At 39.1% G+C, this 72,089-nt stretch overlaps 2 protein-coding genes, 1 long non-coding RNA gene and 2 pseudogenes across 3 annotated transcripts; 3 read left to right on the top strand and 2 right to left on the bottom strand.

The window, feature by feature from the left end:
• The first annotated feature begins 16,176 nt into the window (after positions 1–16,176).
• Positions 16,177–18,330, top strand: LOC139950783 (uncharacterized). Its single transcript, XR_011787702.1, has 3 exons — positions 16,177–16,664; positions 17,387–17,499; positions 17,941–18,330. It is a non-coding gene; the product is annotated as an uncharacterized lncRNA (long non-coding RNA).
• Positions 18,331–21,030: 2,700 nt separating this feature from the next.
• LOC139950960 (alkaline phosphatase, tissue-nonspecific isozyme-like) lies at positions 21,031–36,414 on the top strand (annotated as a pseudogene).
• A 6,808-nt stretch (positions 36,415–43,222) lies between these two features.
• LOC139950831 (uncharacterized) lies at positions 43,223–46,148 on the bottom strand. The gene is made up of 2 exons (XM_071949657.1): positions 45,599–46,148; positions 43,223–45,208 (listed from the first exon to the last, which is right to left on the bottom strand). Exons 1-2 carry the CDS (start codon positions 46,146–46,148, stop codon positions 44,766–44,768), a joined length of 993 nt encoding a protein of 330 aa, XP_071805758.1. The 3' UTR covers positions 43,223–44,765.
• A 465-nt stretch (positions 46,149–46,613) lies between these two features.
• LOC139950959 (alkaline phosphatase-like) lies at positions 46,614–66,098 on the top strand (annotated as a pseudogene).
• A 3,146-nt stretch (positions 66,099–69,244) lies between these two features.
• LOC139950958 (uncharacterized) lies at positions 69,245–70,432 on the bottom strand. The gene is made up of 2 exons (XM_071949791.1): positions 69,919–70,432; positions 69,245–69,723 (listed from the first exon to the last, which is right to left on the bottom strand). The coding sequence occupies exons 1-2, from the start codon at positions 70,430–70,432 to the stop codon at positions 69,245–69,247; spliced, it is 993 nt and encodes a 330-aa protein (XP_071805892.1).
• Positions 70,433–72,089: the final 1,657 nt, after the last annotated feature.

Raw genomic sequence — 72,089 nt, 5'->3', positions numbered from 1 at the left:
GCACTGTGTAGGATTCTGTTCCTATGCTTATTGAGTAGGACTCTGGCCCTATGCTTTAGCATTGAGTAGGATTCTGGCCCTATGCTTCAGCACTGTGTAGGATTCTTCCCCTATGTTTCAGCATTGTGTAGGAACTAGGATTCTTCCCCTATACTTTAGCACTGTGTAGATTCTGGCCCTATTGCTTTAACATTGTGTAGGATTCTGTCCCTATGCTTTAGCATTGAGTAGCATTCTCTGACACTTTCGTCATAAAAACTCATGCTATTCTGCAATGATCCATGATTAACAAGGCAGAGGGCGCCCTATCTAGCCCTCCGTTGGTTTTAGCAATCGTTGGTTTTAGCAATCATTGGTTTTGTACAACCATGGTTTTTGTACAGTACTATATGGAGTAGAGCAGAAAGCACAGAGGTCAATCAGTAGAGTAGAATCCTACTTCGCCTGTGTGGTAAAATTTTTGTTAACATATCTTGCAGGGTATACAGACCACTCAAAGCACGGGTTAAGGCATTGGGCACCATTGGTAATTACTCAAAATAATTGTAAGCATACAAATGTACTTGGTATTGGTAACAAGCTAGCAATGGAGAGCTGTTGATAGTATAAAACATTGTGAGAAATGGCTTCCTCTGAAGTGACGTAGTGTTGCACCCGCCAAATTACCCAAACTGGCAATCTAAACGGAGCACATTAAAATCGGGTTGATGACCACTGTAAAGAACAATGAAAAACCACTGTCACGATATATATCTTGAAGAAACTCCTTTAATGTCTGTTACTGGTCATCACTGGTATCAGAATCACGTTACATAAACCATTATCAAAACATTAAGTACTTGTCAATCTTTAAACTATGTACTTACTTACTTTACTGAAGATGTAATGCAATAAACTCAAACTTACTCTAAATCTGGTTCAAAATGGTTCAAAGAATAAACTTCATAAAACAAACACCTTTAATTGCATACACAATAACTCCTTTCAACAGGTGTTCAACCTATAATCATTACAATCTTGTCCCTGCAGTAAATGATCAAGGCATAGCTAATTAAATATTCACAAGAAAAATAGGTGTTCTTGCCTACAGCTACTTAAGTATGCACAAGAAAAAAAGGTGTTCTTGCCTACAGCTACTTAAGTATGCACAAGAAAAGTAGGTGTTCTTGCCTACTGATCTCACTTCCTGCCCTACTGCAACACCACCCAATAAACAACTTCAGAGCCACTGGGCTCACACTGTGTGGTCTAGTATAGGAAGATCTTGAACCTCCAATAAACAATGGTCTTTGGCTACCAATATTCTACAACATGGAGTTCGGTCAAAGTACTGGTTAACAATACTTCCAAACTAAAATATATCTGAAAGAACATTACAGTTCTTTCCAACAAATACTTCAAACAGAAACTAGTAATGAATGTCTATATTACAAATAAAGTACACTTTAACACTTGAAAGCAAACTTAGAAAAGTGATACCTTAGCAAATAAAAGTAACCTTTAACTACTAAATAAAGTCCAAGCAGTATTTAAAGAAAGCAATTTCACTTCATCTAAATCAAATCATTATCACTGTCCATTATGACTTAACAACGGAAACTCTAAAATACATTTCAACTGTCTTCCAAGTCTGAAACAAATCCTTTCTTGATCTTGTAACCTTGGAGTGAAAACTCCCAACTGTCTTCAAGTGACATTGTCTCAAGTTCATAACACAAATCAAATAATGAAGTTCAATAATCTAGATAGTTCTATTAAAAAGCACAATGGAATTAATAAAGAAAATAAAATCAACATACCTGTAAAAAATAATGAAAAACCACTGTCACGATATATATCTTGAAGAAACTCCTTTAATGTATGTTACTGGTCATCACTGGTATCAGAATGCCCAGACCACCATCCTGTCTAGAGTATCTCTGCTGATGTGGCAATCTTGGACTGATCCATTAATTCTAAAGGTAGGGTCAAAGTTCTATTACAAAATGAAAAGGGGGGGGGCAATTAACACTGATAATCCACACACCTCTCTACACTTGGAAGGTGTATCAGTTTTGCCATCTCTACAGTAGTTTTCGAGAAACTACAGTCACTGCGCAGAGTGCGAGATAATTAGCATATTTTCCAGGTTTCATTTGCAGTCGCGCGGCGCACTCGGACCCTTCGAGATTTCGCGTGACAGCGCGAGAACTCGGAGACGATGTGCAAAATTGGCTACAGGTCCCAGCAAGAGGGCAGTGTGGGGTCAAGCATGGAGTGGTAAGTTTCTTGAACATTTTCCTCGTAAAACAAATCCATTTTTACCGGATTTTCGAGACCAAACACATGTGAATCTTCGTCTGAAATGTGGTTGAAGTTTTACACTTTTTGTTGATAGGCTTTACACTTAGGGTGCCCCCGACTGTTTCGAGCACGATTGAGACAAACGGAGTCCATATTCTGATAGACGAAGGATAGTTCTTTCGTTTGGTACCACATACACTTCTGCAGGTTTTGCCGTTGATATTTTTTTTCAGTGCCAAAAATGTGCAAAAATCATTGTTTGTGCCGCTTCGTTTTAGCTTACGTGACGTCATCATGTAAGAAAAGGCTTTGGTTTGTGTACTGTTCGTACAGCGTTCTTTTTTTATCATGATTGTTTGATGACGATCGTTGTGAAAACAAAATCATGAAGAAATATATTTCTCATGAGAAAAAAAAGAATAATATCAAAAATTATTTCCATCAATAATAACAAAACATGGCAGTTTGATGCAGGATTGAAATATGGAATTGTTATGGGTTTTCTTCGTGGTGGTTGAGACTCTGTATTAAATGTGTAGAGTAAGACTTAGAGTAGGTCTTCTATTTCTATGATTCGAATCTAAGTTCTATTTTACATGTATATTATTATTCAAAAAATAATATTTGTTTAATTACCTGAAAGTATATTCAATATTTGTGGACACGTTGTTGAGAAAATAAATAATACAATACTTATTGATTGAGTTTCAATTTGATCAGGTGGTCAATACCTTTTGCTAGTTCATACTGGGTTAAATCCTATTGATTCGAGTGTTGGTTAACTCTTAATCAAAAAGGGAACGGTCAAACATGTCTAACTTTAATTTCACACAGCAAAAATATTTCACTGGGGGATTGCAATTTATTGGTACTAACTGTAGTCCATGTCAGTTTTCTGCTCAGTGTAAAGTGTTTCTGAAACATTTTGGTCTTCTTGGGCATGTTTTTAACTCTATTTGCTTTCTTTGTGTTCCTTTTACAGTCCCAGCTCTCTGAAAATTTTCCACGGTTTAAAGTGACGGGGAGACCCGAGCCTGGACGACTACTAGGGCGACTACTGTTGAAGTCGGGACTGTTGATTGCTTAGTCGAGTTGCAAACATTTTTCAACTACTCGGTTATCGTGCCACTGCTTAGTCGTAACTACAATGTACCTGCTTGTGAACCAATAGCACTCCGCACTAAATGCTAAAACCAAGTTTAGTACATGGATCTCAGACAAGCGTACAAAATTTTACTAACAACATATGCACACACACTTGTCCACTATGTTTACTCGCGTTACTACTACTACATACACGTGCCATATGGCACGTTTGGCGTGATTGCTAAATTAGTGGAATGTTTGTCTGACACCGGGGTCTTTCAAGCAAAAGTGATGTCATAAGTGCAGAGTGCTATTGTATCGCTTGCGACCATTCACAACAGCGAAAGGCCCTTTGCGAGACCACGGCTTTGACTTTAGATTCGGCTCAGGCTAGCTTGGCCCCGTGGTAATTTTAACAATTGCGCATGCTTTGCTTATGCCCCGTGGGGTGTCAGACATGACAGAGCCTGAAGCCGAATCCAATGCCGCAGCCGCGGTTTTGAAAAGGGTCTTAATTTACTCTGATTGTTTTTCACCAGTTACATAATCTTTCAATCCTTTCAGCGTTAACTTTAATACATTGCGCCTGTGCCAAACAATATGCCGTAAGGCATCTTGGGCATCGAAAACTAGTTTAAAAGTTGCGACTCCGAGGCCCGAGTAGTCGAGTAATAAATTTCACTAGGAGACTCCCTCACAAGATATTTTTGTAAACTGAACAAAACTGATATTTCTATTTAATTTATGTTTATATACCAAGGTACTTTCCCAAGTAATTTTTAATTTGTATTTTGCTGTGGTCACTAAAGTTTTTTTCAACTTGTCGTGTGTGCAGAAACGCATCAAAATGTCGTTGTTATTTTATGTAAGCAGCTGAAAGGGACTTTAAAATAAATGTTTTGTAAAATTAACAAAGTTAAAAGATTTGTCATCTGGTTTATTACTGTGTGTTGTATATTGAATATATTTAATTTGAAGCTGACCAAACTTTCCAGCTTTTAGTTGAGATTTCACAGTTAATAAATAGGGAGAAGGCCAGGGTCAGGAATTGAACATATTTTATTGGTTAAAAGAAAACAACAAATGAGTTTTGAACCCTTTTTAATTTTATTTTAATCAATATAATACAAAGAAGGACTTCTTTTAAAAACTCAAATATACTTGGATTCATAGCATTGGGTTGGAAGGCCATCATATTTTGGCACTGAATAGCAATTATCCGTTGCGTTTATGCCAGTTTTGGTTTCGTAGACGTAAAGATACAGATCAGATAATAACTGAAGCTAAACCCGGCCAAACGCCATACTAACGAATAATAGTCGGGCACCCCTTTGTTGTCAAAACAAGCCCCCGTGATTGCATGACATGAGCAAGGAATAATGCCAAACCAAAGGTGCCTTGCGTTTTGTTACGTAGAAGCTGATTAGTCAGTTGGCACGCTTGATGCACATTCTGACCAATCACGTTCGGGCTCACATTATACCATTGAGTAATGGCGGATTTTTTTACCGAGAAAGTTCGCTCTGACGGCGACGGATACTTAGGGTGCCCCCGACTGTTTCGAGTGGAGTCAGAAACAACGACAGTAGCGGTTGAGTAGATGAATAATGTACCTGAACACACATGATTAAGGTTTGTCTGCACGATTTCGTTAAATGCTACAAAAGGGACTTTTTCGGAGACCGTTATTTTTGTACAACGATGATCATTTTTATAGTCCAAAATTCCTTATTTCTGAACAATTAAAAATTCACCTATGGTTTTTGTCATTACAATTAAGCATTCCTCATTCATACTGTTACGTTGTTGTATTTTTACATGGCTGGGTTTTCACGATATGATTTTTTGAAAATGTGCCCTCCAAGCTCATTATATATGCAAAACTGCGACTGTCTTGCATATGCCGCAAATGAAATAAAGGACTTTTCCGCACGGTGCGCAGTGACTGACTAAGCACATTTCCACAAACATTCGAATTTGATATCTAGACCTCATAATTAGATTTTGAGGTCCCGAAATCAAGCATCTGAAAGCACACAACTCAGTGTGACAAGTGTTTTTTCCATTTTTATCTCACAACTTCGACGACCAATTGAGTTCAAGTGTTCACAGGTTTATTATTTTGCGCATAAGTATAAAAAAGATACATATAAGTATAACACCTGCCAAGTGAGTTGTTATTGACAACCCAGTCTTCAATTTATCAGGGATGATTCATGACTAAAAAACTTTCATCTACAGGTTTTTAGCAATATCACGTCAGAAATAGTTTTGTTTTGTTAAGATCCAGCCGAACCCTATTTCATACATGGAGGTACAAACATCCACTTTGAACCATTGAACTTACATACCCAATTTTGTGTTAGCCCTTCGTGATCTATTCCGACAGCAAGCGCAACCCCAGGCTGCAATTTGCACATTACGCGAGCAATTACGTAGATTGTTCTATCAAAATTAACACACCGAGCAATGTAACGAAAATGAGCGCCTTCACCGTTTTTGCGTTCAACAGTACATGTAATGGAAAATCCCTATCATGTTGTGCACATCAGCAATCCGTGACCTCGAACACGTCAGCTTAAATACAACATCGTTCCCAGTGGCAAATGATATGTACGTTTACATTGATCTCGTGGTCGGTTGTATGCGGGTTGTTACCTCCGGGCAAAACATTGTTTTGTAATAGGGCTGACGAAGTTTGCCCTACCAGGTAGATTCACTCGGCCCCAGCGGCCAGTCTATCCAGGACTGCTGGGATGGGCTAATCGCTTGCACAGATTCTTGTTCAGAAAGTACGTCATGCGTACAGTGCATAGAAATATGGTGCAGCGTGAGTGTGATGCATGATGGGACTGCGCATTATTAAACCAATGACAGTGATGATACGTTTGCCCATCCCACAGCGCCTTTGGTTAAAGCAAGGCGCTGGGGACGAGCGAACCAGGCAGAGTCCATTGGTCCTGATCGTTATCAACATAATAGGGCATTCACTCGTCCCCAGCGCTTGCCTTTAAAGACCCTGAAGTCACTGGTGGTAATTGTAAAAGACCAGTCTTCGCATTTTTGGTGTATCTCAACATATTATGCATAAAATAACAAACCTTTGGAAATTTGAGCTAAATTGGTCGTAGCGGTTGCGAGACAATAATGAAAGAAAAATAAACCCTTGTCGCACGAATTAGCTGTGTGCTTTCGGATGCTTGATTTCGATACCTCAAATTCTAAGTCTGAGGTCTCGTGGAAAAATACTTCTTTCTCGAAAACTACGTTACTTCAGAGAGGGAGCCGTTTCTCTCAATGTTTTATACTACCAACAGCTCCGCATTACTCGTTACCAAGTATGTTTTATGCTAATAATTATTTTGAGTGATTACCAATAGTGTCCACTGTCTTTAACCAAAGGGGCTGGGGTGGCCAAACGTATCAAGCACGCTCATTGGTCTATCCCGAAAATGCTTAGTCCCACCATGCATCACACTCACACTGCAACATAGAAATACACTGCACGCATGACGTACTTCGTTGGCAAGAATCTGACCATGTTCCTGGATAGCCTGGCTGCTGGGACCAAGTGATAGCTAGGGTTAATCAGTACATGTTAATTAAACCATACAAAAAACACCATGATGCCAAACTGATGGAACCCGTCAATGTATTTCATGTAATGAACAAAGCAATTACAGTTATTTGACCCATATAGGCCTACTACTGCTAAAATCCAAACCTACAATCTGACATCACAATCAAAGTTACATAAAACAAATTCACCTTGAAAATAATGTTACAATTATTAAATAAACTGTTATCACATTTGAGCCTGAGCTACATTGATAATGTGCACTTTGTCGCCCAGCATGTCATTTCACTAGTGTTTGTTTGCTGGTTTGTGGGGGTGTCGTGGCCGAGCGGTTAAGAGCACCGAATTCAAGCTCTGCTGATTTTGTGTTCAGCAGAGTGTGTGTTCGATTCCCAGTCGTGACACTGGTGTCCCTGAGCAAGACACTGAACTATTATTGCTTCTCTCCACCAAGGGGCAAATGGGGACCTGTGAGGGCAGAGATGGTTTCTTTTAGGTGTTCGGGTATTGAACCCGAACACCTCTTATTTTTGCTCGGTTTTTTAGGTGTTCGGGCCAACAGCCCGGAACACCTCTTATTTTTGTTCGTTTTTTTTTCCTTTTTCTTCATACTTCTTCTTCTTAGGTGTTCGGACTCGAGTCCGAAGACCTCTTGTTTTTGTTCGTATTTTTTTTTAGGTGTTCGGACTCGAGTCCGAAGACCTCTTGTTTTTGTTCGTTTTTTTTTTTTTTTTTTTTTTTCTTTTTTTTTTTTAGGTGTTCGGCCACCAGCCGAACAACTATTGTTATTGTTCTGTTTTTTTTTTTTTTTTTTTTTTTTAGGTGTTCGGCCACCAGCCGGACAACTATTGTTATTGTTTTGTTTTTTTTTTTTTTTTTTTTTTTTTTTTTTTTTTTAGGTGTTCGGCCACCAGCCGAACAACTATTGTTATTGTTCTGTTTTTTTTTTTTTTTTTTTAGGTGTTCGGCCACCAGCCGAACAACTATTGTTATTGTTCTGTTTTTTTTTTTTTTTTGTTTTTTTTTTTTTCTGCGTGTTCTTCTCCTCGAACGTTCTCGCGCGATTTTCGCAAAAACTAAAGCTTGTATGAACCTGAAACTTACCATATATATTGATCTTAATGAGTAGACGAAACAGCAACATTTTTGGAATGATGACGTCATTGATGACGTCATTACGTTCAAAAAAACGCTAAAAATTGGAGAGTTCATATCTTGAGAACTACAAATGCCACACACAAGATATTTGGTGCATATAAAAGGTCTTGTAATTAGCTACAAAAGTCGTGCACAACGTGACCTCATGTGACTTTTACTTCCGGTTGAAACCGGAAGTACAAAATTTCAAAAGTTCATATCTCAAGAACTATATATCATATTCGCAAAATTTGAATATCAGTTTGAAGATCAATTATCCTGCTCAAACTTTTGCACAAACATAATGCCAGTTGAATTTTGCCTTCTGGTCGTAAAAGCGCGCGTTTGTGTTGACCTCCATTCATTACGCGTAGAAACCAGATAGTATCGCCATTCATGTATGTGAATGCTACTATTGTATTGTGGGTGTGTGGGTGTGTGTGCGTGTAGTTCATGTAGGCCTACATTGTATCCATGCTCTACGACAAAACAGCACTGCGTGGCTGTGGGCATTACGGGTTGTGTATACACATGCAGACTCCGTTGAAGGCGCGCGTAATTCAAATTCCACTACGCTGGGATTCGCCTCATCTTTCTTCGTGCGATTTTGAACAAAATGTTAAACTACTATGAACTTGAAACTTATCATAAACATGAACCTTCATGAGTAGATGAACCCGCAACTATTTTGGAATGATGACGTCATCGATGACGTCATTACGTTAAATAAACAGTAAATAATTGAAAAATTCATATCTTGAGAACCACAAACGCTACGTACAAGATTCTTTCACTACATGAAACCTCTTGTAATGTTCTACAAATGTTGTACACAACGTGACCTCATTTGACCATTCACCCGAACACCCTGAGTTTGTACACAAACTCTCAATTTCTAGTTTTTTTTTTTTTAGGTGTTCGGCCACCAGCCGAACAACTATTGTTATTGTTCTGTTTTTTTTTTTTTTTTTTTTTTTTTTTTTTTTTCTGCGTGTTCTTCTCCTCGAACGTTCTCGCGCGATTTTCGCAAAAACTAAAGCTTGTATGAACCTGAAACTTACCATATATATTGATCTTAATGAGTAGACGAAACAGCAACATTTTTGGAATGATGACGTCATTGATGACGTCATTACGTTCAAAAAAACGCTAAAAATTGGAGAGTTCATATCTTGAGAACTACAAATGCCACACACAAGATATTTGGTGCATATAAAAGGTCTTGTAATTAGCTACAAAAGTCGTGCACAACGTGACCTCATGTGATTTTTACTTCCGGTTGAAACAGGAAGTTCAAAATTTCAAAAGTTCATATCTCAAGAACCATGTATAATATTCGCAAAATTTGAATATCAGTTTGAAGATCAGTTATCCTGCTCAAACTTTTGCACAAACATAATGCCAGTTGAATTTTGCCTTCTGGTCGTAAAAGCGCGCGTTTGTGTTGACCTCCATTCATTACGCGTAGAAACCAGATAGTATCGCCATTCATGTATGTGAATGCTACTATTGTGTGTGGGTGTGTGGGTGTGTGTGCGTGTAGTTCATGTAGGCCTACATTGTATCCATGCTCTACGACAAAACAGCACTGCGTGGCTGTGGGCATTACGGGTTGTGTATACACATGCAGACTCCGTTGAAGGCGCGCGTAATTCAAATTCCACTACGCTGGGATTCGCCTCATCTTTCTTCGTGCGATTTTGAACAAAATGTTAAACTACTATGAACTTGTTGAACAAAACTAACGCTTGTATGAACTTGAAACTTACCATGAACATAAACCTTAGTGTGCAGACGAAACCAAAACTTTTTTTGGAATGATGACATCATCGATGACGTCATTAAGTTAAATAAACGGTAAATAATTGAAAAATTCATATCTTGAGAACCTCAAACGCTACGTACAAGATTCTTTCACTACATGAAACCTCTTGTAATGTTCTACAAATGTTGTACACAACGTGACCTCATTTGACCATTCACCCGAACACCCTGAGTTTGTACACAAACTCTCAATTTCTAGTTTCTTCGTGTTCTTCTCCTCGAACGTTCTCGCGCGATTTTCGCAAAAACTAAAGCTTGTATGAACCTGAAACTTACCATATATATTGATCTTAATGAGTAGACGAAACAGCAACATTTTTGGAATGATGACGTCATTGATGACGTCATTACGTTCAAAAAACCGCTAAAAATTGGAGAGTTCATATCTTGAGAACTACAAATGCCACACACAAGATATTTGGTGCATATAAAAGGTCTTGTAATTAGCTACAAAAGTCGTGCACAACGTGACCTCATGTGACTTTTACTTCCGGTTGAAACCGGAAGTACAAAATTTCAAAAGTTCATATCTCAAGAACTATATATCATATTCGCAAAATTTGAATATCAGTTTGAAGATCAGTTATCCTGCTCAAACTTTTGCACAAACATAATGCCAGTTGAATTTTGCCTTCTGGTCGTAAAAGCGCGCGTTTGTGTTGACCTCCATTCATTACGCGTAGAAACCAGATAGTATCGCCATTCATGTATGTGAATGCTACTATTGTATTGTGGGTGTGTGGGTGTGTGTGCGTGTAGTTCATGTAGGCCTACATTGTATCCATGCTCTACGACAATACAGCACTGCGTGGCTGTGGGCATTACGGGTTGTGTATACACATGCAGACTCCGTTGAAGGCGCGCGTAATTCAAATTCCACTACGCTGGGATTCGCCTCATCTTTCTTCGTGCGATTTTGAACAAAATGTTAAACTACTATGAACTTGAAACTTATCATAAACATCAACCTTCATGAGTAGATGAACCCGCAACTTTTTTGGAATGATGACATCATTGATGACGTCATTACGTTAAATAAACGGTAAATAATTGAAAAATTCATATCTTGAGAACCACAAACGCTACGTACAAGATTCTTTCACTACATGAAACCTCTTGTAATGTTCTACAAATGTTGTACACAACGTGACCTCATTTGACCATTTACCCGAACACCCTGAGTTTGTACACAAACTCTCAATTTCTAGTTTCTGCGTGTTCTTCTCCTCGAACGTTCTCGCGCGATTTTCGCAAAAACTAAAGCTTGTATGAACCTGAAACTTACCATATATATTGATCTTAATGAGTAGACGAAACAGCAACATTTTTGGAATGATGACGTCATTGATGACGTCATTACGTTCAAAAAAACGCTAAAAATTGGAGAGTTCATATCTTGAGAACTACAAATGCCACACACAAGATATTTGGTGCATATAAAAGGTCTTGTAATTAGCTACAAAAGTCGTGCACAACGTGACCTCATGTGACTTTTACTTCCGGTTGAAACAGGAAGTTCAAAATTTCAAAAGTTCATATCTCAAGAACTATATATCATATTCGCAAAATTTGAATATCAGTTTGAAGATCAGTTATCCTGCTCAAACTTTTGCACAAACATAATGCCAGTTGAATTTTGCCTTCTGGTCGTAAAAGCGCGCGTTTGTGTTGACCTCCATTCATTACGCGTAGAAATCAGATAGTATCGCCATTCATGTATGTGAATGCTACTATTGTATTGTGGGTGTGTGGGTGTGTGTGCGTGTAGTTCATGTAGGCCTACATTGTATCCATGCTCTACGACAAAACAGCACTGCGTGGCTGTGGGCATTACGGGTTGTGTATACACATGCAGACTCCGTTGAAGGCGCGCGTAATTCAAATTCCACTACGCTGGGATTCGCCTCATCTTTCTTCATGCGATTTTGAACAAAATGTTAAACTACTATGAACTTGAAACTTATCATAAACATGAACCTTCATGAGTAGATGAACCCGCAACTTTTTTGGAATGATGACGTCATTGATGACGTCATTACGTTAAATAAACGGTAAATAATTGAAAAATTCATATCTTGAGAACCACAAACGCTACGTACAAGATTCTTTCACGTCATGAAACCTCTTGTAATGTTCTACAAATGTTGTACACAACGTGACCTCATTTGACCATTCACCCGAACACCCTGAGTTTGTACACAAACTCTCAATTTCTAGTTAGGTGTTCGGCCACCAGCCGAACAACTATTGTTATTGTTCTGTTTTTTTTTTTTTTTTTTTTTTTTTTTTTTTTTTTTCTGCGTGTTCTTCTCCTCGAACGTTCTCGCGCGATTTTCGCAAAAACTAAAGCTTGTATGAACCTGAAACTTACTATATATATTGATCTTAATGAGTAGACGAAACAGCAACATTTTTGGAATGATGACGTCATTGATGACGTCATTACGTTCAAAAAAACGCTAAAAATTGGAGAGTTCATATCTTGAGAACTACAAATGCCACACACAAGATATTTAGTGCATATAAAAGGTCTTGTAATTAGCTACAAAAGTCGTGCACAACGTGACCTCATGTGACTTTTACTTCCGGTTGAAACCGGAAGTTCAAAATTTCAAAAGTTTATATCTCAAGAACTATATATCATATTCGCAAAATTTGAATATCAGTTTGAAGATCAGTTATCCTGCTCAAACTTTTGCACAAACATAATGCCAGTTGAATTTTGCCTTCTGGTCGTAAAAGCGCGCGTTTGTGTTGACCTCCATTCATTACGCGTAGAAACCAGATAGTATCGCTATTCATGTATGTGAATGCTACTATTGTATTGTGGGTGTGTGGGTGTGTGTGCGTGTAGTTCATGTAGGCCTACATTGTATCCATGCTCTACGACAAAACAGCACTGCGTGGCTGTGGGCATTACGGGTTGTGTATACACATGCAGACTCCGTTGAAGGCGCGCGTAATTCAAATTCCACTACGCTGGGATTCGCCTCATCTTTCTTCGTGCGATTTTGAACAAAATGTTAAACTACTATGAACTTGAAACTTATCATAAACATGAACTTTCATGAGTAGATGAACCCGCAACTTTTTTGGAATGATGACGTCATTGATGACGTCATTACGTTAAATAAACGGTAAATAATTGAAAAATTCATATCTTGAGAACCACAAACGCTACGTACAAGATTCTTTCACTACATGAAACCTCTTGTAATGTTCTACAAATGTTGTACACAACGTGACCTCATTTGACCATTCACCCGAACACCCTGAGTTTGTACACAAACTCTCAATTTCTAGTTTTTTTTTTTTTTCTGCGTGTTCTTCTCCTCGAACGTTCTCGCGCGATTTTCGCAAAAACTAAAGCTTGTATGAACCTGAAACTTACCATATATATTGATCTTAATGAGTAGACGAAACAGCAACATTTTTGGAATGATGACGTCATTGATGACGTCATTACGTTCAAAAAAACGCTAAAAATTGGAGAGTTCATATCTTGAGAACTACAAATGCCACACACAAGATATTTGGTGCATATAAAAGGTCTTGTAATTAGCTACAAAAGTCGTGCACAACGTGACCTCATGTGACTTTTACTTCCGGTTGAAACAGGAAGTTCAAAATTTCAAAAGTTCATATCTCAAGAACTATATATCATATTCGCAAAATTTGAATATCAGTTTGAAGATCAGTTATCCTGCTCAAACTTTTGCACAAACATAATGCCAGTTGAATTTTGCCTTCTGGTCGTAAAAGCGCGCGTTTGTGTTGACCTCCATTCATTACGCGTAGAAACCAGATAGTATCGCCATTCATGTATGTGAATGCTACTATTGTATTGTGGGTGTGTGGGTGTGTGTGCGTGTAGTTCATGTAGGCCTACATTGTATCCATGCTCTACGACAAAACAGCACTGCGTGGCTGTGGGCATTACGGGTTGTGTATACACATGCAGACTCCGTTGAAGGCGCGCGTAATTCAAATTCCACTACGCTGGGATTCGCCTCATCTTTCTTCGTGCGATTTTGAACAAAATGTTAAACTACTATGAACTTGTTGAACAAAACTAACGCTTGTATGAACTTGAAACTTACCATGAACATAAACCTTAGTGTGCAGACGAAACCAAAACTTTTTTTGGAATGATGACATCATCGATGACGTCATTAAGTTAAATAAACGGTAAATAATTGAAAAATTCATATCTTGAGAACCACAAACGCTACGTACAAGATTCTTTCACTACATGAAACCTCTTGTAATGTTCTACAAATGTTGTACACAACGTGACCTCATTTGACCATTCACCCGAACACCCTGAGTTTGTACACAAACTCTCAATTTCTAGTTTTTTACTTCGTCTTCTTCTCCGTGGTTTTTGTCCGCTAACAAAGACATACTTGCTAAACTCACATAAACTTGAAACTTCACACATAGTTAGATATTTATTAGTAGATGAAACCGTTTTAGTTTCGTCATGATGACGTCATCAGGTGTCGAATTACAAGGTTTTTAGGTTCAAAAAGTGACCATTTGCTTCTCGCTATATGTCTTCGAATTTTACAGTTATGATATTCATAATTACGCATCTGATAGATCAAGACTGGGACTACATTTGAAAAGTTAACGTCAAAATCGTATGACCCCTCCTTCCGTTCGTACCGGAAGATCAAAGTTTGCAATTGTATATTTTTCTTCAAAAATACATCTCCGTCCCTTGCCCTCTAACAAAAGCACACTTCCCAAACCTGTATGAACTTCTAAATTCACACATAGTTATATATTTATCAGGAGAAGAATCCGTTTGAGTTACGTCACGATGACGTCATCAATTCTTGAGTTATGAATTTTCAAAGTTTATTATTTAAAAAAATCATAACTTTTGATCTACATGATGGGTTGTTACAATCGACACATCATCGGAAAGTTCGTTAAAAACTCCGTAAATGCCTCGCAGACATGATCCCATTTTGATCTCGTCTTCTGGTTCAAAATCGAGTTTGAAAATTCATAATTTCATGTATAAAGAACTACGAAATTTCCCCATTGGTTGTGCGTAACACGTGTGTCGTACACGTGTAGTGTATTACTATTAGGCATCATTTATTTGGTGGCATACTGCCAAGTTTATTGTACTCTGTGCCATAGCGTGATATGCATAGAGCTATATAGCTCCATTATTTAGAGCTGTATAGCTCTATTTATGCAGAACGCTGCGAAAACGATTTCCTCTCAATCTTCGGCGTCAAATTGTTCAAATGTTAGTGGTCAATGTGGAATTGAAGACGAAGTTTCGCTGAGATGGCCACCTACTTCAGTGATTCATGGGACTTTTAATTATGTGAGAAAACAACAGTACAAAATGACGAACATTGGTCATGTTTTGGTTAAACACCGAGAAGAATAGAGACGTTACATCGATCGACCACTCCACCCGGGTGAAGAGCGTTTTGGGCCCACGGAATTCACGTCAGTATTACGATATCTATTACTTCTTGAACTTAGCATAATCATCAATTGTTTTGATTATTTGTTAAAACAACTATCCAAGTTATTTTGAGTTAAATATTTTGAAGAAAAAGAATCTCTGGAATAACATAAGCCCTTTCAAACTTTCTCTAGTAGGAAAGGACGTTACGTAAACTAATCTATTTCTACCTCCATGCACAGACATGGATGTTACAATACAAAACATTCAAAGAAAACAGAATGGTTAAAGCATAAGGCCCAAGCAATTAGGAGTGGTCTTGCTAAAAAAAACTGCTGGATTAAACAAAACTTTAGTACAAACAAATCAATAAAACAATCCAGATTTTCATCTTCTTCTTCTCTTCGTCCCTTGTCCTCGAACAAAAGCACACTTCCCAAACTCGTATGAACTTGAAACTTCGCACATAGTTAGATATGCATTAGGAGTGGAATAATGTGTTAGTTAGGTCATGATGACGTCATCCATTCTTGAGTAATAAAAATTCAAATAATTATTTCAAAAAATCATTATTTTTGCTCCACGTTTTTTTTTTTTTACTTCTTTTTTAAAATATTATCAATAGAGCGCGAAAAAGCTTCATGAAGAATAGTCTTCGTTCAAGGCGTTTAAAGATGGACTATAACGGTACTCCTACATTAAAATCACTATCATAACTTGTTTATGTTGTGTTCAGCTATCAATTCATTGTTGTGGTCATGTTTTTCTCCAAATAATTTTGCTACAATTTGACCGAAAAAATTTGACCTCGATTCTTCGGATTTGAAATTTCCCGCCCTGTACTGGTTCCCGGCTATTAAACCAACACTGAAATCCAAGCGGATTTGTAAACCAGCGGACGTCATGAACGCGGTCAAAAAATGGTGATGTCATACCCATGAAGCAACGAGAGTAAACAAAGATTACGCCATGTTACTCCGTGTGTTGTGTATGCGTTTTCATCCACACTATAGGCGTGCGTGTGTGCTACGAAGCTTTTTGTTTCTAATGTATCAGCTATAAATACTGCCGACTATTAATTGGTTGTTTGTGGATGCACTAGAAGTTTCAAAGTTTGTGTAAGAAGCCTGGATCGATTCCGAAATTTAAACCTCTAAGCATCGAGAGAATTCAGGGGGATCTTCTACCACCAGGCCCCAGCCAGTGCTGCTTGTGCATGCTACGACGTCGGCGGGGTCCCTCTGCCGTGGCCCTGGTCGCAAGTGGCCGTGGAACAGCAAAAGAATCAAGTGGCATTACAGAAAAGAGAGGGAGAAAAGCCTGGTAAGTACTTGTTAATAATTTTTAAAAATCTACTACTGAGAAACTATCTCCATTATTAATTCAGGCCCAATACATGTACATGTAATTGTAATAAGAAAAATAGTAAACAATCTCTACCCTTTTCATGCAAGGAACAATCATCTTGTTGTCAAATGACACGATGTGCATGCTCTGAATCTGACCCGACTACCATTAAATAGCTACATAGTGTATTGACTCTGTTGAGTGATGAATTCATGTAGCCACCCAAGTGCTTTAGGCATGTTTATGCCCTGGTTTACACTTTCTGGCATGTTCATGCTCAACCATGTGTGAACACTATATTAATCCATTTAAAAAGTTGATTGTTACAGTTAACAGTTTATTGGCCTCGCTGACATGTATTTATATTGGTCTATACTGGATTGCTGGACATTGTTTTTGCCAAAGCTGCCTAAGAAGTGTTCGCTTTTTTTTTTAAGGCACAGCTCAAAAATATGTTCAAACTCCCATCCATATAATTGCCCATCCATAGTCATTCAGAATTTTTCTCTCCTAATTCAGGAATTACCAATTCCAGAGAAGTTTAGTCTGAAGTTTTTCTATAGCTGTGTTTATTGGCTTGGCACGGTTAATTATGGAGTGTTTACTATATTTGCATTTGTAAAATAAGGCCAGTTCTTTTTCAGCACTAGTTTTTTTATTTATTTATTTATTTTTTGTTTTTATATTTTTTTGTACAGAAATAACTCGCAGCTCTACACTACAATGAGAATGCAGGACGAAGACAATGCAGTACGGAGACATGCTAGCCAGAACTAGAAATGGACACCTAAGATTCTCAATAGCACTTTAGGTAAGTAGTAGGCCTATGCATGCAAATTTTCAGAGGATCAGATGATTTCTTCATTTTTAGTTTTTCAGCTGCCCCTTTGAAAACTGTTCCAGTGGAGGGGGGGGGAGGGGATGGGGTGTTGAATCGCAAGAACCCCCCCCACCCCGATCTGTACCTGAACAGTTTTGTACTAGGTGTAGATCTGGGGGAGGGGGGTGGTTGGAGGTCATGTTTTCTATCAGACATAAAGAAAACCTGCCCCCTTGTTGCATGTGGACTCCTTTTGTACTGGTTTTGCGTTAACTCCTGTAAGGTTCTTTTCAAAATTACGCCAACTCAAAGAGAGATTGTCAGTACATGGTGTTACGTCAAACCTTCCCAGATTGTATTTCTGCCTTGTAAATTTTCAAGAAATCCCACATAACAATTATTTGGTTTTGTTTTTTATTTTTCATTAAACAGATACGCATAGAATGCATGCACAATGCACTTGTTCATTGTCAGCAGGGTGACAAGACATGAAAACAACTCCATCCGCAGCTGATGTGTAACCCCCGTGTCATTGATATCAACCTTCACCAGCCGGAAAAGGATGCAACAGCTTTTTTTTTTTTTTTTGGGGGGGGGGGGGGTGGGGGTTCAAAGGTAGTGGGTTCAACTTTGTTTGAAGAAAGAATGACCTGTGTCCAGTTTCATGGATCTGTTCATCACCAAATTCTGCGCTTATGATCACCGTTCTCTGCTTACGTCCAAACGCTAAATTTCTGAGCTTACTTTGTAAGCGTAGAATGCCTGGTATAAACCAACTATGCACCCATGACGGGCAAAAGCAAAAATTCGCTGGTAACCTGTGAAACGGGCTTGATGTAAGCACAGAATTCCCTGCTTTCGCAAGTGCCGATTCTTTTTTTACAGTATGCAGATCCATGAAACTGGGCCCTAGCTAGCCTGTACACATTTATTTTTTGGTGCTTTTTTTTGGTGGGGGGGGGGGTCCATGGTAGTTCTTGTTTAAAGAAAGAATGACCTGTGCCCAATTTCATGGATCTGTTCACCACCAAAATGTGCGCTATGGTCACGGTTCTCTGCTTACGTCCAAAGGCTAAATTTCTGCGCTTAATACTTTGTAAGCGTAGAATGCCTGGTATAAACCAAGTATGCACCCATGACCCGCAAAAGCCAAAATTTGCTGGTAACCTGTGAAACACGCTTGACGTAAGCACAGAATTTCCTGCTTCCGCAAGAGTCGATTCTTTGTTTACAGTAAGCAGATCCATGAAATTGGGCCCTAGCTTGTACACATTGATGTGGGTTTTTATTTTATTTTTTATATATATATATTTTTTTTTTTTGGGGGGGGGGGTAACCAGGGTAGTACAATCAACTTTGTTTAAAAACAGAATGACATGGTCTGTACACAATGATTTTATTATATTCTTTTAATGTACAACTTAGTTTACAATTTACAAAGAGAACCACAGCTAACTAGGTACATAACATGGCTTAGGTTTTCTTTTTTTTTTTCTTTTTTGGGGGGGAGGGGCGTTGACAGGGTTGTATAGTTAACTTTTTTTGATGACGGAATGTTCAGATGATTTCGCTATCACTAGGCAACCTTTTTTTCAATTTTGATATTTTAAACTCAAAAATAAACTATTGTCGTTTGCAAATACATACAGTTTTAGTGTTGTCGTTATTATGGAGGTGTACATGGCTTCTGTTTTTTGTTTTGTTTTTATATTTCTGCTAACCAAGTTGAATGTTGTTACCATGTTAATCATAGTGTATTGTTGACAACAGGGGACAAGTATATTGCACATAAGTGCTAAATTAATCAATTTGAACCACACACCTAATTTTATAAGCCATAGTAATTTACATTTTGTGTCTTTCAGAGGGGTGGGTGGTTCAAATTAAATTAATCAATTTGAACCACCCACCCATCTGAAAGAAACAAAATTAAATAATATACATGTACATTTATACGTAAATTATTATGGCTTATCAAATTATTTCTCACTCCCTCCGGATCATTATAACTTGGAAAATTGTTACGACTAAACCAAAGCAAAGCTGCCTAATCCGTTGGTGGATACGAAAATCCTTCCACTGTACTGTACACAAGGGTTTGGAAACGTCCTTCGTGTTGCTGCCATCAAACATGATGTCGGTGGCAGCGGTTGAACGGACAAGATAGTCCTAAGCTCACCACTTGCTGATAATCATCATTGCAGTGTTTTCTGTAAAACAAAACAAAAGAATTCATACAAAATTATTAACAAAAGAATTCATACAAAATTATTAACAACAGATTTGTGGTTTGCATGGTGAAGTGTTAATATTGCATGTGTGTACCTGAATTGCTTTAAAACTATACCCATGCCAGAAGGCAATCATAATCCAAAGTAGCAGTTACATACATGTACATGAGATATTTGTGTAGATGCACATGTGTCAACCACCACGCAGTTACTTGGTGGAGAAAAACAACAACATAGGTTATCTACAATATCAGTTTAAATTGATAATGTATGAATTTTGCCAACAAAGTATAAAACGCAAGACAAAAATTACCCCTCCTCTCACATTTCTACTGCCCGCTAAGTCAGTGCATGTGTTGTTCACATACATGTATTATAACGTGAATGGAGGTAAACAATAAACCTTGTCCATCATGTTCGTTCATGTTTTAATTTAGTCAAGGATAGCCTTCAACTATTTTTGGGAGCAGAAATAAACTGATCAAACGAAGCATCATTCAGTATAATTCATGAAACGTTTTGTGGCCTTACCAGTCTGTCTTTAGCCGTCGATCATCAGAGTTTGGCTCATCGTCTTCGGCCTGACGATCATCGTCCCCGGGCTGGTTAACTACATGTACTCATAACACGTCTTCGGCTTCTCTCTCGTCCGGTGAGCTCCCCTTATCGCTAGAGCCCTCACTTTCCTCTGAAGTGCCTCCCTGAAATGCCTTTTCCTCATCTATACTGTGGTTTTCCCAAGACCCGCTGCCATCGGACAGTTTCGCTGTTTTTTTGTGTCAAAAAATGCAGCCTATAGTGTCCGATGTTATTCCACATTCAGTGTACATGTAAAATGCACGCACACGATCGACCTGACACACTGTGTACAGAGCTTCGGTACGTGGTGTGACGTCACACACTGTGTATGAATGGTTCGTGGGTCACCGGCTTTTGCCGAAACTGAGTTTTCTGGGTCGGAGTACGCCGCGCGAATTTGTGTTTTTTTTTTGCATGAAGGTAAAGGTTTTATTTAATACTACTAAAATATCAGTCCTTATTTTACATTTCTTGTACAAAAATAGTAATATTGGCTATATCAATAATCTGTTATAGTCCATCTTTAAAGGCGAGAGGTTACTCTTTGACGTTATTCACGAGCCTCGAAGTGTGACGTCAGATGTTCAGGCTAGTATATCCCTATAGCCTGAACATCTGACGTCACACTTCGAGGCTCGTGAATGATAACGCCAGAGAGTGGCCTCTAGCGTAGGTCAATCCTTGTCCATCTTCACCTTTCACCTAGATTCATATGCAGGTGACCGCTAGTACAAATGCCAAAAATCACCTCGGACCAATCAAAACACGGAAACAGAATGCTTACGTCACTGCACGTTTATCCAATGAAATCAGTGTCCAGATATGATACAAATAGTGGGTGTGCCCGATAAGCTTCCCTGGGTCGACCCCGTGGTGCTCACTCGGGTGAACCCCTGACAAGAGCTAATCGAACGAACACACTCGCCCTCTCGTGGTGATGGCATGCACCTCAGGTCACCCCAAGTGACCCACTCCACAAGCAGGGCACTGGGGGGGGGGGGGGGGCTGACCCGGGTGAGCCCCGTCAAAGCTATTCGAACGTACCGGGGCAGATCGGGGTCGACCCAGGGAAGCTAAACGAACGCACCCAATATATTGAGTGCGCCCCACGTGGTCAAACATACGGAGCATTTAGTCTGAGAATATTTCCTGTCCTCTTTCATCCTCTAGACCTACAATACCGATAGGCAAGTACCGGACTCGGCTGGTACGGCTACTGCTTATTTAAGTGGTGTTAAAACCAAGACAGCAGTGATAGGGCTAGACGATTCTGCTATTAAAGGAGATTGTAAATCTAGTCTCAATGCTAATGTGGAGTCTGTTATGATATCTGCTCAAAAGTCTGGTAAGTTTAAAAGAACGTCAACATATTCATATAATGTTTTATAACACACCTCTTGCCTTTTCTGTATTCTGGTTGGCTGAAACACGGTCTCGTGGGATAAGCTTAGTCTAGTGATCGGGCGCATGTGTTTTGCGGGAACTAGCTCTTTGAAAATAGTGCCCGGTTACAGCGCCCTCTCTTGATTCGGTAACTAGTGTACGTCTATTCCCCCCTCGGGCCTTTTAGTGACCAGAAGAGGTGCCTATTTCCCTTGGCCTTCAGCCTCGGGAAATAGGTCCCTCTTCTGGTCACTCAAAGTCCCTCGGGGGTAGACGTACAATTACCTCATTGCCAGTCAATGTGTGTATAATAAGTATGATTTACTTTCATTGATTTGTTGTCAAGTGTTTTGTATTAATTTTAATCTTGTGTTCTTGAAATTGTATCGATCGAATATAATATAGCTAATAAATTAGGTTTTCGTTGCTTTGTGTGCTTTCTAAAGGCAAGGCAACGGGATTCGTCAGCACTGCCCGTGTGACACACGCTACCCCTGCCGCACTTTACGCACATTCGCCCCATCGAGACTGGGAGTGTGACTCTGATATACCGCAGAAGGAAACTGACATCGGTTGCATTGACATCGCTCAGCAACTCATAACACTCGGACAGGATACACAGGTACAATCTGCAACATTGACACAAACCAGTGTTTGCGTTCACTATTCTGAATGTACCGTTTGATTATTCGATACCCTCACCAATATCATGGGTTATTTTGGTTTTTGAATCAGAGTATCTCACAAACTGACCGGCAATGAAACAGGTAGCTGGAAGCATTCGATAGTTAATCAATTTAAACAGTTAATCAATTTAAACAATTAATCATTTTTTAGCATTTTTTTAAAGCGTGCTCACATAATGAAAGGCTGGCAAATGTCATTATTTCAAACTTCCTAGCAGCACTTCCGAAGCAGCTTCCTAGAATACCCTACCTGCTAGTCATTGCTGCATGCCGACCACCAACTTCATGGTACGGTAATTTTTATACTAATTCTTCATTAATCTATGCCAGGTTATAATGGGTGGGGGAAGGATGAAAATGTTACCGAGAGAAGCTGCCGACCCAGAGTATCCTGAAGACTCTTCTAAAGCTGGATCTAGAAATGATGGACGAAATCTCATCGGTATGTAAACCTGACCAAACTTAAACCCAATTATTGATGACTATTGCACCATTTTGCTTTAACAGCTTCTGATCCCATCCAGATTCCATAGAAACCGAGCTACTGAAATCAATAATGCTGAATTGATAATGGTGAATCAAAATTGGTTGATCGATAATTATTAGTCGATATTGGTGAGTCGATATTTGTAAATCAATAACCACTATTCGATGTTGGTGAATCGATAATGGTGATTCGATAATATTTGTGGATCAATAATTGGTGAACCGATAGTCGTAAAAAGATAACTGTGAATCAGTAATGGAGAATCGATAATGGGAAAAGATAATATTGAAACCACAATGGTAAATCAATATTGGTAAGTCGATAATGGTGAATCGATAACTGTCCATGAGCCGCAAGGCGCTGACATTACCATAGAGACAGCATGGTGCGTAGTTATAGAAGATAGGAGGAATGTACTTGAATATAAAGTGGTAATGAATCTGAAATAAAAGATTCGTTTTTACAAATCCAAAATTATGTATGATGTATACTTTACATATAATTTAGTACTAGTAGTTACGTTTTACTCCTAAGCTAGGAGCTTTGTCAATTATATGTTTAGTAACATCGTACATATTTTTGGATTTGTAAAAACGAATCTTTTTTTTCATGATCATCAACAATCCAGACGAACTTATTTATATGCAGTGGACACTATTGGTTATTACTCAAAATAATTATTAGCATACCTTACTTGGTAACGAGTAATGGGGAGAGGTTGATAGTATACAACATTGTGAGACACGGCTCCCTCTGAAGCAACGTAGTTTTCGAGAAAGAAGTAGTTTTCCACGAATTTGATTTCGAGACCTCATAATTAGATTTTGATGAGCATCTGAAAGCGCACAATTTCGTGTGACAAGGGAGTTTTTTTCTGTCATTATTATCTCGCAACTTCGCCGACCAATTGAGCTCAAATTTGCATAGGTTTGTTATTTTATGCATAATGTTGATATACACCAAGTGAGAAGACTGGTCTTTGACAATTACCAATATAGTCCAGTGTCTTTAATGGTAATGAATCTATTCATCTTATAATTATTCTTGTCTGTTTATGTTCTTTTAAAATGTTGTGTTCTTGTAGAAGTATCTCTCATCAAAATAGTTTTACTTGATCAAACCTTGACTTTAAAGATGTTTTTATAGTTCCACAGCTTTTAATTTTCTTTCGGTCACATGAAGCTCTTGCTATATACTACGAATTGAAACAATCAAGCAAGGATTTGTTTCACTAGTTGTTTTACAATATTATGTTTTGTTTAAGACGAATGGCAAGCAGGTAAAGACAAGACAAACAGCAAGTACGTGTGGAATTTGGAACAATTTAAAGACGTCAATCCACTTGAAACTGACAACCTTTTAGGTGAGTTGTTGTTTTATGTACCAATTTGAACAAGTACGAACAATCGTCTGTCGTTCGGAAGATGATTGTGCCTACAACCTTTATGCGCCGCATAAGTCTTGGGCTAAATGTTCATGTAAATAGGTCTAGGATGTTGGTTTGGTAGAGGGTTTCATTTTGGTATCGAAGGTTGTGTCACTTATTTGTCTTGGGCTTTAGGCTAGGTGCCGTTGATCCAGAATTCAAGCATCTGAAAGCACACAACTTCGTGTGACAAGGGTATTTTTTCTTTCATTATTATCTCGCAAGTTCGACGACCAATTGAGCTCAAATTTTAACAGGGGCGTGTTTTGGCGACCATGACCAGAAACAAGTTGCTGACGTCAAATTCACTGACCGAAAAAAATTCAGAGAGCTACGCGAAAACGGGTCGGTAACCAGAAAAAGTTCATGACGTAGGTACATCTCTTGGAAATTTATGTTCTCAAAATATATTGCCGTCATTTTATTATCGAGGAATGGAACTTAGTCTTTGTAATTTTATCAACATTATTTAATTGTTATGCTTCAAAGTATTTCATTTTTAAAAGAATTTCAGTACGTTTTCCGTTAGTTTTTAGAGTCCGCCATCTTAAAACCAAGCCTAATCGAGCCAACAAGTCGGTTACGGTTTGGTCGGAACAGCGGTTCAACCGAACACGCTCGACCAATAGCCAAAGCTCAAACATGTTTCTGGTTAGGGTCGCCAAAACGCGCTCCAGGTTTGTAATATTTTATGCATATGTTGAGATGTACCAAGTGAAGACTGGTCTTTGACAGTTACCAAAGGTCCCCAGTGTCTTTAACACGTTTTATATTCAAGCAGACCAAAATTATTGGTTGTACAGCATTACATTACTTTGTTTGCACTCAGTTTTTATTATTATTATATCACAATAATATTACGTGTCCGTCTTAAGTTTGAACTTTATAACTAACCAGGACGATTTAATAAAGAAACTTTTATTTGACAGTGGTATTAACTTTGCTTACCTTTCAGGTTTGTTTGATCCCAGTCACATGCAATTTGAAGGTAGCCGAATGAATGACGTAGGGGTGAGCCCTCATTGTCTGAGATGGTAGAAAAGGCTATTGAGATACTTCAGAAGGACAAAGACGGGTTCTTCCTTATGGTTGAGGGTAAGTTATTATTACAACATACAGGTTTCTGGTTTTTGTAGAGTGTTGGTTAATTGGTTTCATGAGCCCTAGCCTTGTCCAAGGCTCTATACGCTAGCACAGACCCGCTCTGAATTCACGAACTGCATAGATACTATACCGCACGGTATACATAACAGTACTTGATACCGAGTCTAGTTGCAGCCTCGTTGTATGAGGTACAACAACCTCGAAAAACCATGCTTCGACCCCACGGTATTAAGTAATGTTATATACCGTGCAGTATGCAGTTCTTGAATTCATAGTAGCGAGCCGGTGCTTGCGTAAAAGACCTTGGACAAGACTACATGAGCCCTTTGTGTCATTGCTGCTGTTTCACAAGAGGTTATCGTTATTGGCCCTACCTCTTATTTTTGAGGCTTAGAAAATCATTGACAATCTGAAACCTCGTTATATGGAGTATTTACATTGTCCGGCATCTTTGATGCCATTGTCCAGTCACAGATTGTATGTATTTTCATTGTTGATAACAAGACCACGCAGGTTGGCATGGACGGCCAAATAATATAGCAAACATGCAACCAACCTACTAGATTTTGTCACCAAAGTAGACTTTTCTGCAAACTTGTAATTTGGTTGTAAACAAACATTTTTAAAAACTAGGGCCATTCCTAGTTTTCGAATCTTGGTTGACAAAAACTCCGTCTATGATGTTGCTTTATCACGGTGTGGCCATCTTGATTTTACTCCATTCAAACTCATTGTAACAAAACTGAGGCTGGACAAAATAATAGTCTGGTGCCATGTTTGCGCAATGAATGTTAGCATTCATTACTGTTATGGAAACAGGGAACATGACCGAGATGGTGACAGCGTGATTATAAACCTTTATCACGGTGTGGCCATCTTGACTTTATACTCCATTGTAACCAAACTGAGGCTGGTGCCATGTTTGCGCAATGAATGTTAGCATTCATTACTATTATGGAAACAGGGAACATGACCAAGATGGTGACAGCGTGAACATTCTTCACGAACAAGACACACTACCAGATTTATCATAAAATGTCAATAATTTAAACACAAATAAATCATACTATCTTGAATTGATACACCAAGGTGGCCGAATTGACCATGCGCATCATGACGGGTTAGCCTACCACGCCCTGCATGATACCATTGCAACGGATAAGGCTGTAGCCAAGGCGATGTCAATGACCAATGAAATGGAGACTTTATTTATTGTAACTGCCGACCATAGCCATGTACTATCTATAGGAGGAGCAGCTGATCGTGGTAGTCCAATACTCGGCAGAGGAGGTAAGTTTCTTCCACAAATATAACTTTAAAGGCAGTGGACACTATGACTTCTAACAAGCTTAAGCTCAATGAAAATAAAACTGATACATCGATTGACCCTACTATGGTGGCCCTGAAGGGACATCGCACATCGCAAATATCTTTGCAAATATCTGCGATGTCGGAAATATCTTTGCAAATATCTTTGCAAATATTTGCGATGTCGCAAATATCTTTGCAAATATTTGCGATGTCGCAAATATCTTTGCAAATATCTTTGCAGATAATTGCGATGTCGCAAATATCTTTGCAAATATCTTTGCGAATATTTGCGATGTCGCAAATGTCATTGCAAATATCTTTGCAAATATTTGCGATGTCGCAAATATCATTGCAAATATCTTTGCAGATATTTGCGATGTCGCAAATATCATTGCAAATATCTTTGCAGATATTTGCGATGTCGCACATTTTATCGCATACCTTGTCGCATACTTTGTCGCATAGTTTGCATATTTGTGGCGAGAAATTTTTCAAGAGCCTAAAGGGTTGTTTGGGTTCCAGCCTTCATTCCATTAACATGTACACACGGGTGGATAGTCGGATACAGTCCGCGCATGTTTTTTTTTTATGCCATTACAACTTGCACTAGCCTTTAGTCAAGGCGCACGCGGCACACCGGATAGCACGCACAGCCCCAAAAATTTAACACTCGAAAAAAAGAACATAACCGCGAGCGGCGAAGCGCCTTTACCATAGTACAACTTGCTGTGTACATAGAGCGTTTACGAATCGAAGGCTCAGGCTTGACGCTTCAGGCTTGGGATTTTCAGGCGTGGTGGATCATGGGGGAAATAATAATGCACGAGGACAAACGTGCGTCGTCTGCTTTTTGTGTGTGAGGCATTTATTTATTGATTGTAAAATAAAAATTAAAAAAATAACACCACCACAAAACACATAATCATACCTTTTGTATTGTAACAAACGCATATTCGCTTTCTGATGGTTTAATTATTGTAACAGTACCTCAATAACTTGTAATAATTAAAGCAGCCCACTTCTTAGCTTCACTTGATTGAAAAATGACTTATTTTAGTGAAAGCCAACAAATGATGGTTGTTTTCATCAACAACAAAACGTTCTGAAAACGTCGCTTTATGAAACTGGAATTGAAATTGCATTGAAACTGAAAGCAGGGAAATTTCGAAAGGTAAGTTGTTAAAAACTAGAACATTCTTTTAGAATAAAAACAACATACTCTGACTATCAAGTAAAAACTGCATACAAGCTATACTGCACTACAATGACAACTTTATTTTATCATAAATTGAGTTACCTTTAAACAAAAGAAGTATCAATTTACAGCAATTGATTTTTTAAATAACTTTTTTTTAAGATTACAAAGACGGTGCTAATAAATAATTGTTTGTGTTCTCCCATTAGGCTGGGAAAATGTTAGGTTACTTAACAATTTTGAAGTTCATTGCAACTATGATGATCTCCACTTTAAAGTAAAGCAACATGATTATTTCGTCAACTGTTAGGTTAGTATTTCGGAATTGTCAAGCTTTTTCTTACTGTATTTTTCAGCTGTAGAATAGTTGCTAGCAAAAATTAGCAAATAAGGACAGGTCAGTTTGCTTTATGTTACTTTACATTTAGAATTGAGCTTTATATCTTTGTCGACACTGGTGAAGTTTCTTCTGCTGAATCACAGGTGATATTTCCTCTACCGATGACTAAGTCTAAGCGACTAGTGTGACAAGTGTCGAAGTGGAGACTATTGATTGCCTTGTCGAGTTACAAATACCATTTTTCAACTACTCAGATAGTCGACGTGCTACCATGACTACTACAAAAACAGTCACGACTACTGCTTGGTGAACCAACAGGAGACTTTCTAGGACGATAGGTGGCAGTAGACTTATCGGGCAAAGCCATTGTTCTCAGAATTATGCGCAAGCTCATAACTACATAAACAATAGAAGTTTGCCCGGTAAGTCTGCTGCCACCTAGCGTTGGGAAGTCTCCAATTGTGTCGCTCTTGACTATTCCCAACAACTTCAATCCTTTTAGCACATTAATTTTACTTGATTGGGCCTGCGGCAAACAACTTGCCGCAATGTATCTTAGGAGTTTAAAATAGTCGCAACGAGTTTCAAAGTCGTGACTACAAAGTTTGATGAGTAGTAAACTTCACTTGTTGCCCAGCAGGCCTACTGATGACATCTTATATTGTTCTGAAATGAACTAACAGGTCTTTCGCTTTGATGCGGAACTGGTTAGCACATGTTACGCTTCTCACATTGACGCTTTTCTGCAGATCCTTGTAACTGAATTTAGAAGAAGATACAACCGTATGAGTATGATCAAATAGTCAATGCTTGAGTAGGATCAAATAATCAATGCTCGAGTATGATCAAATAATAAATACTTGAGTATGATCAAATAATCAATGCTTGAGTATGATCAAATAATCAATGCTTGAGTATGAGCAAATAATCAATGCTTGAGTATGATCAAATAATCAATGCTTGAGTATGATCAAATAATCAATGCTTGAGTATGATCAATGAATCAATGCTCGAGTATGATCAATGAATCAATGCTTGAGTACATGTATGATCAAATAATCAATGCAGCCCTCAACATTTTAAATTGCAAAATTATAGCATTAATCAAACCATTCGGGTGATCATTGTACAATGTATTTAAACAAAATTGTTTTTTAGCTCTTGGGATTTAATGTTGGTTTAGAGAGTTTTCTTTCTTACCCCCCCCCCCCCCCCCCCCCCTGTGTATAAAAAAACAAAGGTTAACATTCAAGGGGGGATTGACTTGGAAGTCTCTCGAACTCCAGATCACCACTGATTAGCGGGAACATCTCAAAAGGATGTTGGGTTAGCCTTGCTAAGCCTTGCTACGGCAGTCAAATTGTCACTCCGAAAAAACGCCACTGTAAAAACCCACCCGTATACATTGTACACTGCGTAAACTTAACCACATCGCACGACATGACGCCCCCGTACACTATGGCGTGTCAAACGTTGCATTATTCGATAATGTACAATATATGTGCGATGTTTCTCATATATATGCGATAATTGTCACATATGTGCGATATTCATTTGATGTATGCAATAAATGTAATATATATGCAATAAATGTAATATATATGCAATAAATGTAATATATATGCAATAAATGTAATATATATGCAATAAATTGTAATATATGTGCGATAAATTGTAATATATGTGCGATAAATTGTAATATATGTGCGATAAATTGTAATATATGTGCGATAAATTGTAATATATGTGCGATAAATTGTAATATATGTGCAATAATTTGCAATATATGTGCGATAATTTGCAATATATATGCGTTAATTTTTAATATATGTTTGATAATTTTGTAGTATATTATATGCGATCATTTGTATGCGATGTTTTGTGACGGTATACATATGCGATAATTTAATATACATGTGCGATGTTCGTTCTTATATATGTGCGAAAACGGAATTGTGGGATATAGTATGGCTTCCTGTCCACTTGATCCCCGTATCCGTAATGTTTTAGATCGGGCCAGACTATACTCTGGACGGTATATTATGGTTCCTATGGTTCAATGAGATTGGCGTAGGGTTTATAGTGATGGTCAGGGTACGAGACTCGAGCAGCGTATTTCCGAAATAGCCGGCCAGCCGCGTATTCGGATAATAGAACACATACAGTACAGGGAGGTGACAAAATGTTGCATTTTGCTCAAATCTGAAGGTGAAGATCTGTTTTACTCGAACGAATTCTGCAATATTAGCATAATTTAGATATGTTAATTGATAATATGTCAATTTCATAGCTTCACATGATTAAAAAAATAATTTATAAAAAGTGAAAAACATTAACAAAACGTCAAAAAATGACCCGCAAACAAAAAGGCAAAAAAATTTATTTTGTATTTTTTTGCATTTTTTAATATGTCAAAAAATCATCACTGTGAAATACAAAACCATAACTTGAAAAGAATTTATACCCTTCGTTAAAACAAAACATTTAATTTGTAATCCAGAACTTTCAAGACTAATATAGTGGGCGTATCAAATTTTGGAGCTGGGTAAATTTGGTTCACTATCTAGTGGTTGATTAACCACAGTTATTCTGACGCCATTGTCAATGTACATTCCGCCCAATTACATAGACGGTGGACTTAAACACAATTTGAAAAGAATTTGAACCCTTCGTTAAGACAAAAAGTTGCTTTCTTGTTCCAGAATCTTGAAGGAAGATAGACTGGACGTATCAAATTTTGAGCTGGCTAAATTGGTCAACTATTATTGATTCTGCAATAAAAAGAAAATGTTTGTCTTATCAATTACTAAATAAATTGTTTTATTGTTCGTAAGCATATACTCTTATGTTTGAAAGAAAAACACTTCTATTTCCAGGTGACTTTAAATTGTAGAACAGTTAAAGTTAGTAAATTACCGAGCTATATCTGAAACACTCATGATTGATTATTTTTAATTGTTGTCAATAAAACTTAAAAGTTCTTGTGCTATAAAAATTCAACTGTGTCTTGTTTGCAAAATCATTTTTCAAATTTTTGGAATCTTAGTCACCACATTTATAGTTATGTCAGCCGCGAGCAAAAGGTGGTGACACCCTTCGATAAGACAAACATTTTCTTAAAACATTTTCTTTTTATTGCAGAATCAATAATAGTTGACCAATTTAGCCAGCTCAAAATTTGATACGTCCAGTCTATCTTCCTTAAAAAATGCAAAAAATACAAAAATAAAAATTTTTGCCTTTTTGTTTGCGGGTCATTTTTTGACGTTTTGTTAATGTTTTTCACTTTTTATAAATTATTTTTTTAATCATGTGAAGCTATGAAATTGACATATTATCAATTAACATATCTAAATTATGCTAATATTGCAGAATTCGTTGGAGTAAAACAGATCTTCACCTTCATATTTGAGCAAAATGCAACATTTTGTCACCTCCCTGTACTGCATGTGTTCTATTATCCGAATACGCGGCTGGCTGGCTATTTCGGAAATACGCTGCTCGAGTCTCGTACCCTGACCATCACTATAAACCCTACGCCAATCTCATTGAACCATAGGAACCATACTATACCGTCCAGAGTATAGTCTGGCCCGATCTAAAACATTACGGATACGGGGATCAAGTGGACAGGAAGCCATACTATATCCCACAATTCCATTTTCGCACATATATAAGAACGAACATCGCACATGTATATTAAATTATCGCATATGTATACCGTCACAAAACATCGCATACAAATGATCGCATATAATATACTACAAAATTATCAAACATATATTAAAAATTATCGCATATATATTGCAAATTATCGCACATATATTGCAAATTATTGCACATATATTACAATTTATCGCACATATATTACAATTCATCGCACATATATTACAATTTATCGCACATATATTACAATTTATCGCACATATATTACAATTTATCGCACATATATTACAATTTATCGCACATATATTACAATTTATCGCACATATATTACAATTTATTGCATATATATATTACATTTATTGCATATATATTACATTTATTGCATATATATTACATTTATTGTTTATATATTACATTTATTGCATACATCAAATGAATATCGCACATATGTGACAATTATCGCATATATATGAGAAACATCGCACATATATTGTACATTATCGAATAATGCAACGTTTGACACGCCATAGTACACGGCCTCTGCATGCGGTAATAGTGGTACGAGTGCGGATGACTTGTGCACAGTAGTCGTACGACGAGTGTTCAGCAATGTGACGGTGTATACGGGTGGGTCGTGCGGTGTGATTACACACTACGCACAGTGTATACGGGTGGGTTTAGACCGTCGTCTTTTTCGGAGTAAATAATGCCACAGCCTTGATATTTATAGTATTCATTTTGGTTTTTACCCATATACACCGATGTGGTGTTAGCACTATATACTCAACACTTACCAGAGTAAAAACCAAACTGAATATTCGTAACCCAGTGCAATTTTAACATCATTTGCAGCTGCTAAAATTTAGGATTCATACTGCCTCAGCTACTGGGCAAACTCGGTGGTCTAGTTTAGCATGAAATTGCTCTAGAATTGCAAAGGTTGTGGATTTGAATCCCACCCGAGTAATTTGCCTGTGATTTTTGTTTTCACAGAACTCGGGTAAGTACTGAGTTTACAGTGCTTATATAACACACATCGGTGTATAATATGGGTAAAAACCAATTATGTGATTCATACCGTACGTACCTGACAGATATGGGCGGTGTTCAAGTATCCTTTTGCCCCTATTAGTATTAGACTTGAACCTCGGCCTGGTGGTTTTCCTCACACCAAAGTCACTCTTCCAACTCTACATTGTACTTGTAGGCCTACATGATAAAATAAAACAATAAAAGTTGATACAAGTAAGAATGTTGATGAATGCCAGTCCTCTTCTACAGAAAAATGTTAGAATCCTTATTCCACAAGCAACGGGTGTTCTTCTATCTAGCGAAGTCCCCCCCCCCCCACCCCAACACCCAACCCATATAGCCCCTGCTTGATAAGTTGGTGCAGGTGTGCATGTATCATCATTCATTCGTTCATGGCTAATATGCAAATTTATGTAATCATGTAACCTTTTTTAAGTTGCCAAGAAATGTGTTTCCCTTCAGAAAACTCAAATTAATTACTAAATACCTCGTACATCAGTCAGAAGTAAACAATATGAAATATTATTATTTATAAAGTAGACCTACATTACAACAAAACATTTCTTGAAAAAAGGGAACAAAGTGAAATATTATTCATAAGTAACAACAGGGTTCAATGTAATGTTTATTTAAAAAAAATCGGTTCAGCTTAAACGAAACCGCAATATTTATAACTAATACATGTATCACTATCCAGCTCTCGGCCTGGGGATTATATTTAAATATTTATAAACAACTTTCGTTTTTAATCAGCAGACAAGGAATTTGATGTCTGCCAACGAAAAATAAAACCATAAACAAGTTAAGAAGACAAGCCCTACTTTCACAAATATTATCCTGTCAAAAAATTCCCGAATGTAGCTTGGCTTCATCAGTAAATGTTGAGAATAAAACCAAAAGACAATTTTCACGAATTAGATGCAGCACTAAGTTACCGGCCACACGTACTTGTATCCGTCATTTTTAACGCGAAGTAAATTACCATAAAAAATTACATTTTATATCAAAGCTTACCTTAATATCATTGATGCAAATTGTTCGCGTTCTCATGGGTGGTATATCAGGTGAAGACTGTTGTTATTGATAGTAAAACGCCCTCAAAAGAGACAGATTTGTCAATTTTATAGAACGGTAACCAAGGATTTTAATGGCTGCCGCAAGAAAAAGTTTTATCATCACAAATCTGACGTCATGAAGCCCTTTAGGCTCTTGACAAATTTCTCGCCACAAATATCCAAACTATGCGACAAAGTATGCGACAAGGTATGCGATAAAATGTGCGACATCGCAAATATTTGCAAAGATATTTGCAATGATATTTGCGACATCGCAAATATTTGCAAAGACATTTGCAAAGATATTTGCGACATCGCAAATATTTGCAAAGATATTTGCAAAGATATTTGCGACATCGCAAATATTTGCAAAGATATTTGCGATGTGCGATGTCCCTTCAGGGCCACCATACCCTACTGATTCTGTCAGCAACTTATAAATAAAATTTGATTCTCATAATAATATTACAATGAGCAAGTAAGTTTCTAGCCTCTGCCAATCAATAAATTTTCAATTACGTAACTTAAGGAGAATCAAACGGTACCTGGATAAGGATACTCTCCATCATGTTGTCAGAGCTTTAGTCCTCTCTCGTATTGACTATGGCAATCTCCTTTTATTTGGTGCAACGTCATATGAATTGGACAGAGTTCAAAGACTACAAACTAGTGCAGGTCGTTTAGTATGTTCCACACCCTTGAGAGAACATATTATTACCCCATCACTTAGGGAACTTCATTGGCTACCAATTAGAGAACGAATCCATTTTAAGATTGCTCTTCTCGTTTTTATGCTATAACAAAACTACACCTCATTATTATCACTTAACTGTCACATTACACTCCTCCACGATTTCTTCGGTCCACGCTTGACATCACTCGCTTGAATGTTCCCCGAGCAAACAAAGTTTTAGGTCAGAATGCTTTCATTGTAGCTGGGCCCATGATTTGGAACAATCTCCCAACTGCCATTAGGGAATCTAATACTCTGTCTGCTTTTCGTAAAGTCCTTAAGACTCACCTTTTTCCAAGTTAATTTCTTTCTAGTGCGCTATGATCTTGATGGAATAGCGCCTTATAAATATTAATTGTTATGTTATGTTATGTTATTGTTATTGGTAATTACTCAAAATAATTATTAGCATAAAACCTGACTTGGTAATGAGTAATGGAGAGCTGTTGATAGTGTAAAACATTGTGAGAAACGGCTCCCTCTGAAGTAACGTAGTTTTCGATAAGTAATTTTTCACGAATTTGATTTCTAGACCTCAGACTTAGAGTTTGATGTATATAAACTATGCATCTAAAAGCACACAACTTCTTGTGACAAGGGTGTTTTTCTCTCATTATTATCTCGCAACTTCGACGTTTGATATTTTTTTGTCTTTGACAATTACCAATAGTGCCAGTGTCTTTGAACAATTAAAAGCTATATCTGTCAAAATATCATTTGTATGCAAAATAATATACAATGAATTTAAAGAGAGACTGTTTCTAACTATTATTATTTATTTACTTCCCCTTTTTCAAAGGGCGGTATCTCTCGATAAATCCAACTGTTTGTATAGACTGCAGCTTTATTATGTTTTGAAACAAAAAGTAAACTCCGTTAAGTTACCCGAATGCAGACTGAATTCTGACCAGTAAGTAATGTTAACAAGTTGTGCAAGCTTCTCAGTTTTCTATAAGTGAATGGTGATTCATCGTCAAACCATTCATATCTAAATTCTAATTACAACAAAATGGTTTTGCATAAACGTCAAGGTCTGATGAATGATGGTTTGCCGTTTACAACACTCTCATATGCAAACGGCCCTGGAGGAATTGAGGAGTTAAACAGCTTAAAAAGTATTGGTTCGAGACGGAATCTGACGGATACCAACACAGGTAAAGCTTCAATTGATTACTTTGAGTTTTGGTTTATACCACTCAAGTACAGCACTCAGTAAAATTAAATCCGAGTATATGCAGACTTTTTGAAATATTTTAAATATTAAACACATAACTTGGCAAAGTTACAGGGAAGTTTTTGCAAACACGATTTTGCCAAGGGAAAGTGCCCCTTTGCCATTTCATAGAGTTAATCATTAACTTGTGTAAACAATTATTTTACTTGTATTGTGATAAACATTGTTTTATTATTTGTTTGTGCAGAAGCTGCCGATTTTCACCATCCAGCGCTTGTCCCAATTGATTCAGAGACTCATGGTGGAAAAGACGTCACTATTTACGCCAATGGACCAACGTCGCATCTTTTTCACGGGGTCCATGAACAGCACTACATTGCCCACGTGGTCAGATATGCTTCCGGGTTAAACTGCCACAATGGGGCGCCCTCTACAGGACCAAATTCCATTTTGGCTTTACTGTTGTTTTCTTTCGTACGGAAGCTTTCGTACGGAAGTTTATAGATTGAAAAATAAATTCAATGAATGTATTTTGTCCAGTTTATAGCAAAGACAGCCAATATTATAGTTTAATCGTGTTTGCAAACAGTAAAACAAACAACCACAAACATGACATATGTTAACCGTTTTCACAGCTGCTTAAATCAAAGCGACTTTTTCCAGTAATATCACTTTTGAATCAAACATACAAAAAAAGAAAAGAACGCCAGGCCTAAATGAGAAACTGGCTGGATACATTTTTGTTTAATGTTTGATGAAAACAAATCCCAAAAATCAAATTACTTTGACATTTGAACATGTGATCTTTATATTAACGTAGCCCTGGTGTTTCCTCGCCTTGTCCATATACTTGTTTGCCGTGGTAGCCAGAGACCAGTGACCCGCTCTGTGAAAATGAGTACAATTTCGCGCAATGCATTAGCGTGCAATGGACGGTTACATTATGTGGAAGGGGTCGTTGTGGAGAGGTTTTTATTTTGTAACAATGTTTTTGTTCTACTAGTTTAGGATCAATATTTTCATTGTCAATATTCAGATAACTTAATTGAAGTCATAAAGCTAAAAAAAAAAAAATCATGATTTTGTTAAGTAAACGTACTTTGGTTTCATTTGTGTCCCTTTTTATTTCTACATAGCGCGAAGTATCGCTGATTTGTATTCCTTGCAGTTTTGTCGTTCGGTACCCCCTACGTTCATTATGGTATCATCGGAAACCTTTGACACTCGCCTTTCCGAATATTAGAGGAGATTAAAGCCATGGTTAAAACTAAGGCTGCACAATTGTTAGACCAACAGAGGGCGTTATTTATAATACTCGGATGTTATTGTGGGCTTAGTGTGTGCGTTCGCCCCCCCCCCCCCAGTTTGTAAATATTATTTCAAATGTGACGTCAAGGTCACATGGGGCTCCCCAGGGTGATCAACCATTTCCCTCCAATAGACCGTGTAAGTCTCACGATGATAAGGTCACCACTGAGCTTCCGGGCACCACAGAGCCATCAGCTGGGGAGATTAACGTGCGTGCAATTGTAGTGTGATTTTGTTTCTGTCTGATCACTTTTTATCAATCCCCACAACGTAGTTATCGAATGATTAAATTTACATTTACCAATCACTAAAATCTGTAAACTTAAACAAATTAAAAGGAAGAAGTAATGCGCCACCATCCGGCTCGAAGTGCCCGATTGGTAAGCAAAGTGAATGTGTTGAATACACTAGCACACCGAAGTTAGTTTTGTTTAAATAAACATAAAATGTTCATCTTATTCGAGCAAAAAAAAAATCACCTAATTGTTTCTATGACACATCATTGCCCCCTTGGCTCGAAACTCCAACGGCAGTTTCGCTTTTTATCATTGTACAGACATTTATTAAATTTTAAATTAAATTGTTACCTCAAACGAGGTCAAATAAAAAGAAAATACACTGTCAATATTAATGTATTTTGTCGGAACAGACTAATTTGCAAGCACATAAAGCAACATAAGGCCAGTTGTGTATTGCTTTTTACACGAACGTTTTACTATACTACTCAAGTCAAGCTTTAACAACTTTTTTTCAAACTGAGGATTTTAATTTGAAGACACCTTTTCTGGGGTACGTTACACCAAACCATAAGTTGATGGCTAAATTCTGTTGCTTTGAAACATTTTCTAATACCTTTCAAAATTCAACAAATAATTGTAAGCATAAAAACCTTACTTGGTAATGAGCAATGGAGAGATGTTAATAGTATAAAACATTGTGAGTAACGGCTCTCTCTGAAGAAAACTAGTTTTTGAGAAGAAGTACTTTCTCGAACTGTTGAGGTCTCAAATTCAAGGCATCTGAAAGCACACAACTTGTGCGACAAGGGGTGCCTTCCCATTATTCTCTCGCAACTTCGACGGCCAATTGAGCTCAAATTAATGTTCACGGGTTTGTTAATTTAAGAATATGTTGAGATACACCAAATGGAAAGACTCACTAGTGCTTGAAAGTGTCCTTATATGTCCTGCCTTTGCCCTTAAAGGGTAATTTTAAACTGATTTTCAATTGTATCATTTGATTCTCAGAGTCTACTACCACTGAAGCGCCCAAATGCTTTTTGGGAAACAACAATGTTCAATGGAGCCAAAAAAAAAAAAAAAATCAAATGAAGACATTGCGAACAAAATGTATTTACTATTTTACAACTTTTGGATGAGATTGAAGTCATTTTGATTGTTTAACACGTAACGCAGGATTCCGCCTTGGCCCGGTTTTTTTAATGGAAATCTGTCCCCGGAGATTCTGTCCCCATTTTGGGCAGGTGTGTCAGGAGATTCTGTTCTCCCAAAATTCCCTCCCCCTTATACGGCAAACTTGTTACAAACTATACTTGCGATAGCGCCCTCTGTTAAATCACCCCACTCAGCCCATGTTAGTTTCTCAAACAGGGGAAAGAATCTCCGGCAGTACTGATTCCACTGAGACGCCGGCAACCCATCCGGGCGCCTAGTCCTGGAGAATTTTGCGTGGCCCTTGTGGCATGAGATTTTGTCCGTTGGAGATAGTTTCCTCCTCTTACAGTGAGCGGTGACCATTGTCGTTTCTTCTGAAAGCACCCTTGTTAAGTTCCCCAGCGGAAGCTTCAGGACAAAAATCTACCAAGTACCAAGTACCCTATTTTGGTTCAATCTGCTTCAGACCGTTTGATATCAGAATAACCGAGGAAAAATCAATGGCACTTTTGCTCTTCGTTAACTGCGGCCCCCTACCAGCCCGGGGAAGACAGGAGGGGCCAGGTCATTTTGTTTGTTTTCAGTTTTTCGGAAGCAAAAATAAAACAACATGATCGGTCGCCAGTCAAATAAGACGAGTTTTGTTCCTCCGGCAACGGGGCCTACAATCCCAGCCAAAATGCCAATTCCTACATTATATAAAACCATTCCCTGTCCACTTCCCACTGACAATAAACATCGTCTCCCCTGCCCCCGTCCGTCCCCATCTCAATGTTGAATGTAACCCAGAGGACCGGCAATCGGAACCAACATTGAAAGGGGGCAGGGGCCCAAAGAGATATGGCCGGGATTGTAGCCTCGGTTACAACACCGCACACTGTACGTTTGTAGTAAATAGAAGCCAAAGGGGGCTTTGTAATTCTTATCCCCCTGGTTTCCAAGTAAATGGTGTTCGCGAGCAACACACACAACCAACGTTTGGATCTGTACACACCTCACATTGTACATTTTTTTAAATAATTTATACATAGAGGGCGCTTTGTAAATATTCCAATTTAAATAACACCACAGAGCCAAATTGCCCTCTACGTATATTTTCTTACAGTTTGCCGTCTACATAGGGTGTGTTCGATTAGCTTCCCTTGGTCGACCCCGCGGTGCTCACTCTGGTGAGCCCCTGACAAGAGCTTATTGGACGATCACAATCATTAAAGCTATTCGAACGTACCGGGGCAGACCGGGGTCGACATAGGGAAGCTAAACGAACGCACCCATAGATTGCAGACTGTCTTTATCCGCGTTGATGAAGACAGGTACCTGCTAATTAGATCCAGTGATTTCAATGGATACAAAGATGTAATTGAATAAATCAACATCAAGTCGAGCGCCATGTGGGAGCTCGAGCCTGCCCAGTGATTTATCTCCAGATGTTCCAATCCAGCATGCAGGAGCGTAGTTCCTCAGAGCTGGCCAAGCCGGTTTCTCGATTCAGGGTGTCTACGAAGGAGAGACGTCTTAAATTGGATAAATTCAGTGAATGCTACCATATCTGGGCTTGTTTTATTTGGTCTGAGGTAACCTCGGTCGACCAATCAAAACACAGATATGGAAAGCTTACTTTCGGCCACCCGCATGCTATGTGTCCACGTGTGTGGTGTATGTATACTATACATACAATGTGCATGAACTTGCATGTAATGTTGGTGTAGAATTTGCCCGCGTATCTTTATGTGAAATGAATGTAGGTCAAAGGTGAAAGTACGCGCCGGTTTGGAGGTCGGTCTCAGGTGTTATTAGGGACCTTTAGATTCGAGTGAAAGTGGACCTCGTTCACGTCGACCACGGTTGTGGTTTTTCCAAGTGACGTCATAACCATAGTTTTGGGGTTGCGGCTCTATGGGGTGCCAAATGTAAAACATTTATTAAACGCAATTATTTACATATAATTCATTATACAACACATAGTTCATTATTCATCGATTATTAATTTTGACTTATATTTACAAATAATAATTTTTAAACCACACAATTATACATAAGCTTTGCAAGGGTGATGACACACACCGCAAGCATAGAGAATCATAAACACTGGTTTTGAATAGCTTACCATTCCCTCCATTTTACTTCAGCTAAAGAATTTATATTTATTTTCTGTAAATAAAGTGTAAAATAATACGTTTTAATATATAAAGGCCCTGGCTACAAAAACTGTCTCCATTTGCAGTGGTATGTGGTAACCCGTTTTCTCCACATTAACAGCCCCCCCCCCCCCCCCATACATGTTTAGAAAACACCCTACCTTTGATCTTGTTTTTCTTTAATTTGTCCATTATAGTTGCATCATGCAAATTGCTCTCTAATCCAATGCATTACGCCCACTTTTAAGGTCCAGTAATCCATTCTTTCATACGACCATCATTTGTACTCATACTCCTATTGGGGTTCGTAGCATAGTGCCTGCCCCTATATACATCCACGATCTTAGGTTAAAGTCACCTGGGCCAAATTTCATAGAACTGCTCAGCAAAAAAACTTTCACTTGGCAAAAAAAGTCTTCCTTGATAAAAGAGGATTAGGCCTACCAACAAAATGTCCACCTGGTTTTCAGGAAAGGCAAGCAACAGCTGACTACGTAACAAGCAATATGCAACTGTGGCTGGTAAGCCTGTTTTTATCAAGGCAGAAATGTAATGCTAAACAAATGGTTGTGCCTAGCAGCTCTATGAAATTGGGCCCAGTGGTTTTTCAAATTAATAGAAACTTTGACTGGCTATAATGTTCCCGTTTTTATGGATCCTTCCCTTAATCCATTCCCCCCATTGTCTATAATAGGAAATGTATTTTTTTCCGCCTCGCAAGAAGGTCCAGTTTGGATCGAAAGCTAATTATAAAAGGCCATCTACCCACTCATTGTTGCACGAAGCTTTTATATGTAATTCTACACGCCATTTTTTTTTTTTTTTTTTTTTAAATTAATGATGATTGTTAATTTTGCTCATGCAGTTATTTTGATATACATATTGGACAACTTTCATTTATAAGGCAACGAAAGCGTTCTTTCAGTTATACACATATATTTGTTTGATGTAAAATTTATTACTTTTAAATACAAGTAAAATAGTGGATAACTTGATTTATGTTATGTGAATAACATCGTTAAATAACAAGTTTACAATTCCCGCCTCATACGACACAATGTGCAGACAACATTCGGCTTTTGATTTCGCATCCAAGACGTCGACTGACACGTGACTACATCTTGCTGTGGCTTTGCGCATGCGTCAAGTCGTCACCAATGTTGTCTGCACGAGTTGAGAACCCCAAAACTGTGGTTTTGACGTACGTTCGGAAATACCACAGCCGTGCTGGACGTGAACGTAGCCTTTATAAAGGCGCACGCGGCACCGTAGATGTTACTCATGCCACTCAAGAAAAGAGAAGAGCGAGAGTAGCGACGCAGCGGTGCGCCTTGAATAAAGGCTAACGTTACAACGTGAACGAAGCCCGCGTTCACTTAAAGCTAAAGGTCCCTAGTGACGAGCCTCGAAGAGTGACGTCAGATGTTCAGGCAACTGTTGGTGCGTTCGATTAGCTTCCCCGGGTCGACCCCGGTGTGCTCATCCGGGTGGCGTATTTTTTTTTCAAGGACGAACGTGGGCAGATAATTACCCCACATTTGTCCTGGGAAAAGTCGCCTGTTTTATTTCCAGGACGAACGTGTGCAGATATTTACCCACGTTCTATCTGAGAAAAAAATACGCATCATCACGTGACCCTTCTCGTGTTGACGTCAGTGCACCTCGTTACAGCCCCAAGTGCCCCGCTTTTCCAGGACGAACGTGGGGGTAATTATCTGTCCACGTTCGTCCTGGAAAAATCAAATACGCCAGTTGGATGAGCACACCGGGGTCGCCCCAGGGAACCTAAACGAACGCATCCATATAGTTTGTGTTGTGTACAGGGAGAGGGGTTTATTTGTCCAATGCGTAGGTGCGTAAGTCAGTCAATCCATGTGCTTTTGAATGAGGCACTTGGACCGATTTGCTCGACCCAACCGGTCTCATCTAGCATCACTGGGAAGGGCTGATGAGCTTGTAAAACTTAAATAATGCCTTAGGGTCACTACTGGTCTATAAAAAGAGAGCAAGTTGAATTCGAGATTATTAGACTATAAGAAAATTATGCTGAATTTTACTTAATTGTGCGGGGCAAACGGTTGTTTATACTATTGTGCCATTTAAAAAAGGCGTGATCTGAACTATTTGACATAGCAACTTAAGTCTGATGGTTTCAAACTTAAGGGTTCGGATATTTTTTGTAGAATGACACAAACACAATGTTCATTGTTTTTCGTTAAACTTGCACTGGTTGAAGATATAACGTTAAGTTTCCCTTAAATTATTACTTGCAGAGGTGCTGTAGCTTTTGACAAAAAGATTAAAACAGTGTCAGGAAAAAAAATCAGATTGTAAATTGTATTAACCAATAATTGTAGTTTAATATCCATTAAAATACTCAAAACACAAAAACCAAAACAATCAACTGATACGGCGTCAATGTTCATTCCTTCAATGTTTTTAAAACATTCAAGTGACAACTGACCGTTTCTAAAACTATGACATAGATCTTAACTTCTGGTACAATGGATACTAGTTTATTTAGATAACAATCCTTTGTATAAATATATGTATCAATTAATATGTTATGTATGCTAATGTTAATTCAAAAATCAATATTGTGTTTTTGACGGCCTGTAACGTTAATGTTTAAGGCAGTGGACACTATTGGTAATTACTCAAAATAATTATCAGCATAAAACTTCAATTGGTAACGAGTAATGGGGAGAGGTCGATAGTATAAAACATTGTGAGACACGGCTCCCTCTGAAGTGACGTAGTTGTCGACAAAGAAGCAATTTTCACGAATTAGATTTCGAGACCTCAAGTCTAGAATTTGAGGTCTCGAAATCAAGCATGTGAAAGCACACAACCTCGAGTGAAAAGGGTGTCTTTTATGTTATTATTATCTCGCAACTTCGACGCCCGGTTGAGCTCAAATTTTCACAGGTTTGTTATTTTATGCAGATATGTGGAGATTCACCAAGTAAGAAGACTAGTCTTTGAAAATTACCAATAGTGTCCACTGTCTTTCATTTTACTGTCAGTGACACTTTTCTGTAGTAAGGGGGATCAAAACTAGCTCGTATTCCGAAAGATTAAGTTACGATCAAAATGATGGTGTGTTTTGTTAGTAAACCTTTTTATAGCAAGATTGGTTTGGTCAAAACGAATACCGAAACATTTCATCTGCATTATAAAAAAACAAGTGCTCTCTCATGTAAAAAACAAACAAACGCAACACTACGAGGAAGAGTTATATACTTCACTATATCGAGACGTGTTCGGGAAAATACGGCACAATACAAATATCTTCCGGTAACTTGACAACGCTGTATCCTTTTGATCACAAGTTATCATTAGTTTAAATTCATAAGTATTCACAAATGTATCAACAGAAGACAACTGTAACCGGATTTTATGTGAAATATTTCTATGTCGTTGCTTCAACAGGGTGCAGCTATAGTCACCAATTTAATATTTGGAAATACAAAATGACCGGCGAAACAGGCGGCCATCATGAATTATGTATTTTGCTGTCTCGGTCTGTATCAAGGAAGGTGATTTGCTTTGCTTTTCTTTACTACTTACTAAACTATCCATTTCTTGTGTTTTATTTTTAGTTATTTCAATGTTTAACTTTCTTTCGGGAAAAGAAATGATTAAAAGTCGTCATCAAGTACTTATTAAAGCACCCTTGGAAATTTACAATGAAAAGTAGACATAACCAATTTCCACAAAAGTGTTATAACTAATAAAAAAAAAGAAGGAAAAACTGATATTTAAAGCACTGTTATTAAACGTAAAAAGAAATGTTTTCGTCACAATAAATACGTTTGCAAAATCACGCTTTAAAACATAACGCTTTAAAATCAAAGTAATTGTCCTATATGCATTAAAACATCATCTTAACAAACTGCCCCATCTTAACACAATTAACTAGTGATTTTATATATTTTGAAACACTATATAAATGCCCTTTTTATAAAGCGTTGTCTAAAACATTAAAAGGTTTCCGTGTGTTTGTATGTTTGAATTAGATTTCGTACAGCAGGAATCCAGTAAAAGACGCGTGATGGTTACCGTCACTATATACTGAACCGTGTACAGCTAAGTGAACTTGATCTCCACGGTGCAGGGGAATCACTGCACTGCTGCTCACTTGATGATAATCGTAATCCCTTACACCACCTTTTACAATGATGTTACCGTTCTTCATCAGCTTGACCCATAGGGAAGGCTCACTTGATGATTTATAGACTGAGAACATCAATACGTATACCCCAGGCACATTACACGTAAACGTGCCGCTATTCAAGTTGAAATCAGTCCTTTCCTCTGAAAACAATAACTCGTCAAAGGGCAGAGGATCATAGTAGGATGGAGGGCTGATGGCGGTATTCCTCACTGCAGTGAAGGCGGACCGTCGCGTACTACATTCACCCGCTTCACCAGTCTGTCCAGCTGGTCCAGGTTCACCTCTCTCCCCCTTCAGACCAGTCATCCCAGACAAACCTCGAAGTCCCTTTCTGCCCTGTTGACCGACTCCTTGCTCTCCCTTCAGTCCATGATCCCCTTTAGCGCCTGGCGCACCAACCAGTCCATCTGACCCGATGTCTCCATTTCCCCCGGGCTCACCTGCTTCACCAGTCTGTCCAGCTGGTCCGGGTTCACCTCTCTCCCCCGTCAAACCATTCATCCCAGACAGACCTCGAAGTCCCTTTCTGCCCTGTTGACCGACTCCTTGCTCTCCCTTCAGTCCATGATCCCCTTTAGCGCCTGGCGCACCAACCAGTCCATCTGACCCGATGTCTCCATTTCCCCCGGGCTCACCTGCTTCACCAGTCTGTCCAGCTGGTCCGGGTTCACCTCTCTCCCCCTTCAAACCATTCATCCCAGACAGACCTCGAAGTCCCTTTCTGCCCTGTTGACCGACTCCTTGCTCTCCCTTCAGTCCATGATCCCCTTTAGCGCCTGGCGCACCAACCAGTCCATCTGACCCGATGTCTCCATTTCCCCCGGGCTCACCTGCTTCGCCGGTCTGTCCAGCTGGTCCAGGTTCACCTCTCTCCCCATTCAGACCATTCATCCCAGGCAGACCTAGAGGTCCTTGTTTCCCTGGTTGTCCGACTCCTTGATCTCCCTTAAGTCCAGTATCCCCTTTAGCGCCTCGCTCACCAACTAGTCCATCTGACCCCATGTCTCCTTTAGCCCCGGGTTGACCTACCTCACCAGGGGACCCTATAATCCCTTGACCATGGTTCCCATTTGACCCGGGAATTCCCGGTATACCGGCTGGGCCCTGGCAGCAGGAGTTACACGCCATCTCCGGATCAGGTGAAACTGCTGTTTTAGCCACCATGAACGGAACTTGCAAAATACCAAGAAGAAGGGTCACTGTTGCTATGGTAATCTTCATCTGTAATTTAATAGGATACATAAAACAAACGATAAAAATCATGCAGCCACAGGGGGCGCTGCTCTAGCGGTGACCACCAGTTTTTTGTCAGCTCCAATTTATTCACGTTATCCATGTGTTTGTGGAAGTTCTTTATCGCTACTTTCCACTTTAACCACGTTTTAGTCAATTTGTGTTTCGCTGGAATGAGTATGTGTGTGTTAAATTATGTACCTGGCCGTATTGATCGTTAGTGTTCTGTTGTGTTGAGCTAAATAATCGCTACACACAACAAAGTGGCTACCGCTACACACTTGAATACCTACTTAGCTTACGGCAGGGTGCCGTTGGCTCGTTTGATCTTCAACCAATGACACCCAAACAACTGTCAGACAATTATAAACAACTTTAAAAGGAGAAAAAGAGGAAATATGGGTGGTGAGGGGAAAGAAATTTAATCAGACCGGTAGAATCTTTCTCCCAACAATGGTATTGTCCATTGCCGTTCCCTATGCCCCAAAATGGATGAGCTCGTTTAATCACATGCGTAAACACAGAGACTCTGGTATCCTTCACCGAGACATTGTTAGACAATACAACCCAGAGTAATGATCTCCATATAGACGGCTTTGGATCTCGGATTCGACTTGACAGAGATTCCAAAATTACAGGGAAGATACAGGGTGGGGCGCGTATGCCTCTATATCAACAAGAGATGGTGCAACACAGTGATTGTTTGAGATAAAACCAACACCCTATACATTGAGCTCATGTCCGTATCACTTCGCTCATTTTATAATCCAAGAAAGATTCCTCAACTTGTCTACATTGTGAGGATTTCTCCCCGTGTAAAAAGATACGATATCTACGAATAGTCTAACTACTGCATAGCGCGGGGCAGCGTATTGCATGGTACCTCGACGTTTGAAATAATAACTGCACTTGGCATCACTGTATTCTCCTTCGAACCCGATTAGTGTATACCGATTTCCCAATACGCTGCCACTACTTAATTTCATCACAAGTGGTCGTCCGGAACACGTCAAATAATTTCGACATAGGTTCAAAGCATAATACAAAGACGTATATCGGCGTATTTAGCCGTGATCTTAACTTACGGCACTGCCACACCTTGACTACGGCACTTTCACACCTCTACGTTTTAGTCAGCGTATGCCGACGTATGACAATTTCTCTTAAACGTTGGCATCCGCTGAACTTTCGATGGACTTTTTAATTTTGAGCGTATACAAAGCCTATTCATAACGAGTTGGACGTATCCAGACCGTATTAGTAACTTACATAGGACGTTTCCATAGCGAATGCTTAGCCTGTTAACAGCGTTCGCAGCTTATGTCCTACGGTAATCTAACTACTGCATAACGCGCGGCAGCGTATTGCCGGCGATCACATCCAGTTGCCTACAAAGAGGGTGCCTCTCGACGATTGAAACAATAACTGCACTTGACATTGTAGTATCCTCCCGCGAACCCAATTTGTATCCGATTCACATAAACGCTGCCAATACGCCATTATACGGTAGCTGTAAGTTAGAATCACGTTCATTAAGTTCTGTGGTCGTCCGGAGCACGTCAAATACGTTCGAGGTAGGTTCAAAGCACGTTACTACTATTGAACGTTAAGGCCCTGTCACACCTAGACGTTTTAGCAAGCGTATGCCGACGTATACAAAATTGGGGCGAATACGCTGGCGTACGTCGAATAAGTTATGGGTAAGTTTTGTATAAGTTATGAGCACGCTGAAACACGCCGTGTGCGTCGTAGTAAGGCGAGGTCGTCGATAAATTGTGTGCATGCACAACAAAATCTAAGTGTGCCAGCGTGTGATTCATAAGTTCCGCATAAGTTGTATGTGCGTTATACGATCGATGACACACGTTCACCCACGTTACTTGTAAGGTAATCATAAGTCGACATACGTCGATATAATGTCTAGCGTACCAAAAACAAATTTCTTATAACCTATATGAGTAAAGTGCTTTGAACTTACGTCGAACGTATTTAACGTGTTCCGGATGACCACATTATTTACTAAACTTGTTTCTAAACTTACAGCTACCATGTAATGGTGTATTGGCAGAGTTATGTGAATCGGTATATAAAATTTGGGTTCGCATGAGGATTAATACGATGTCAAGTGCAGTTATTATTTCAATCGTCGAGAGGCACCCTCTTTATAGGCTACTGTATGTGATCGTCGGCAATACGCTGCCCCCACGCTCTATGCAGTAGTTGGACCATCGTATAACATAAGTTGTGAACGCCGTCAACACGCTAAGCATTCGTTATGGAAACGCTCTGTGTAAGTTACTTCTACGGTATGCATCCGTCCACCTCCTTATGAATACGCTTCGTATACGCTCAAAATTGAAAAATCCATCGATAGTTCAGCGTATGCTAACGTTTTAGAGAAATTTGCAAACGTCGGCATACGCTGACTAAAACGTCAAGGTGTGACAGGGCCTTCATGAGCCACACGACTTACATCGACGTGTATATCAGCGTGTTTCATCGTGCTCTTAACTTATACAAAGTTACCCATAATTATTCGACGTACGCCAGCGTACTCGCTAAAATTTTCATACGTTGACATACGCTGGCTAAAACGTCAAGTGACAGCACCTTAAGACAGTGTGCCACCATGTTTTGGCTTACAACATATGCTGTCATAGTATTAAACTGTGTCATTATTGTCGTAACAATAATGGAGGATGGTAACAATTTGTCCCCAAACAAGAGGAATCGATTATCATGGTAAAATAAAACAATTAATGTTGCATGCTCCGCCGTGACGGGGTCCAGGTTTTGTGTAAACTTTTGGGGCAAACAGGCAAACTCGGCTTCACCTCGGTTGCCCCTCCCCACGTCGGCTGTACAAAACACCGATCACCATAATAATTGTGAAAGTGTTGCATTATGTTCAATCTTGTTTTGTTTTACCCACAACATAAAAGAAAATAACAAAGTGGTCATGTCACACAATGCCATTTCATCAGTACTTGTTGTTAATTTTGTTGACAGCTTTTGGATGAATAGTACACACACATTAAAACGAGCAGAATATCAAGCACATTCAACTGAAACTGTCTAGGTAAACTTTTATTGTCCACTTTTCGAACAAGACAATGTACAGAATACCAGCGGAACTTGCTTCTCCAAAACGGAAACCACTTGCAAGTATGGTGATAAAAGCCCCAACGACACAACGCTATGTATCGTGGTTTCAAAGGGAAATACAACGGCATTACAGTCTGTACCACCAAACAGTACCACAGTACACTAATGTTGGCAGAGATCAAGTGACCCAAACACTTCATGAGAACTTCAGCTGAATACGCTGTTAAAAATAATCCGTCAAAATTACGGTGCTTTGTATACCTGGCAGCCAGGTTGCTAGGTATTAAAAGTGCAGTAAATTTCAAAGTGGAGTTTAGCAAAATACTCCTTCAAGGCACAATTTTACAAAACTGCTACTGTGAAATTTACTGCATTTTACCTGGCACCAGCTGCCAGGTAAAGCACCGTTAATTTTACTGCTTTATTGGGTAGAGTGGTGCCCCTTCTTGGGCCAAAAGTGCAACATTCTTGAAATAATAGGCTACCCTAAAATACACTGAATGCATCTAGAAGCCAAAGTCCGGGTCCGACAGTATAACGAGAAACACTTACCTTGATGTTGTGTTATTGCAGTACAAACTTTCTCAGTTTCTCTCTTCCGATAAGATGCAAAGTTGTTATGAGCACTGCTGCTGGAGCAGCGCGTTTAAATACTGCTGTATTTCCATTGTAGTGCCCATCAGTCTACTTCGATGTTTGATTGACAATCGATGAGCAGCCAATCATAGATACGTGTTAAAGTCACTGATTGAATGCAGTGACTTACTCTACCATTGGTTTGGACGAGGCTGTATGTTACAATTGTGTTAAAGTCACTGATTTATGGCAGTGACTTACTCTACCATTGGTTTGAATGAGACTGTATGTTGAATGGATGCCATTGGTGTAAAACTCTACACTACATGTATGTGTTTAAAGTCACTTATTGAAAGCAGTGACTTACTCTACCATTGGTTTGGACGAGGCTGTATGTTACAATTGTGGGTCAATACCGTGTTAAAGTCACTGATTTATGGCAGTGACTTACTCTACCATTGGTTTGAATGATACTGTATGTTGAATGGATACCAATGGTGTAAAACTCTACACTACATTGTGTATGTGGTAAAGTCACTGATTGAAAGCAGTGACTTACTCTATCATTGGTTTGGATGAGGCTGTATGTTACAATTGTGGATCAATACCGTGTTAAAGTCACTGATTTATGACAGTGACTTACTCTATCATTGGTTTGAATGATACTGTATGTTGAATGGATACCAGTGGTGTAAAACTCTACACTACATTGTGTATGTGGTAAGGTCACTGATTGAAAGCAGTGACTTACTCTATCACTGGTTTGGATGAGGCTGTATGTTACCAATGGAGATCAATTTGTACACGGTTTAATGGTATGGTATTTTTACATGTATATCCGCCCTACTGGGTTGCACTGTGTGATTGCTTCCTGAAGTTCCTGGCCGTTTTCCTTCTATTTCCGCTCAATTGATGTATTTCCCCGATGATTGTGAGTTAAAGTGCAAGTTTAGTATCAAAGAAAGAACTGTGTACGCAATATATATACTGTTCAGATGGATCTCTTTCGTGCTTCCACTCTTTTGAAGTATATGTTTACTACACTAACTCAGTGTTTTTTTTTTTCCGAAATCGAAATGCAATGACAATGTATTTATAGTAGAGTGCGCCACCAACAGAGCAACATTAAAGGCACTGGACACCATAGGTATTTACTCAACAGAATTGCTAGCATAAAGACTTACTTGGTAATGAGCAATGGAGAGATGTTAATAGCATAAAACATTGTTAGAAACGGCTCTCTCTGGAGAAACGTAGTTTTTGAGAAAGAAGTATTTTCTCGAGTTATTAAGGTCTCAAACTGAAGGCATCTGAAAGCATACAACTTGTGCGACGGGGGTGATTTTCCCATTATTCTCTCGCAATTTCGACGACCAATTGAGCTCAAATTAATGTTCACGGGTTTGTTAATTTAAGAATATGTTCAGATACACCAAGTGGAAAGACTCACTAGTGGTTGAAAGTTACCTATTAATGTGTCCTGCCTTTCCCTTTAAAGGGTATTTTTAAACTTAGTTTCAATTGTATTCTTTGTTTTCTCAGAGTCTACTACCACCGAAACGCACAAATGCTTTTGGGAAACAAGAAAATTCAATGGAGCAAAAACAATCAATACAAACCACACAAATCAAAAACAATCAAATGAACTTTTGGATGAGATTTAAGTCATTTTCATTGTTTTAAAAAACACGTAATTCAGGATTCCGCCTTGGGCCGGTGTTCTATTGAAATCTGTCCCCGGAGATTCTGTCCCTATCTTGGGCAACTTCTTTGACATAAAGGACTCGTTCATATATTGAAAATCTCAAAATGTGCTTAAAGGCAGTGTACACTATTGGTTAATTACTCAAATTAGCATAAAACCTTACTTGGTAACGAGTAATGGGGAGCTGTTGGCAGTATGAAAGACTGTGAGAAACGACTTTCTCTGAAGTAATTTTCCACGAATTTGGTTTCGAGACCTCAGAATTAGATTTTGAGGGTCTCGGATCCAAGCATCTGAAAGCACACAACTTTGTGTTACAAGGGTGTTTTCTTTCATTATTATCTCGCAACTTCGACGACCAGTTGAGCTCACAGGTTTGTTATTTTATGTTTAGTTGAGATACAGCAAGAGTGAACACTGGTCTTTGACAATTTACAAAAGGTGTTTACACACATTTGCCCCCAGCTACATTCAGAGTACAGACAAGTTGCAAATGCATATTATTAGAGATTTATACAAACTTTGATCAGGATTTATTTAACACAAGTTTGAACTTACAAGTCCATTCCAATTGTTTTGGGCCTATTCATGTAAACCGAAAATGGCTTTGCTATATTAGTAAGAATAAGTTGTGCTAAGTCATAGTCTTGAAGATTCGTTTCAAACTGGCGGGGTTGTGGTCGTAAATAAAGGACCCGGCCTGCCTTCGGCTTAGTCTTTTGTTTACGGCCAAATTAACGCGGGGTCCAGTGGGAACGGGGCCTAAGATACTGTTGATTTTAGACAAACGCTTAAGACCTCGTACCACTCCCCTTTTCCATTGTTTTACTTATTGTTATGAACAAACAAATATCTGTAAATGCAGGAGAAAATTGTTGAATAAATAAATAGCATTGAAGAAGTCGAGGGCTCAGTAATTTAATAAATACTCCATGCATGTCAATGAGAGGGCTACAATTTATTAAGAACGTGTACATTGAGGATCAACTATTTCGAATAGTGCTAAAAAAAAGAAACGCCAAGATATTTTGATTCAGTTAACACAATTTACGGTCCATCATTACGGAATCATCAAAACGTGTATGTAATTAGATTGTATGCACATTCAATCGTTTAGGATTTGTAACGCTGATACGCCATCCGCTATTTACGCGGGGAGGGGTGGGGGTAGGGATGGGAGGGGAGGCGTTGGTGAATCCACTATGACGAATCAAGCCGTTATCACAGATTTAAACATCGTTTTTTTTTCTGGAGGCTTTCGTAACTATTAGTTTTTCGAGGTGATTTTTTTTAAACAAATCTTATTACAACTCCTCATACAATTATGCTGAAAAACCGTTACAGTAACACAAAGTATAAAATTTACCGACATAGTATACCACTTTTGTAAAATGCAGAGTTAACCTCGGAAATAGAAATGTTTAGCGTCCCCGCCCGCTTTCTTTTTACAGGACACCTCTTTTTTTTCTTAAGTTTTTTAATGCACATTTTTGTTCTTGTTTTTTTTTTGAAAAAGGGTTATTTTAAATGATCTCAGCAAAAAAAAAAAAAATCTGAATGTCTTGTCTGAATGCCTTGACCAAACTGTTTCATTAATGTTTTGTGTATTTCAGCAGCAGAAAAAAAACAGTTGATATTTGACATTCATGGCGACCATCTTGAAATAAAAAATAAAAGCCCCTCCTCCTTCCTTATTTTTGAGAAACCCAGACACTAAACATGTTTCTTTTTTTACTCGGCCTTATTGTAACAAGTGTAAGCCAAAAAAAAAGGATCGAAATTGTGGGTGTTTAATAATCACATTTTAGTTACGAAACGGATATTTAAAAATAATAGGCCTACCTCTCAATTGCACCGCTTGCTTCAAAGGAGAAGAAATGGTCTAAGCAACCTTTTTCGCTGGCCATTTTTGTGCTGTAGTAAATTTCTCTGTAGTGCATCTGACCATGGAGGTAGAAATTTCTACCTCCATGATCTGACTTTGTGTTTACGGAGCTATTGGTCTGCGTTCAGACCACCACGTATTTAACAGAACTTTGTCACATCCTGCACTCTCTGTAACCGAAAAACCTAAACAAACATTTACCGCCAATACGATCGCGCGCGCGTTTCCACGCATTTTTCACGTTTTAGTCCACATAGGGCCTACTGATAATGAACAAAAGTTTTCCGTTTTACGGCAGCATTTTATGCAGCCTTAAACGATTTATATATAAGGCCTATAAGAATATACTTATCTCTGATTTCATATGGGGGGGGGCAAGAGGGGGGGGGGCAAGGGTTCTGAGCGGGGGGGGGGGCGCCGACAAACAGTGACGATCGGTATACACTGTTTCATTACTTCTGATTTTGTTACTTTGATTTCAACATGTTGGATTTAAGATTAATTAAGATTAATTTGGATCTATATGCTGACTGCAGGAGGCAATGTGCTACCACAAAGTAAGTAGGCATATAGCGGTTCTCGCTTGAATAGAGTAGAGCCCCATTTGACTTTTCAACGGATCAAAGTTGAATATGATAATGTATGCAGACTTAGTTATCACATTGTTTCACGCGAGATCTGGTTGTACGAGAGCTCTGTTGTTTTGCGCGTTGTTATCACGTGAATAGAACCCGAAATTTGGACGCAATGTGCCCTGTTCCATTGTCTTTTATTGATAGTTTAACGACGTACGAACACAACAAATATTACAGCCGATTATTTTTTATCGAAAAACACAGAAGATGAGGGTCGAGAAAAAACACACCTTAATCTCATAACAAAATACCCGGTATATGTCTATGCATGTATCGCTGTCTTAATATAACAATAAGGTTTATAACTAATAGGCCAATATAGATATCCTTAAAGTGATCAAAAGGTCATTAATGAAAATGAAAACCCCCATAATCAATAAATTGATATTTTATTTAATAAATAAAAGTTTTTCTTTGCCAATCATAATTTTTTAAGAGTACTCTTGACTAAGTTATCCTATTTACAAGGAGTTTCAAAATATGCAAAAGCTAAATCACGAAACCCAAACAAATTGCACTGATGATCTTCGAGTTCTAAGAAGACGAAACTATTCTGATTGTCTTCGAGTAGTGTTTAAAGTGTTTGTATAAAATCGTTGTAGGTGCGAATTAATGGAATGACCTGGCTAACGACAGTTTGCAGAAAGCTATTACCAGAGAGCAAACACTCAACACAAATAAAGCTTAGAACGTGGTATTTTTCGTCGGAGATGGGATGGGTATAACAACCGTGACGGCTGCGAGGATTCTCAAGGGGCAACTGGAAGGAGATCACGGGGAAGAAACAGACCTCGAATGAGATAAGTTCCCTAGTGTAGCTTTGTCAAAGGTAACAATAATTATTACGTCTCGAACCTACACACTGAAACAACTACTGCAGGAGATCTTCACCGTTTAAAAAACCTCCCCACTTAAAGCAGGTCTGGGGTCGATTTCACAAAGAGTTAGGACTAGTCCTAGGAGATATTAAAAACGTATGGGTAGTCCAAAGTTAGGACGAGTAACTCGTCCTAAGTCGAGATAAGACTAGTCCTAGACTAATCCACCCACTGGTTTATATACATGAAACGCCCTTACTGCTACTTTTTAAATTGCAATGCAGGAGTAACTCACTAGTAATCGTGCAATGTTCTTGCAAACAAACTGCACTCGTCGAAGCCCACACTCTCATAATGGTGCCGCATCGAAACAAGCCAAGTCATGTCACGGTAAAGTAATAACAAATGTTATTTATGATTACAATAATATTGTTTAACTATTGTGCGGAAAGTTGCCGGTTGTTGCGTTTTTAAGAGAATTATTTTGCACCAATGCAGGTATATTGTGGGAGTGTCAATTTGCATAATTACTGCAGATTATTTTCGCGCTGACTTTAAGCCAGCCATGGGTGAGTTTTTGGCGGTTGAATTGGACATTGGATAATCACTGGACAATGACTGAAACATCTATTGGTACGACCGCCAATACGCAGCCCTGTACTTTGATTTGGACATTCAAACAGAAACGCGCCGTATTTTTGACCGAATGAGGGCGCTATCAAACATATTTGTATCACGGGGTTTATTCATTCATCCCCAAACAGTTATTAAATACTGGAAAACATAGCCACCACATTACAATCACATAAACCAAGTTAAAATAAAACCCTTAAAGGAGCCATTACAACCCGTCTCTCAAGCAACATTAACGGCACAACAATTGGAAGAACGTTGATCAAAACTGTACAGGACGAATCGTGGGACGGGATTGACGGGGATTGGAGACGGGGATTGACGGGGATTGGTGACGGGGATTGACCTAGAGGCGAGAGGTTACTCTCTGGCGTTATTCACGAGCCTCGAAGTGTGACGTCAGATGTTCTGGCTAGTATATCCCTATAACCTGAACATCTGACGTCACACTTCGAGGCTCGTGAATGATAACGCCAGAGAGTGGCCTCTAGCGTAGGTCAATCCTTGTCCATCTTCACCTTTCACCTAGATTCATATGCAGATGACCGCTAGTACAAATGCCAAACATCACCTCAGACCAATCAAAACACGGAAACAGAATGCTGAACTCACTGCACGTTTATCCAATGAAATCACTGGTTCTGAAAAGCAAGAACCTGACCGGGGAAATAGTGCCCAGAAGTGATACAAATATCGGGTGTGCCCGATATAAGCTTCCCTGGGTTGACCCCGTGGTGCTCACTCGGGTGAACCCCTGACAAGAGCTACTCGAACGAACACACTCGCCCTCTCGTGGTGATGGCATGCACCTCAGGTCACCCCTAGTGACCCACTCCACAAGCAGGGCACTGGGGGGGGGGGGGGGGCTGACCCGGGTGAGCCCAGTCAAAGCTATTCGAACGTACCGGGGCAGATCGGGGTCGACCCAGGGAAGCTAAACGAACGCACCCACTATATTGAGTGCGCCCCACGTGGTCAAACATACGGAGCATTTAGTCTGAGAATATTTCCTGCACTCTTTCATCCTCTAGACCTACAATACCGACAGGCAAGTACCGGACTCGGCTGGTACGGCCACTGCTTATTTTAGTGGTGTTAAAACCAAGACAGCAGTGATAGGCCTAGACGATTCTGCTATTAAAGGAGATTGTAAATCTAGTCTCAATGCTAATGTGGAGTCTGTTATGATATCTGGTCAAAAGTCTAGTGATCGGGCGCATGTGCTTGCGGGAACTAGCTCTTTTAAAATAGTGCCCGGTTACAGCGCCCTCTCTTGACTTGAACCGTGAACAGCAACTACAAAACTTCCTTTCTTTTCCACGTGTTGTTCTTATTTCACATTTAAGACCGAGCTGTATAATAATACACAATATTGACTGGCACAATTCGGTAACTAGTATACGTCTATTCCCTTGGCTTTCAGCCTCGGGAAATAGGTCCCTCTTCTGGTCGCTCAAAGTCCCTCGGGGGTAAACGTACAATTACCTCATTGCCAGTCAATGTGTGTATAATAAATATGATTTACTATCATTGATTTGTTGTCAAGTGTTTTGTAATAATTTTAGTCTTGTGTTCTTGAAATTGTATCGATCGAATATATAGCTAATAAATGCTAGTTATTAACTTAGGTTTTCGTTGCTTTGTGTGCTTTCTTAAGGCAAGGCAACGGGATTCGTCAGCACTGCCCGTGTGACACACGCTACCCCTGCCGCACTTTACGCACATTCGCCCCATCGAGACTGGGAGTGTGACTCTGATATACCGCAGAAGGAAACTGACATCGGTTGCATTGACATCGCTCAGCAACTCATAACACTCGGACAGGATACACAGGTACAATCTGCAACATTGACACAAACCAGTGTTTGCGTTCACTATTCTGAATGTACCGTTTCATTATTCGCCACCCTCATCAATATCATGGGTTATTTTGGTTTTTGAGTCAAAGTATCTCACAAACTGACCGGCAATGAAACAGGTAGCTGGAAGCATTCGATAGTTAATCAATTTAAACAGTTAATCAATTTAAACAGTTAATCAATTTAAACAGTTAATCATTTTTTTGCATTTTTTTAAAGCGTGCTCACATAATGAAAGGCTATCAAATTAATGTCATTATTTCAAACTTGTCAGTATCACTTTATGCATGGTGTTATTCTATTTAAGAAGCAGATTCCTAGAATACCTTTCCTGCTAGTCATTGCTGCATGCCGACCACCAACTTCATGGTGCGGTCATTTTTATACTAATTCTTCATTAATCTATGCCAGGTTATAATGGGTGGGGGAAGGATGAAAATGTTACCGAGAGAAGCTGCCGACCCAGAGTATCCTAAAGACGCTTCTAAAGTTGGATCTAGAAATGATGGACGAAATCTCATTGTTATGTAAACCTGATCAAACTTAAACCCAATTATTGATGACTATTGCACCATTTTGCTTTAACAGCTTCTGATCCCATCCAGATTCCATAGAAACCGAGCTACTGAAATCAATAATGCTGAATTGATAATGGTGAATCAAAATTGGTTGATCGATAATTATTAGTCGATATTGGTGAGTCGATATTTGTAAATCAATAACCACTATTCGATGTTGGTGAATCGATAATGGTGATTCGATAATATTTGTGAATCAATAACGGTGAACCGATAGTCGGAAAAAGATAACTGTGATTCAGAAATGGAGAATCGATATTGGGAAAATATATTGTTGAATTGACAATGGTAAATCAGTATTGGTATGTCGATAATGGTGAATCGATAACTGTCCAGGAGCCGCAAGGCGCTGACATTACCATAGAGACAGCATGGTGCGTAGTTATAGAAGATAGGAGGAATGTACTTGAATATAAAGTGGTAATGAATCTGAAATAAAAGATTCGTTTTTACAAATCCAAAATTATGTATGATGTATACTTTACATATAATTTAGTACTAGTAGTTACGTTTCACTCCTAAGCTAGGAGCTTCGTCAATTATATGTAAGTAACATCATACATAATTTTGGATTTGTAAAAACGATCATGATCTTCAACAATCCAGACGAACTTAGGCAGTGGACACTATTGGTTATTACTCAAAATAATTACTAGCATACCTTACTTGGTAACGAGTAATGGGGAGAGGTTGATAGTATACAACATTGTGAGAAACGGCTCCCTCTGAAGTAACGTAGTTTTCGAGAAAGAAGTAGTTTTCCACGAATTTGATTTCAAGACCTCATAATTAGATTTTGAGGGCCCCAAATTAAGCATCTGAAAGCGCACAATTTCGTATGACAAGGGTGTTTTTTTCTCTCATTATTATCTCGCAACTTCGCCGACAAATTGAGTTCAAATTTTCATAGGTTTGTTATTTTATGCATAATGTTGATATACACCAAGTGAGAAGACTGGTCTTTGACAATTACCAATATAGTACAATGTCTTTAATGGTCATTAATCTGTTCACCTTATTTATTCTTGTCTGTTTATGTTCTTTTAAAATTTTGTGTTCTTGTAGAACTATAACAATCAAGCAATTATTTGTTTCACTAGTTGTTTTACAATATTATGTTTTGTTTAAGACGAATGGCAAGCAGGTAAAGACAATATAAAAACAACAAGTACGTGTGGAATTTGGAACAATTTAAAGACGTCAATCCGCTTGAAACTGACAACCTTTTAGGTGAGTTGATGTTTTATGTACCAATTTGAACAAGTACAATCAATCGTCTGTATGGCACAGCCATAACCAAGGCATGTCGTTCGGAACATGGTTGTGCCTACAACCTTTACGCCGCATAAATCTTGGGCTAAATGTTCATGTAAATAGGTCCAGGATGTGGGCTTATAGAGGGTTTCATTTTGGTATCGAAGGTTGTGTCACTTATTTGGCTTGGGCTTTAGGCTAGGTGCCGTTGATCCAGAGTTCAAGCATCTGAAAGCACACAACTTCGTGTGACATGGGTGTTTTTTCTTTCATTATTATCTCGCAAGTTCGACGACCAATTGAGCTCAAATTTTAACAGGAGCGTGTTTTGGCGACCCCGACCAGAAACAAGTTGCTGACGTCAAATTCACTGACCGAAAAAATTTCAGAGAGCTACGCGAAAACGGGTCGGTAACCAGAAACAGTTCATGACGAAGGTACATCTCTTGCAAATTTATGTTCTCAAAATATATTGCCGTGATTTTATTATCGAGGAATGGAACTTTGTCTTTGTAATTTTATCAACATTATTTAATTGTTATGCTTCAAAGTATTTCATTTTTAAAAGAATTTCAGTACGTTTTCCGTTAGTTTTTAGAGTCCGCCATCTTAAAACCAAGCCTAACCGAGCCAACAAGTCGGTTACGGTTTGGTCGGAACAGCGGTTCAACCGAACACGCTCGACCAATAACCAAAGCTCAAACATGTTTCTGGTTAGGGTCGCCAAAACGCGCTCCAGGTTTGTAATATTTGATGCATATGTTAAGATATACCAAGTGAAGACTGGTCTTTGACAGTTACCAAAGGTCTCCAGTGTATTTAACACGTTTTATATTCAAGCAAACCTAAAATTATTGGTTGTACAGCATTACATTACTTTGTTTGCACTCAGTTTTTTGTTTATTATATCACAATAATATTACGTGTCCGTCTTAATAGGAAGCAGTCATAGGGAGGGAGGAAACCTTTGACTATCTGATTTATTCACGGAAAAGTGAAAAGGCGTAGGTTTGAACTTAAAAACTTACCAGGACGATTTAATATAGAAACTTTTATTTGACAGTTGAATTAACTTAGCTTACCTTTCAGGTTTGTTTGAGCCCAGTCATATGCAATTTGAAGGTAACCGAATGAATGACGTAGGGGTTGAGCCCTCATTGTCTGAGATGGTAGAAAAGGCCATTGAGATACTTCAGAAGGACAAAGACGGGTTCTTCCTTATGGTTGAGGGTAAGTTATTATTACAACATACAGGCTTGTCCAAGGCTCTTTACGCTAGCACCGGCCCGCTATGAATTCACGAACTGCATAGATACTACACCGCACGGCACATAACAATACTTTTTTCTTTTGTCAAGTTTCCAATTTAAAAAAAAACAGCCTATATTGACTGACCTACTGCGTAGTCACATGACCAGACCCAATCACTTTTTGTGGCGCTCTATTTAATCGTCGTTTGAGCGGACGAAACAAGAACAGCTAACCATACTTGTTCATGAGCATCCAAGAACACACCGCACGAACTCGGCCATAGAGTCTAGTTTCAGCCTCGTTGTATGAGGTACAACAATCTCGAAAAACCATGCTTCGACCCCACGGTATTAAGTACTGTTATATACCGTGCAGTATAGTATCTATGCAGTTCGTGAATTCAGAGCGGGCCGGTGCTTGCGTAAAGAGCCTTGGACAAGGTTACATGAGCCCTTTGTGTCATTGCTGCTGTTTCGCAAGAGCTTGTCGTTAGGCCCTACCTCTTACTTATGTGGCTAAGAAAATCATTGACAATCTGAAACCTCGTTTTATGGAGTATTTGCATTGTCTCTTTGATGCCACTGTTCAGTCACAGGTTGTATGTATTTTCATTGTTGCTAACTAAACCACGCAGGTTGGCATGGACGGCCGAATAATAGCAAAACATCAACCGACCTACTAGATTTTGTCACCAAAGTAGACATTGCTGCAAACTTGTAATTAAAAATGAATACATCCCAATTGGTTGCAAACGAACATTCTTAAAAACTAGGGCCAACGTTTGTTATCTTAGTATTTATGTATTTTCCTAGTTTTAAAATCTTGGTTGACAAAAACTCCGTCTATGATGTTGCTTTGTCACGGTGTGGCCATCCCGATTTTACTCCATTCAAACTCATTGTAACCAAACTGAGGCTGGACGAAATAATAGCCTCGTGCCATGTTTGCGCAAAGAATATTAGCATTCATTACTGTAATTATGGAAACAGGGAACATGACCAAGGTGGTGACAGCGTGATAAAGGTATACAACAATCTTCACGAACAAGACACACACTACCAGATTTTTTCATCAAGTTTCAATAATTCAAACACAAATAAATCATACTATCTTGGTTTTATACACGAAGGTGGCCGAATTGACCATGCGCATCATGACGGGTTAGCCTACCACGTCCTGCATGATACCATTGCAATGGATAAGGCTGTAGCCAAGGCGATGTCAATGACCAATGAAATGGAGACTTTATTTATTGTAACTGCCGACCATAGCCATGTACTCTCTATAGGAGGAGCAACTGATCGTGGTAGTCCAATTCTCGGCAGGGGAGGTAAGTTTCATCCACAATTATAACTTTAAAGGCAGTGGACACTATGACTTCTAACAAGCTTAAGCTCAATGAAAATAAAACTGAGGTCATTGTGCTTGGTACTCCCCAAAACCTTAAGAAACTGCCGAAGATATCTTTGCATATGGGTGATACATCGATTGACCCTACTGATTCTGTCAGCAACTTAGGAATAAAATTTTATTCGCATATGACAATGAGCAAGCAAGTTTCTAGCCTCTGCCAATCAATACATTTTCAATTACGTAACTTAGGGAGAATCAAACGGTACCTGGATAAGGATACTCTCAATCATGTTGTCAGAGCTTTAGTCCTCTCTCGTATTGACTATGGCAATCTCCTTTTATTTGGTGCAACGTCATATGAATTGGACAGAGTTCAAAGACTACAAAATAGTGCAGGTCGTTTAATATGTTCCACACCCTTGAGAGAACATATTATTACCCCATCACTTAGGGAACTTCATTGGCTACCAATTAGAGAACGAATCCATTTTAAGATTGCTCTTCTCGTTTTTATGCTTTAACAAAACTACACCTCATTGTTACCACTTAACTGTCACATTACACTCCTCCACGATTTCTTCGGTCCCCACTTGACATCACTCGCTTGAATGTTCCCCGAGCAAACAAAGTTTTAGATCAGAAGGCTTTCAGTGTGGCTGGGCCAATGATTTGGAACAATCTCCCAACTGCCATTAGGGAATCTAATACTCTGTCTGCTTTTCGTAAAGTCCTTAATACTCACCTTTTTCCAAGTTAATTTCTTTCTAGTGCGCTATGATCTTGATGGAATAGCGCCTTATAAATATTAATTGTTATGTTATGTTATTGTTATTGGTAATTACTCAAAATAATTATTAGCATAAAACCTTACTTGGTAACGAGTAATGGAGAGCTGTTGATAGTGTAAAACATTGTGAGAAACGGCTCCCTCTGAAGTAACGTAGTTTTCGAGAAAGAAGTAATTTTTCACGAATTTGATTTCGAGACCTCAGACTTAGAGTTTGATGTATCGAAATCAAGCATCTAAAAGCACACAACTTCGTGTGACAAGGGTGTTTTTTCTTTCATTATTATCTCGCAACTTCGACGTTTGATATGTTATTGTCTTTGACAATTACCAATAGTGCCATTGTCTTAGAACAGTTAAAAGCTATATCTTTCAAAATATCATTTGTATGCAAAATAGTATACGATGAATTTAAAGAGAGACTGTTTCTAACTATTATTATTTATTTACTTCCCTTTTTTCAAAGGGCTATATCTCTCGATAAATCCAATTGTTTGTAGACTGCAGCTTGATTATGTTTTGAAACAAAAAGTAAACTCCGTTAAGTTACCCGAATGCAGACTGAATTCTGACCAGTAAGTAATGTTAACAAGTTGTGCAAGCTTCTCAGTTTTCTATAAATGAGTGGTGATTCATCGTCAAACCATTCATATTTAAATTCTAATTACAACAAAATGGTTTTGCATAAACGTCAAGGTCTGATGAATGACGGTTTGCCATTTACAACACTCTCATATGCAAACGGCCCTGGAGGAATTGAGGAGTTAAACAGCTTCAAAAGTACTGGTTCGAGACGGAATCTGACGGATACCAACACAGGTAAAGCTCCAATTGATTACTTTGAGTGTTGGTTTATACCACTCAGGTACACCATTCAGTAAAATTAAATCCGAGTATATGCAGACTTTTTGAAATATGTTAAATCTTAAACATATAACTTGGCAAAGTTACAGGGAAGTTTTTGCAAACACGATTTTGCCAAGGGAAAGTGCCCCTTTGCCATTTCATAGAGTTAATCATTAACTTGTGTAAACAATTATTTTACTTGTATTGTGATAAACATTGTTTTATTATTTGTTTGTGCAGAGGCTGACGATTTTCACCATCCAGGGCTTGTCCCAATTGATTCAGAGACTCATGGTGGAGAGGACGTCACTATTTACGCCAATGGACCAATGTCGCATCTTATTCACGGGTAACATGAACAGCACTACATTGCCCACGTGGTCAGATATGCTTCCGGGTTAAACTGCCACAATGGGGCGCCCTCTACTGGACCAAATTCCATTTTGGCTTTACTGTTGTTTTCTTTCGTACGGAAGTTTATAGATTGAAAAAGAAATTCAATGAATGTATTTTGTCCAGTTTGTAGCAAAGACAGCCAAGATTATAGTGTTTGCAAACAGTAAAACAAACAACCCAAAACATGACATCTGTTAACTTTTTTTACAACCGCTTAAATCAGACCGACTTTTTTTCAGCAATATCACTTTTGAACCATACAGATAAAAACAAACAAAAAGAACGCCAGGCCTAAATGAGAAACTGGCTGGATACATTTTAGTTTAATATTTGATGAAAACAAATCACGAAAACAAATTATTTGGACATTTATGAACCTGCGATCTTTATTATTAACGTAGCCCTGGTGTTTCCTTGCCTTGTCCATATACTTGTTCGCCGTGGTAGCCAGAGACCAGTGACCCGCTCTGTGAAAATGAGTAAAATTTCGCGCAATGCTTTAGCGTGCAATGGACGGTTACATGTGGAAGGGGTCGTTGTGGAGAGATTCTTTTTTGTAACAATGTTTTTTGTTCTACTTCTTTAGGATCTATATTTTCATGGTCAATATTTAGATAACTTAATTTTAGTCATGAAGTTATAAAAAAAAACATGTTTTTGTTAAGTAAACGTACTTTTGTTTCATTTGTGCCCCTTTTATTTCTACATAGCGCGAAGTATCGCTGATTTGTATTCCTCGCAGTTTCGTTGTTCGGTACACCCCTACGTACATTATGGTGTCATCGGAAACCTTTGACTCTCGCCTTTCCTAATTATAGGAGATTAAAGCTATGGTTAAAACTAAGGCTTCAAAATTGTTAGACCAACAGAGGGCGTTATTTATAATACTCGGATGTTATTGTGGGCTTAGTGTGTGTGTTCGACCGCCCCCCCCCCCTAGTTTGTAAATATTGTTTCAAATGTGACGTCAAGATCACATGGGGCTCCCCAGGGTGATCAACCATTTCCCTCCAATAGACCGTGTAAGTATCACGATGATAAGGTCACCACTGAGCTTCCGGGCACCACAGAGCCATCAGCTGGGGAGATTAACGTGCGTGCAATTTTAGTGTGATTTTGTTTCTGTCTGATCACTTTTTATCAATCCCAAAAAACATGTTATCGAATGATTACATTTACAGTTACCAATCACTAAATACTGTAAACTTAAACAAATTAAAAGGAAGAAGTAATTCGCCACCATCCGGCTCGAAGTGCCCGATTGGTAAGCAAAGTGAATGTGTTGACTACACTAGCACACCGAAGTTAGTTTTGTTTAAATAAACATGACATTTTCATCTTATTCGAGCAAAAATATTCACCTAATTGTTTCTATGACACATCATTGCCCCCTTGGCTCGAAACTCCAATGGTAGTTTCGCTTTTTATCATTGAACAGACATTTATTAAATTTTAAATTAAAATGTTACCTCAAACAAGGTAAAAAAAAAATACATTGTCAATTTTAATGTATTTTGTCAGAACAGACTCATTTGCAAGCACATAAAGCAACATAAGGCCAGTTGTGTATTGCTTTTTACACGAACGTTTTACTACACTACTTAAGTCAAGCTTTAACAACTTTTTTTCAACAAACTGAGGATTTTAATTTGAAGACACCTTTTCTGGGGTACGTTACACCAAACCATAAGTTAATGGCTAAATTATGTTGTTTTGAAGCATTTTCTAATACCTCTCAAAATTCAACAAATAATTGTAAGCATAAAAGCCTTACTTGGTAATGAGCAACGGAGAGATGTTAATAGTAAAAAAAGTTATACGGCAAACTTGTTACAAACTACTTGCGATAGCGCTCTCTGTTAAATCACCCCCACTCAGCCCATGTTAGTTTATCAAACGGGAAAGAATCTCCGGCAGTACTGATTCCACTGAGACGCCGGCAACCCATCTAGGCGCCTAGTCCTGGAGAACTGCGCGCGGCCCTTGAATTGCGAGTGGCAGGAGATTTTGTCCCTTGGAGATAGTTTCCTTCTCTTACAGTGAGCGGTGACCATTGTCGTTTCTTCTGAAAGCACCCTTGTTAAGTTCCCCAGCGGAAGCTTCAGGAGGAAAATCTACTAAGTACCAAGTTACCCTCTGTTGATTAAATCTGCTTCAGACCGTATCGATATCAGAATCTCCTAGAAAATCAATAGTACTCCGGCTCTTCCTTAACTGCGGCCCCTACCAGCCTGGGGAACCCAGGAGGAGGCATTAAGAAAACATGTTCGGTCGCCAGTCAAATACGACGAGTTTTGTTCCTCCGGCAACGGGGCCTACAGTCCCAGCCAAAATGCCAATTCCTACGTTATATAAAACCATTCCCTGTCCACTTCCCACTGACAATAAACATCGTTTCCCCTGCCCCCGTCCGTCCCCATCTCAATGTTGAATGTAACCCAGAGGACCGGCAATCGGAACCAACATTGAAAGGGGGCAGGGGCCCAAAGAGATATGACCGGGATTGTAGTCTGGGTATCAACACCGCACACTGTACGTTTGTAGTAAATAGAAGCCAAAGGGGGCTTTGTAATTCTTATCCCCCTGGTTTCCAAGAAAATGGTGTTCGCGAGCACACACACAACCAACGTTTGGATCTGTACACACCTCACATTGTACATTTTTTATAAATTTATACATAGAGGGCGCTTTGTAAATGTATTCCCAATTAAATAACACCACAGAGCCACAGCGCCCTCTACGTATATTTTCTTACAGTTTGCCGTCTACATAGGGATTAGACTGGGCCCCTGTCTGTTATCCGCAAGGAAAAAGACAGGTCCCCGCAGCTCGATCCAGCGATTCAATTGGATACAGTCATTGGATACGTGCAGTGACATGAGCTTTCCATGCCCCTACAGTACATGCAGCACTGCCGCCAGTCTTCGCGTATTTATGGGGTGCGTTCGTTTAGCTTCCCTGGGTCGACCCCGATGTGGCGTATTTTTTTTTCCAGGACGAACGTGGGCACACAATTATCCCACGTTCGTCCTCGAACCTGGAAAACCCCCCAGACACATCATCACGTGAGCCTTCCCGTGGTGACGTCGGTGCACCTCGGGTCAGCCCTGAGTGACACAATCCACAAGTGGGGCTCTTGGGGCTGACCCGAGGTACACCGACGTCACCACGGGAAGGCTCACGTGATGATGTGTCTGGGTTTTTGTCCAGGTTCGAGGACGAACGTGGGGTAATTGTGTGCCCACGTTCGTCCTGGAAAAAAAAATACGCCACATCGGGGTCGACCCAGGGAAGCTAAACGAACGCACCCTTTATGTAAAAAGAGGGAGGTCAAAGGTGAAACTACACGCCGGTTTTGGTGCCGGTCTCTGGCGTTATTCACGAGCCTGGAAGAATGACGTCAGATGTTCAGGCTACATAGGGATTAGCTTCCCTTGGTCGACCCCGCGGTGTTTACTCGGGTGAGCCCCTGACAAGAGCTAATCGAACGATCACACTCGCCCTCTCGTGGTGACGGCATGCACCTCGAGTCGCCCCCAGTTGACCCACTCCACAAGCAGGGCACTGGAGGCTGACCCGGGTCAACCCCTGGAATGACATTAAAACTATTCGAACGTACCGGGGCAGACCGGGGTCGACCAAGGGAAGCCAAACGAACGTGTACATGGAGAGGTGACAAGGGTTTAATTGTTCGGGTTTATGTCCAATTCGAAAGTGCGTAAGTCAGTCAATCCATGTGCTTTTGAATGAGGCACTTGGACCGATTTGCTCGACCCAACCGGTCTCATCTAGCATCACTGGGAAGGGCTGATGAGCTTGTACAACTTATAAAATTCATGCCTATAAGAAAATAATGCTTAACATCACTTAATTGTGCGGGGCAAGCTGTTGTATAGCAATTATTATTATACATGTGTCATTTCAAAAAAACGTGCTCTGAACTATTTGACATAACAACTTGAGTCTGATGATTTCAAATTTAAGGGTTCGGATACTTTTTTGTAGAAGGACAGAAACACACTGTTCACTGATTTACACTAAACTGACACTGTTCAAAGATAGTAGACCGTTTCTCATTAACAATTACTTGCTGAGGTGCTGTAGTTTTTGAAAAATTAGAAAAACAATGTTAGGGAAATTGTTTAGCTCGTAAACTGTGTTAAGCAGTAATGATATTTAAAAACTCATTATATATACAAACGGAATAAAAAACAAAACGATCGACTGATATTACGTCAATGTTTATTCCTTAAAATGTAATTATTTAAACAAAAATACACTATTTCTAGAACTATGATATATATCTTAACGTATCACACTAAAATAATGATTAACAGTTTGTTGAGAAATAACGATTTGTAGCAATATATGTATCAAATATTATGTCATGTATTCTAACGTTAATGCAAACATTAAACACAAGTGGTTTCGACGACCTCTAATGTTTTTTGTTTAATTTTACTGCCAACGACACTTTTATGTAGTAAGGGAGATCAAGATAAAATGCAATGTTGTGTAACCAGCTCATGAGGAAAATTGTATTATCCAAATTCACAGTAAGATGGTGCTTTTTTGTTGGTAAACCTTCTTGATACAGCAAGATTGGTTTCATGCCGTTTTGACGGTTAAACCAATCGCTGTACAGACATAAACAAACTCACGCAAATCTACGAGAAAGAGTTATATATTTCACAATATTGAGACGTGTTCGGGAAAGGAAGACACAAAAGAAATGTTTTCCAGGAACTTTAAAACGCTATGACCTTTAGATCAGAAGTTATCATTATTTGTTTAATATCATAATATATCAACATAAGACAACTGTTACCAGTTGTTAGGTGAATTATTTGTATTTTGTTGCTTCAACAGGGTACAGCCTTTTCCACCAACTTAAAATAGTTGAATAAAAATTGCCGGTATAACCGGCGGCCATAATGAATTTCATCAAGGAATATAAAGTTATTATATGTTTGTATCTACTATTAACTAAACTGTCGGTTTTTTATTGCGTAGTTTTATTGTGCATATTAGTTTTGGAAAATGAATGTCGTAGAGTCGTTTCAAGGACTCATCATTGCACCCTCGGTAGAAATATAAAATTTTCCCGAAGATGTGATGAAAAAAAAAAGGAACTGATATTTATCGCACTATTAACGTGACAGAAAAAACAACACATTTTAATGTTTTCGTCACAATAAACACGTTTGCAATACCACGCTCTAAAACATAACGTTTTTAATCAAACTAATTGTCCTACATGCATCAAGACAACTGCTAATTTATTATATTCATCTAAACAAACTGCCCCATCTAAACACAATTAACTAGGTGATTATTGTATTTCGAAACACATAAAGCGTTATATAAAACAGTAAAACGTTTCCGTGTGTTTTTATGTTTGATTTAGATTTCGTACAGCAGGAACCCAGTAAAAGACGTGTGATGGTCAGAGTTACTATGTACTGAACCGCGTACAGCTAAGTGAACTTGATCTCCATAGTGCAGGGGAATTACTGCACTGCTGCTCACTTGATGATAATCTGTATCGTTTACATACCCTATGACAATGGTGTTATCGTTCTTCCTCAGCATGACATATAGGTAAGACCCACTTGGTGGTTTCCGGACTGAGAACATAAATACATATACCCCAGGCACATTACACGTAAACGCGCCGTTATTCAAGTTGAAATCAGTCCCTTCCTCTGAAAACAGTAACTCTTCAAAGGGCAGAGGATCATAGTCGGATAGAGGGTTGAAGGCGGTATTCCTCACTGCAGTGAAGGCGGACCGTCGCGTACTACATTCACCTGCTTCACCAGTCTGTCCAGCTGGTCCAGGTTCACCTCTCTCTCCCTTTAGACCATTCGTCCCAGACAGACCTCGAAGTCCCTTTCTGCCCTGTTGACCGACTTCTTGCTCTCCCTTCAGTCCATGATCCCCTTTAGCGCCTGGCGCACCAACCAGTCCATCTGACCCGATGTCTCCATTTCCCCCGGGCTCACCTGCTTCGCCGGTCTGTCCAGCTGGTCCAGGTTCATCTCTCTCCCCCTTCAGACCATTCATCCCAGACAGACCTCGAAGTCCCTTTCTGCCCTGTTGACCGACTCCTTGCTCTCCCTTCAGTCCATGATCCCCTTTAGCGCCTGGCGCCCCAACCAGTCCATCTGACCCGATGTCTCCATTTCCCCCGGGCTCACCTGCTTCGCCGGTCTGTCCAGCTGGTCCAGGTTTACCTCTCTCCCCATTCAGACCATTCATCCCAGGCAGACCTAGAGGTCCTTGTTTCCCTGGTTGACCGACTCCTTGATCTCCCTTAAGTCCAGTATCCCCTTTAGCGCCTGGCTCACCAACTAGTCCATCTGACCCCATGTCTCCTTTAGCCCCGGGTTGACCTACCTCACCAGGGGACCCTACAAGCCCTTGACCATGGTTCCCATTTGACCCGGGAATTCCCGGTATACCGGCTGGGCCCCGGCAGCAGGAGTTACACGTTATCTCCGGATCAGGTGAAACGGCTGTTTTAGCCACCATGAACGGAACTTGCAAAATACCAAGAAGAAGGGTCACTGTTGCTATGGTAATCTTCATCTGTAATTTAATAGGATACATAAAACAAACGATAAAAATCATGCAGCCACAGGGGGCGCTGCTCTAGCGGTGACCACCAGTTTTTTGTCAGCTCCAATTTATTCACGTTATCCATGTGTTTGTGGAAGTTCTTTATCGCTACTTTCCACATTAACCACGTTTTAGTCAATTTGTGTTTCGCTGGAATGAGCATGTGTGTGTTAAATTATGTACCTGGCCGTATTGATCGTAAGTGTTCTGTTGTGTTGAGCTAAATAATCGCTCCACACAACAAAGTGGCTACCGCGACACACTTGAGTACCTACTTAGCTTACGGCAGGGTGCCGTTGGCTCGTTTGATCTTTAACATACTGAATATCGTGTTGAAATGCTCCCCAATGACACCCGAACAACTGTCAGACAATTATAAACAACTTTAAAAGGAGAAAAAGAGGAAATATGGGTGGTGAGGAGAAAGAAATTTAATCAGACCGGTAGAATCTTTCTCCCAACAATGGTATTGTCCATTGCCGTTCCCTATGCCCCAAAATGGATGAGCTCGTTTAATCACATTCGTAAACACAGAGACTCTGGTATCCTTCACCGAGACATTGTTAGACAATACAACCCAGAGTAATGATCTCCATATAGACGGCTTTGGATCTCGGATTCGACTTGACAGAGATTACAAAATTACATGGAAGATACAGGGTGGGGCGCGTATGCCTCTATATTAACAAGAGATGGTGCAACATAGTGATTGTTTGAGATAAAACTAACACCCTATACATTGAGCTCCTGTCCGTATCACTTCGCTCATTTTATAATCCAAGAAAGATTCCTCAACTTGTCTACATTGTGAGGATTTCTCCTCGTGTAAAAAGATACGATATCTACGAATAGTCTAACTACTGCATAGCGCGCAGCAGCGTATTGCATGGTACCTCGACGTTTGAAATAATAACTGCACTTGGCATCACTGTATTCTCCTTCGAACCCGATTAGTGTATACCGATTTCCCAATACGCTGCCACTACTTAATTTCATCAAAAGTGGTCGTCCGGAACACGTCAAATAATTTCGACATAGGTTCAAAGCATAATACAAAGACGTATATCGGCGTATTTAGCCGTGATCTTAACTTACGGCACTGTCACACCTTGACGTTTTAGTCAGCGTATGCCGACGTATGACAATTTCTCTTAAACGTTGGCATCCGCTGAACTTTCGATGGACTTTTCAATTTTGAGCGTATACAAAGCCTATTCATAACGAGTTGGACGTATGCAGACCGTAGTAGTAACTTACATAGGACGTTTCCATAGCGAATGCTTAGCGTGTTGCCAGCGTTCACAACTTATGTCCTACGGTAATCTAACTACTGCATAACGCGCGGCAGCGTATTGCCGGCGATCACATCCAGTTGCCTACAAAGAGGGTGCCTCTCGGCGATTGAAGTAATAACTGCACTTGACAATGTAGTATCCTCCCGCGAACCCAATTTGTATCCGATTCACATAAACGCTGTAAATACGCCATTATACGGTAGCTGTAAGTTAGAATCACGTTCATTAAGTTATGTGGTCGTCCGGAGCACGTCAAATACGTTCGAGGTAGGTTCAAAGCACGTTACTACTATTACCTGTTAAGGCCCTGTCACACCTTGACGTTTTAGCAA

Source organism: Asterias amurensis, chromosome 18, assembly GCF_032118995.1.
Source record: "Asterias amurensis chromosome 18, ASM3211899v1".
In the NCBI taxonomy this organism is placed as follows: domain Eukaryota; kingdom Metazoa; phylum Echinodermata; class Asteroidea; order Forcipulatida; family Asteriidae; genus Asterias; species Asterias amurensis.
Note: the sequence above shows the minus strand (reverse complement) of the source record. Positions and strands in the feature narration are given on the sequence as shown.

Bases quoted from the DNA above. Each gene is read 5' to 3' on its own strand.
- LOC139950958 (XM_071949791.1), bottom strand. From the start codon at position 70,432: ATGAAGATTACCATAGCAACAGTGACCCTTCTTCTTGGTATTTTGCAA. The intron at 69,724-69,918 runs GTCTGTCTGGGA...AGGGACTTCGAG, and splicing joins GGGCAGAAAGGGACTTCGAG to GTCTGTCTGGGACGAATGGT.
- LOC139950831 (XM_071949657.1), bottom strand. From the start codon at position 46,148: ATGAAGATTACCATAGCAACAGTGACCCTTCTTCTTGGTATTTTGCAA. The intron at 45,209-45,598 runs GTGAACCCGGAC...AGGGGGAGAGAG, and splicing joins TGGTTTGAAGGGGGAGAGAG to GTGAACCTGGACCAGCTGGA.